Source organism: Silene latifolia, chromosome 5 (assembly GCF_048544455.1).
Source record: "Silene latifolia isolate original U9 population chromosome 5, ASM4854445v1, whole genome shotgun sequence".
Taxonomy (NCBI): domain Eukaryota; kingdom Viridiplantae; phylum Streptophyta; class Magnoliopsida; order Caryophyllales; family Caryophyllaceae; genus Silene; species Silene latifolia.
Window position 1 is genome coordinate 38,526,516 of NC_133530.1, and position 72,089 is coordinate 38,598,604.

General features: G+C 39.7%; 3 protein-coding genes and 1 long non-coding RNA gene across 5 annotated transcripts; 1 reads left to right on the plus strand and 3 right to left on the minus strand.

Moving 5' to 3' along the window:
• Window positions 1-32,398: 32,398 nt before the first annotated feature.
• Window positions 32,399-36,555, minus strand: LOC141655243 (uncharacterized). Its single transcript, XM_074462332.1, has 5 exons — window positions 33,471-36,555; window positions 33,222-33,383; window positions 32,821-33,135; window positions 32,586-32,738; window positions 32,399-32,497 (listed from the first exon to the last, which is right to left on the minus strand). Exons 1-5 carry the CDS (start codon window positions 33,546-33,548, stop codon window positions 32,399-32,401), a joined length of 807 nt encoding a protein of 268 aa, XP_074318433.1. The 5' UTR covers window positions 33,549-36,555.
• A 2,661-nt stretch (window positions 36,556-39,216) lies between these two features.
• Window positions 39,217-39,834, plus strand: LOC141655244 (uncharacterized). Its single transcript, XM_074462333.1, has 2 exons — window positions 39,217-39,457; window positions 39,668-39,834. The coding sequence occupies exons 1-2, from the start codon at window positions 39,217-39,219 to the stop codon at window positions 39,832-39,834; spliced, it is 408 nt and encodes a 135-aa protein (XP_074318434.1).
• Window positions 39,835-41,117: 1,283 nt separating this feature from the next.
• LOC141657289 (uncharacterized) lies at window positions 41,118-44,658 on the minus strand. Its single transcript, XR_012548704.1, has 2 exons — window positions 43,456-44,658; window positions 41,118-41,806 (listed from the first exon to the last, which is right to left on the minus strand). It is a non-coding gene; the product is annotated as an uncharacterized LOC141657289 (long non-coding RNA).
• A 2,589-nt stretch (window positions 44,659-47,247) lies between these two features.
• Window positions 47,248-55,159, minus strand: LOC141657290 (microtubule-associated protein 70-3-like). Of its 2 annotated transcripts, XR_012548705.1 has the most exons (12): window positions 54,761-55,159; window positions 52,351-52,436; window positions 51,272-51,337; window positions 50,987-51,157; window positions 50,439-50,609; window positions 50,202-50,357; window positions 49,726-49,872; window positions 49,417-49,488; window positions 48,543-49,106; window positions 48,146-48,336; window positions 47,948-48,037; window positions 47,248-47,706 (listed from the first exon to the last, which is right to left on the minus strand). XR_012548705.1 is itself a non-coding variant. In XM_074464467.1 (11 exons), exons 1-11 carry the CDS (start codon window positions 54,969-54,971, stop codon window positions 48,019-48,021), a joined length of 1,854 nt encoding a protein of 617 aa, XP_074320568.1. In that variant the 5' UTR covers window positions 54,972-55,142; the 3' UTR covers window positions 47,743-48,018. The 2 variants fall into 2 exon arrangements, 1 of the variants encoding a protein (XP_074320568.1); XM_074464467.1 differs by lacking the exon at window positions 47,248-47,706 and having other exon boundaries at window positions 47,743-48,037; window positions 54,761-55,142.
• Window positions 55,160-72,089: the final 16,930 nt, after the last annotated feature.

The following is a 72,089-nucleotide window of genomic DNA, read 5'->3' on the forward strand; positions in this document are numbered from 1 at the left end:
TACGCATTAACTATAAGTAAATAATTTCAAGATATTTCATATGGAGTAGTATTATATGTAATCGAAATAAAAAAGCCGAATACATGAAATTAAGAACGAAGAAGAATAAATGAAGTTGAAAAAAAAAAATTGTATATATACAATATAGTTAAAAGGCTACTTAAAACATTTAATTTTAATCCACATGTCGATTTTTTATTGGTAAATACTAATTCATCTATATTGATTACTTGATTATTTATTTATACAATATTATAAAAGTTTAGATTATGTATTAAAAAGTTACCTTTAAAACTGTCATATGCTTATAAGTACAAAAAAAATTAAAAAAAATATTAATTGCAAACACAAAAAATAAATTAATACAAACTCTTAATTTTCCTCTCATAAATTTGGTTATTAATCTACTTATTTAATTAACCTTTAATTTCTTTTATTTAATAGGATGGTTTTTTGGTTTTCTCTCACCATCATTATAATTTGTAGTTATCATAATTTTTTTTATCTCCCTTTTAATTCACAAAATCGTTCCTCTTCCCTCGAATAAATTGTTGAAATTAATCAATAATAATAACAAAAAGTTTCTTATATAACTATTATAACAATCCTAATTTTAATTTTTATTCAAAAAGTTGGTAGGTAAAGTATATATTAAATGAATTCTTTCGCTTTTTATCCTTATTATGTTTTAAATTTATTAATAGTAAGAATATTATTTAGTTATTGTTGTTGTGTTTGTATTGAAATTACAGGAATATGACATACTCAATTATCAATAACATTGCATGAAATCTATACTATCTAATTAAAAGGGTAGCTTAGAACATTCAATTTCATTTCACATGACATTTTCACACCCCATTAATTCTTATTCATTTTTGACATGCATGGAATAATAATTGAATTTATAAAACTATAATCTATAATTAAAAAGTAAGTCAAACTATCTTCCATTATCTGAATGTCATATTTTAAATTTCAAAAGATAATTTCAAAACCACTCTTATGCAAAGTGGATTTTGTAAAAAAAAAAAGAATAATAATAATAAAGCAAATCTTTTACATTCCATTTCTCCTTTGCTCCATATTTATGTCTATATTAAATTTCATAATAATGAAAAAAATCTATAACTCAATAATCTAGATATAAAATATATAAATCTAATTAAAAGGCAAGCAAAACTAACTATCATCATTTATATGTCATATTTTAATTACATAATAAGACAACATCTTAAATCAATCTCCTGTAAAGTGGATCTTGTAAAAAAATAAATTATAATAATAATAATAATCAAGCAAAACTTATACATTCCATTTCTCTTTATTCCTTATTAATGTTTATATTAAATTTCATAATAATGAAAAATGATGCTCAAAAGTCGTGAACCTTGATTCATATTTATACCTATATTAATGTTGATAATAATGAAAAAAGGATGCTCAAAAGTCATAAAACGCATCCTCAATTCTTTATATATTTTTTATGGAAGACAAAATTTATAAGCCAAAATTTTTCTTATCTCTATTGTCAGTAGAACTAAATGTATCACTAAACTTTCCTATCATTCTATTAACATCAAGCCAAGTGTATTAAGGTTTTAAAATTATTAACTAATTTATTTACTTTTTATGTAAGTTCCATTGGGTTATGAAATGTTCATCACATTTTCAGTTTCATCGTTTGTGTTTGTTTTGTTCTCATTTAGGGCTATCAAGATTTGTGGTGTTGAGATATTTAAAGGTACTATACTTACATTTCTACGACTTCATTCTCATTCCCTTTTTCTTTCACTATTTAAGACGAAACTTAAGTTAACAACGATAATATTGCATAAAACAAATTTCACTATTTTGTTGGTTAATTCAGACTAATTACTGAGTGTAGATACCTCATTTCTGCACCTCCCGCAAACCACCCGGTGATGATTGGACCGCATGTTTGGTATAAGGAACGATTTGTGATAGTTCGTAAGTTTATCGTCAAGTGATCGCTCAAACACTTGTGTCTACCTCTTAATTGTCATCTACGTGCCGATGCAGTCGTTTTGGCAGTAATTAGAGTACATTTGGAGTCCGGGTCAAAAACCGTCTTCATTTTCTAATAACAGTTTAAAATGCCGAGTCAGAATATTCTGGAATGTTCGGGATATTTCTATTCCATATTTTCCAATCTTTTGATCTTTGGTAAAATATCTCCCGTAATATTCACACAAAATATTAAGGAAACGAGATTAATCCACATTTCCATAATAGAAACGCGGAAATCTTTCTACCGCAGGAGAAAACCACTGAGGAAAGGACGCAGCAAGTGCTGCGCCTCTTCCAAGAGACGCAGCGTGCTGCCGCGCCTCTTCCTCGATCCTTTCTCGTATTTTCGTATTTTCCGAGATTCACTTCCAAAGTTTCTCCGAAAACCCTACTTCCTCCGTGTGATTAGTATAAATAGAGATCTTCGGTCTCACATATTTCTCACGCGAGTGTCCGCCCTTCTCTTCTCCCTTTGCGTTCTAAGACCACACTCTTGCTTTTTGGCGTCTACGTGCTTGAACTTTCGACCACGTAAGCTCGGATCTTTCGGAGTACCAGCCTCATTTTGCATAACCAACCAATTTGACCAACTCCACATCAATCAACTTAATCAATCTGTTTAATTTCTCCTAGAGGGCACTTTCGTCTACATTCGAGTCGAGCATCACTAAAACGTTAATTTAGTTCATCTCGTTTCGTCAAACATGTAAGTCTGAGGGTGTAAATCCTTCTTTTGTTTATTTTTCTTTATTATCATAATCATCATTGTAAAATTTATGTCGAAAGTATTCTTGAAACCGATTTGTAAAACATGGTTTTAAACCCTTTTTTACGGATTAGCAGAAGACAACCGTCGAGAAAGGACGCAACAACTGTTGCGCCTCTTCAAAGGGACGCAGTACCTGCTGCGCCTCTTCGTGAGGCTGCCACAGTTCCTGCTTCCTTTCTTCTTCCTTCGTCTTTTGATAATTCGATTGTTTTGTTCATATTTCCACCTGATAATTCTAGCATGATAATTTTAACCTGTAATTTATTAATAATTCTTAATAATTAATTCATCATTAAATCCCGACGTAAATCCCTTATAATTCATATTTGCAGGTTTTCTTCATTAAAATCAATTCGGGTTTTTAGAGATTCGATTTACTCATATCGAGTCTCTGGAATTCGTCTTTGACATATTTTCATTCGTTATTCATTCGTCATCATCATTAGTTCTCCATTGTTTAACCTAATTAATTTGATTAGTTTATTTAATTTGTGATTAATAATCTTATAAATCTTGTAATTAATTCGTCCTATTTAGTTTCATTCGTGTTTTATCGTTTTTAAGACCTCAATCACATGTAAATAATATGTTAATCACTTCCATCCGAGTCAATTATCCATTAATCAAGCATTAAATTTACCAATGAATATTAACGAGTTGCGGTTCCGGCTTCACAGCCAGAACTCAACCCAGAATGACGCAGCGATCGCCGCGCTTCTTCAAGGGACGCAATGTGTCTTCTGCTCCCGCTGATTTCTATCCCTGAACTCCCATTTCTGCTTTGACCCAGTTTATTAATTACGTGTTTAATTAACTATTACTCGTATTATCACCTAATTTCTGTCCGTTAATTCATTTATTCTTTCTTTTCTAAAATTATCTGTTTTAAATGTATTTTCGACATAAATCACTAAATCCAATGTAATTATTGTAATTTTCTTCATTGTATTTTTTATTGTATTTCCTTTATCGTATTGCTTGTATGCTTTCACATGCAATTAACCTAAATCCCTACTTTGAGATTAATTGTATGTTAAATTACGTGATAACCGACTTAGTTAATTCTCACATGCTAGGATTAAAACGTTGGATGTTGCATTGCATGCATATAATCGACAATATATCGAGTATAGACAATTTCCCTAATCATTAGTAGAGGCAGCTATCGAGGCGGGCGGGATTAGGCGTTCGATCAAAAGAGCTTCCTAATACGTACCCTCACCCCTTACTCCAAATCTCTGTGAACATCCGTGTTCATTGGCATCCACGAGAGTCATTCTAGACATAGAATGCTAAGGGTAACGAGTGCTTAGTGTTCATGTCACTACTTTGTGTCTTGACATGGCACGAGGTATTCGAACGGTTTTCGATTTTCCACAATAAATTGGTGGCGACTCCACAAATGCAAAACAAACCAAAAGAACGAAAAGCTTGCTTCGCTTTTTGCCCCCGTGGGCCCACGTCCACAATTTGGCGACTCCGCTGGGGATAATACACTTACGTGTAGCTAGAAGGGTGAAACTTAAACAAGGTTAGGGAATAGTTTGTACAAGACAATTGTCGATTTTCATAACTCGGTCTTCTTAGATAGTTTCAATCGGCCTTCCTAGGACCAACCCAACCCATTCGACCAATCGTCCCGTCTAAACGGTCCTAATTTTTATTTGGGCCTAAGGATAAATAGTGATTGACGTCATCCATACCATGGTACTTACTCTTGTTTGTATCAAGGACTTTCACTACTTGAGGAAATAGACTAGGTATCGGCCTTACTCTTGTTTGGTACGAGCCTCTCCACAGACCTCGGGTTTGAATGTTCGGTATGGCAACCCACTCTTTAAAGCCAAAACCCTTCTAAATGCACTCAGCATCCCGTTATAATGCTTGTATAATGTTTGTACCATATGTGATCACCATTTCTAAACAAAACCATGACGATTTTTGTAAAATCAAAATCCCTCTTAAAATGTAAAATTTTTCGAAACATAGGCCTAATATTAGCGCAAAATCAGTCAAAACTCTGTCCAATTGTCGAGTCAAAATTCGGGCCTCAAAACCCATTTCAAAACCTCACTTCGAGTTCACTCCTACAACTACACTAAAGTTGACTAGGACCAACATTTTCAAACTTTATCATTTCCTCAAAACTCACTTGACACAAGTGGCACAGTCCCACTTCACGAGTCAAAACATTTCCTTTTTTCGAGTAAGTGTGCTAGAATGGTCGATCGTGTTTTGATTCGTCGTAGATCTCTTATCCAGTTTCCAAGATGCCTCAAACAAGCGACGTGAATTTCAACCAACTCCAGAATGGTAATGATCAAATCCTAGCCGCACTAGCTCGTCTCCAAGTCACTCAAGACCAAGTGTATGATCGCCTTGACACAATCGAATGCCGAATATATGCCGTGGAAAAGAGGATCCTCCTCGAGAAAGTGAAGTGTCGATGAATTTGTGAATAACTTCGGGACAAAACCCTCCCATAGGTATGACTACAAATTTGAGAAACGACTCCAATACTTGGAGGAACAATTGATGTATCTCAAAGGGGATGACATTATAGGGAAAATAATCGCAAATATGAAGCCGTGAGTTCCAAGTTGCCAACCAACTTCAACATGACGGATATCCCTAAATTCAAGGGACATGAAAACCCTTTGAACCATATTCGTGCTTTCAAGGATTATATGTCTATCAAAGGCATTAAACCCGAGATTTTCTTAAGGATCTTTCCTTCATCTCTTGACACCATCCCAAAACAATGGTTCTATTCTCTATAGCACAAGAAAATTTCTACCTGGGACTATGCCTCAATTGAATTCGCCAAGCAATATGCGGATAATGCTGAAATCCAAGTCAACATGCGCACTTTAGAGGTTCTTACCCAAAATGACAAAGAAGGTTTCACCGACTTCCTAAGTGGGTGGAGGAAGACTAGTACTCAACTTGTTGAACGACCAGATGAAGCTACCCCCGTGGAGAAGTTCGTGGACAACCTCAAGCCCATCTATGCAAGTCATTTGAGGAACCAAAACATTAAGACCTTCAAGGACTTAACCGTACTAGGAACAAGGATCGAAAATGACATCCGTAAAGGGCTCTTGTCCAAAATGGTAGGTCGTGGATACCAAGGCTCAACAAGTCGTTCTTATGGCCCTGCTAGCAAAACTGATGAAGTTAACCTTCTCGAGCCATCTAAGAAGAGTACCCCACCAAGGAAATTCACAAATCTTTGGGACACATATTCCAATGCTCTAAAAACGTTGATGAAACTGGGTAAACTTCAACCCATAGGCCCTACACCCGAACCAGAAAAGAAATCCAAGTTCTGGGATGAGAATTTGTACTGCGAATACCATAGAGGCAAGGGACATGATACAGAAAAATGCTACAAATTGAAAAATGTACTTCAAGACATTATTGAAGACAGTCGCCTACCAATACCGCCTGGAGGTAAGCCTAACAACATTCATAATCCTCTTGGAGTTCTGATGATTACAGGTGATGAATCTACCTTAGATTGCTCACATCTTATCTCCCCAAAAGAAGAGGTGATCAATGGGATATGGACGGATAGCGAGGAAGATGTCTACCTCCAGGATCTTCCCTTAATCAAGAGCGCCAAAAGCATCATAGATGAGATCATTGCCACACTGGGCACAGAAACCAACACCAATCAGCAGAAAGGATGGAGAAAGTCGATCAAGTGGACAAACAATCAAGGAAGACTCTTCAAGCTCACCACCGGAGAAGGATAGATGTTCAAAGGAGAACCAGAAGATGATGAATTCGAGTCAGAGTCAGAGTCGGAGTCAGAGTCGGAGTCTAGAGAAGTTCCTAGACAGTCTCCTCTTGTCGTCATTCCTACTCCCCTTGTTTCTTCTAGCTTAGCATCAAGTAGTAACAGTAGTTCGGGAAATGTCCCAACGGCTGTCTCTTTACCGCCACTGACTACAGATCAGATGGCTTCTTTGTTTCAACTTTTCTCAAACTTTAATATGAATAAATCAGGTTCTGCTTACTCTTCGTGTTATCTTGAATGCAATTCTGTTTACGATGATAATGAGGATGACCCAAACCCAGACTCAATCAAAATACCTCCCTACATAGCCAAAGAAATACTACAAGAGGGGGAAGGGGGGCCTGTAATAGAAAACACTGAACCCATCAATGTAGGAACCGAACTAGAACCCCAAGAACTTAGGATATGGACGACCTTGAGCCCTACCGAAAGGGCCAGTTTCATAGACCTCCTGCATGAGTTCAAAGACGTTTTTGCTTGGTCCTACAAAGACCTGCCAGGGATCAACAGTGACATCGCAGAGCATAGAATCCTAATCAAACCAGGTTTCAAACCCATGAAACAGAAGCTTCGTCGAATGAGGACAGAATGGGCTCTCAAGATAAAAAAAAGAAGTCGATAAACAGTTCAAAGTCGGGTTCATCAAAGTTTCCGAGTACTCATACTGGGTAGCTAACATAGTACCCGTACCCAAAAAGGATGGGAGAATCCGTGTTTGTGTTGACTTTAGAGACTTAAACCAAGCAAGTCCTAAGGATGACTTTCCTCTGCCACATATCGATATATTGGTGGATAATACAGTAGATCACGCGTTACTATCCTTCATGGATGGATATGCAGGATATAACTAGATCAAGATGGCCATAGAAGATATGTATAAGACCGACTTCGTCACTCAATGGGGAACCTATTGCTACACGGTTATGCCGTTTGGGTTAATTAACGCCGGAGCTACATACCAACGCACCACAACTATGCTCTTACATGACATGATGCATAAGAAAGTTGAGGTATACGTAGATGACATGATTGTCAAGTCCAAGGATAGAGAGGGGCACATTGCGAACCTTCGCAAATTCTTCTCAAGGCTACGGAAGTACAACATGAGGCTCAATCCTCAGAAATGCGCATTCGGAGTAACATCTGGTAAACTCCTGGGATACGTTGTTAGCCAACGAGGAATAGAAATAGACCCTTCTAAGATCAAAGCTCTAATCGAAATGCCGCAACCTCAAACGGAGAAAGAAGTTAGAGAATTCCTAGGCAAGGTGCAATACATAAGTCGATTCATATCAAAACTCACCATGATTTGTGAACCTATCTTCAAAAAGCTAAAGAAAACAGATCACACCATGTGGGATGATGATTGTCAGAAGGCTTTCGACCGAATCAAGGAAATACTAGCCAAACCACCAGTGCTCATGCCACCTCAACGAGATCAACCTCTTGGTTTATATCTCACGGTAACCGAAACGGCCATGGGCGCCATGGTAGCTTAAACCGTAAGAAAAGAAGAAAGAGCTATCTACTACCTTAGTAAGAAGTTCTTGGATTACGAGTGCAAATACACACCACTCGATAAGAAGTTCTTGTGTGGGCAATGAAGAAGCTACGCCATTACATGCTTAGCTACTCCGTCAAAATATACTCCAAAATGGATCCTGTCAAATACCTCTTCGAGAAACCCGTTCTCAATGGACGCTTAGCAAGATGGACTTTTATGCTCTCAGAGTTCGATCTCAAGTATGTACCTCTGAAAGTTATAAAGGGGCGTGACGTTGCCGAATTCTTCGCAGAAAATCCCATTAATGATACACAAACGATAGACACCTGGTCATTTCCGGATGAGGATATACTCCAAACCGATGTAGACTCCTGGGACCTTTATTTTGATGGAGCATCAAACTTAAGAGGATTCGGAATAGGAGTGTTGCTCATTTCTCCTGAAGGCGAGCATACACCAATCTCTGTCAAACTCGACTTCGAGGTGACAAATAATGCTGCAAAATACGAGGCTTATCTCATTGGATTGCAAGCGGCAGTAGGTTTAGGCATCAAGAATCTTCGAGTGCATGGGGATTCATCTTAGATCATCAACCAAATTACGGGATCTTGGAAAATCCGAAGTGAAAGCTTAGCACCTTATCAAGCCAAAATAGACCAAGTAGCCCAATTCTTCGATCAAGTAACCTACCTACACCTACCTCGAGAGGAGAATCAATTTGCAGATGCTCTTGCAAAACTTGTATCTTTGATTAATATACCGGATAGCATGGTAGAAATGCCTTTATGCATCGAACAACGGTCAGAACCAGCTTATGTGCACCAAATCACCGATGAAGAGGAAATCACAGAGGAACCTTGGTTCCAAGCGATCCTAAACTTCAAACTCAACGGTACCTATCCATCGAACATGGACAAAAGGGGACAACGTGCTATACGCTTACTAGCTTCCCAATACGTTCTCATGCAAGGAGAGTTATACAAAAGAACACCTCTTGGTGTAATCCTACGCTGCCTTGATCATTCACAGGCACGAAAAGTGATGGAAGAAGTCCATGATGGAGAATGTGGCCCTCACATGAGTGGACCCATGATGGCAAAGAGAATCACACGTTCGGGGTATTATTGGACCACAATGGAATCTGATTGCATCAAATATGTAAGACATTGCCACAATTGCCAAATCTTCGGGAATGTGCAACATGTCCCTCCTTCATTGCTTTACACCATGACATCTCCCTGGCCATTTTCTGCTTGGGGAATTGACATCATCGGCAAGATCACTCCAGCCGTAACAGGAGGTCACTGTTTCATCCTAGTAGCAATCGATTACTTCACCAAGTGGGTAGAAGCGGCTTCCTACACCAGTCTTACAGCCAAGAACGTGGCAAAGTTCATACAAACCAACATCATCTGTCGATACGGTTGCCCACATGAGATCATCAGTGACAATGGATCACATTTCCAAGCTGAGACTGAGCAATAGCTAGCCAATTACAAAATCAAGCATCACCACTCCTCGCCATATAGACCACAAACTAATGGCGCGGTAGAGGCGGCAAACAAAAACATTGTCACAATTCTCAAGAAAATGATTGACAACTATCGAGATTGGCCAAGCAAGATACCCTTTGCTTTATGGGGGTACCGTACGTCTATTAGGACGTCTGATACCTGTCGAAGTAAGTATCAAAAATAATATTTATAAAACTAAACTACTACTAGCAAGTGGTAGTAAGGGTCGATCCGCAGGGAGGTAGGGAATTCTAATTGTTTTAATTTTAGTCTATGAATTTCTGGGGGCTTTGGATTAAAGTTTATCTAAGTCTAAAATGCAAAAATTAAATAGGCAAAGAATAAAATTTAGAGTAAGCAAATGATAAAAGAAGAGCTAAGACGGTCGGTTCACTATAGCTGCGATGGCACATAATCCTAGGTAACTTCAAAATACGGCCGCGAAGGATAGGGAAAACAAGTCCTCTCGGTCCATGTTAAAGGGTAGCTACCTCTCGGCTTATGCTACTAATCCCTAAGTCTCATTAATACTAACTCTCGTTCTTGATTAATGATTCATAATGCAAACTAAATCACGTTATCTCTCGATCTTAGCAATTTAGTCGTTCTAATTCGTTAATTATTGTCCATTCCTATCTCTCGATCTATGGGATGGTCAAGTTTGAGCATCTATCAAGTCTCCTCTCGGTCTCATTGAAAGATAAAGCACTTAACGAAACAAACAAAGCAAAACCAGACGCCAGAACGAACTCGATCGACCATGGGTACCGGTCGATCGACCATACCGTGAGTCGAAATCGCCTATAATTTATGCCATCTACGCTATAGCTCCCCTACATCTTAGCGGGATTGATTTAGCTACTCATAATAACGATAATAACTACAATAAAATTCGTAAAAGCTCTAAAGAAAGACATGATCGAATAATTATAACAATAATAACGCATAAACTAATCTAGGGTTCAAGGGATCTAAACTAGCAATTTCTAAACTAATAAAACAGTAAAGCAAACTGAAGTAAAGGAACAAGAATTACCGGAAATCAAAGGGGAATGAACAAATCCGCAATAAGAACTTTATTGATAAAGATTAATTGTGAATGAACCCTAAAGTAAAGTATTATGAAAAACTAGATGAAACTAAGCTTATTGAATGAATCCATACAAGGTAGGCAGGGGTTACGTTAAATAGGAATGTCACGTAACTCTTATTCTTAAAACCTAATTACATTGGGCTTCGGAATTCCAACTTTAATCTGCGCATCAAAGTCGTGGGGTGGTCGATCGACCACTGGGAACAGTCGATCGACCACAGGCGCTGTACAGGAATGCATTCTGACGAATTCTGCAGCGCCCACCGATCTTAAAACAGCTGCCATTTCTTCGTTACTTGGTCAAATAAGGCGTTCTACGCGGCGTTGGAAAGTTAAGAGGATAAGCTTTCACCTCCAATTGGAATCACTCGATTATCAGTTCTAGAACTCGAGATATTGCCATATGAAGCAGCCTGCAATGTCGAGAAGCATTCTGACAGTCTATAGACCATGTAGGTCCGTCTATAGACCACTGTAGCTGGTAATCCGCTTCTACAACTCTCGCAAATATGTCTTTCAGGCCTTGAAATGCGCACCAAGTTCGTTTCCCGAGTCACTACTCCATGTCAAATGCAATGCTAAGTACTTAGGGACGGATTCGGCTCGATTTCCTTTGGATTCTTCACATTTCTGCAATATTATACAAAAACACGAAAGTAGACGAAAATAGGGAAAATAGTAGCATAAACTACATAATTGAGCTCTGAAATGCGTGTAAAATAGGGTGTAAAATATCATATAAATGACACGCATCAAACTTCCCCAAACCAAACCCTTGCTTGTCCCCAAGCAAGAACTAGACTCGATCCTAGAACCTAGTGGAACGAGTTCAATCTCAGAGCGAAATGCAACAAGTAAAGCCTAAACCAATTTAATGCACAACTAACAATCAATTAGCATTGTGAATCATGCAAACGAGTTATGAAGTTGTCAAAAAACTGCTGAACCGTCAACTATAGAGACTTATCATCACGGACTCTCACGGGTCGCTCATATCACACATAAGCACAGGTGAATATATGTAAAAGATAGAAAGAATTCATTTTGTAGTGACACTCACCTAACTACAACCTATAAGAACATGCCTGCAATCTAATATGAAAATAATCTCTACAACCATACATATGCATTCCAACCAACAAATGACCATGACACATGCCGAGGTAAATATGGATATGTGAGGTAATGGGTAAGAAGAGGCAAAAATGAATTTGGATAAGAGGAGTTAAAGCCAAGCTAGTAACTACAAGTCCAAATTATAGCAACATCCAACTTCTTGCTCTAGATAAATCAATACAAAACGGTGCTAATGAGTAGCACTAATCTCACAATCTCCACAAAAAGTCAACTCCCCAAATGATAATAATGAAGCATGGGAGCAAAAATTGCCATTTGATAAAGACTTTGAATTATGCGATTTTGATTTTTTTCTTTTCTTTTCTTCCTTCTTTTCATTTTTTTCTTTTTCTTTTCATTTCAATTCTATTTTCTCTTCCTTTCTTTCCTCCTTTCAACATTCCACCAACCTTCTCATACAGAGCAATATAACCAAGATGCAATAAACACATTCCCACAACTACCAATACTAGCTCGGATAGGGTAGGCTAAATAATGGTATGTAGCTTATGGGATGAAAAGGCAAATTTGGCTATGTGAGGCTTATGGGTAAAATGAGAAAAGGGGACCTCTACCACATGTGTCAACAAACCACAACCGAATGCATATGGGTATTAAGCAGATTAAGTTCATATTTATGCATATTGATGTAACATGTCTTATAAGGAGTAACTACTCACATCCTAAATAAACTGGTCATAAATGTCACCAGTTATAACCTCTAAATCTCAGAATATAATGTAGTTTGCCAAAAATCTAAGTCAAGTCTCAAGTTCAGCAAGAAATGTAACGAAAACTCGTAGACTATGCAAATGATTCTACTAATAACATGTCAATTAGCAAGGCTTAGACATAAACAGCTGAAAATGCAATGTCATCATTGAAATACTACCGTTCCGACTCGACCTATATGCTAAAATAAACGTGCAATTTTTTGAATTTTTTCAAATTTCCCAATTTTTTTGAATTTTTCAATATAAATAGGAAATGAAATAAACAATGCAAACTGAAATAAACGTGAGACAGAAATGCATTAAAACATATGAATGCAACGCAAAATCCTTCCCCAAACCAAATCACACAATGTCCCCATTGTGCAAAATCATATAGTGAAATAAAAGGGAAATGGGAGTTGCGGAATTATAACTAAAATTGACATAGAAGAAGGACTCAGAAACTCATAAGACTTTAAGCGCAGCAAAAAGGAAACCTCCCCAAACCAGCGTGAGCTAGGAGGTTTCAGTAGCCAGCAGTGCTACCAACAAGTACCTGAAAAGACAAACAAAAGTGCCGCGCATAATTTCCGAGAAAGCAATTTATGAAACGCAAAATTATGTGCACAATAAGGAAATGGAAGATAACAGAAATAAATCGGAGAATAAAGTGGAGAAAAGACTCCCTCAACTCCGCAAATCGACCAAACGCAGCAGGGAATGATCGAAAACAGTGCAAAGAATGGACAACGGTCGATCGACCACCTTACCCAAATGATCGACCAACATGACGGAAACAAGCTCCTGAATCGTAGCACTCGGTCGATCGACTAAGATGGCGGTCGATCGACGAAATAGCCGCTATAACTTCCCGATTTCTTGAATTAGCTCAATAAATTGAGCTAACTAGGTCTATAAACCCGCAAATACACATAATAATGCGCCCAAAATTGCGCAAAACCCAAAGTAACAGTCTAAAGTTTATAAAAATCCTGAGCAAACCAAACTAAGTGAAGTTTCGCGCACACGAAAAACGATAAATAGTCTAAAAAGCAATAAATTGTCTTAAAAAGGTCTAAGAAATGAATCAACTAAATCATGGAAAAATCTCCGACCAAGGCTTCTGTCTACATGAAGTAGCTTCCGCAGTGCTCATCTCAGAAGCTTGACTCCACTCTACTCCGCCTGGAATACTCAACGGATCATCTCTACCATCTTCCGAAGCATGGTCATCATCTTCTAGCTCCTCACACTCAAGATCCGACTCAAATTTTGACTGCTCCTTCTTCTTGGGCTCCTCATCCGGCTCCTCGTCGCTTGCATAGCTCGACATCCCAAACCGCCTCTCGAACAATGGGCTCCTTCACACTGAGCGATCAACGGTTCTTTCTTCCCAAACCGGTTCCCGCAATGACCAAAATGTAAAGAATATTCCTCCAATTTGCTCCCAATATGGGGCGGAGGTGTCATAACAGGAGTAGGCACAAGTAATGAAGGAGGAGTGTCAGTAATTACAACATAAGACTTACGAGTAGAAATCGCATTACAAGTCACAGGACACATAACATCTTTCTTCCTATAAGTCTGGGCAAAACTAATGGACTGCTTCCCCACCTTAAAGGTCAGTGTCCCTGAGCCAACATCAATAACTACACTAGCAGTGTGTAAAAAGGGTCTACCCAAAATGATAGGGATATGGGCATCCTCGGGTATGTCTAACACAATAAAGTGAACTGGGAAGAATAATTTTCCTATTTGCACAGGAATATCCTCTAGACTCCTGTTGGGCCGGACCGCGAACGATCGACCATTTGCACTGTCATATTAGTGACCGCAAATCTAGTCAATCATAATCTCCTAGCAAGACTCAAAGGGATGACACTAATACTAGCCCCTAAATCACATAATGCCTTCTCAATTGAGAAGGTACCAATATTACAAGGGACTGAAAAGCTACCCGGGTCACTAACTTGTGGAGCAAAGTGAGTCAAATAAGAGCTAGATTCTTCAGTTAAATTAACAGACTCGACCCTATCAAGTTTCCGCTTCTTATTTAAAAGCTGCTTCATGAATTTCATATAAGCGGGAACTTGATTAACCAACTCAAGAAAAGGTACTTGCACATTGAGACTATGAATGAAATTTTTAAATTTTTCAAAATATACCTCATCCTTCGTTGATACCAAATTCTCTCGGATATGGGGTGTCGAAGTAAGCTTAGCCTCTCCTCTAGGTCTCTCATACCGGCATCGGTGGACTTAGGCTGAAAATCCACTACTTTATCCTTGTTATAGCTCGAACCTTCTTCAGTCTGTCTCAGGAATGAACCATTGATTGTCGTAGGGTCATACTTTGGAACCAGAACGGACCCATCAACATCCGGATCTTGCCTCGATAGTTTCGAGCCGTCGTACCAAACAAGAAGTCCCTCAAGTTGTCCGCATTGGAGGATGGAATGGTTCGTCATCACCGCTTCCTCGGTCGATCGACCATGTTGGTCGGTCCGATCGATCGGTTTCAACAGATACAGAAGCTATGTCATTTCGCGGACTGGTCGATCGATCGGGTGATGTGGTCGATCGACCGCGATTCTCGTTGACCGTCTTTTTCTCGCCCTTTTTTCTTCTTCCTTTTTTTTCAGCAGCTTTCTCGGGTCCATCGAGCGGACCCGCTCCTCAGCGTCATTGCATGTACGGTCTCAATACGCTGATTCAGAGAGTGGAATTGACTCAGAACTCACCGCATTCTTGTCTAATGTAGCAATTTGAGATTTCTACTCCATGATTGAGACCTCATTTGCCGCATTACTTTTCTCGTACCTCTACCATAAGCAAAATGACTAGACTTATCAACTCCGCAACTTCATTATTTGACTCTTGCTGTGACGGAGTGGATGGTGGTGGGGCTTCATAAGGAGGCACATATGGTTGATGCAGTGAAGTAGGATCGTAATTATACGAATTGTCGAGCTGAAGTTGATGAAAAGCAAACATCTTCTCCTTAGGGTTCCTGCATGCCTCAGATGTGTGTCCCGCTCCGCCGCATCTCCCACAAAATGGCACCTACTGCTCCTGAGAATGGAACATGGGTGCACCCTTTTGAAGTACTGTAGATAGGACCTGTAGGACCTAACAAAACAACACTAGAGGAAATGGTAAGAACTGCCTCAAGGTACTCAGTCTTCCCTTGAGGCGAAACACAGACTAAAATAAAAAACAACTAAAACTAGCGCTGCCTCCCCGGCAACGGCGCCAAAATTTGATACCTGTCGAAGTAAGTATCAAAAATAATATTTATAAAACCAAACTACTACTAGCAAGTGGTAGTAAGGGTCGATCCGCAGGGAGGAAGGGAATTTTAATTGTTTTAATTTTAGTCTATGAATTTCTGGGGGTTTTGGATTAAAGTTTATCTAAGTCTAAAATGCAAAAAATAAATAGGCAAAGAATAAAATTTATAGTAAGCAAATGATAAAAGAAGAGCTAAGACGGTCGGTTCACTATAGCTGCGATGACACATAATCCTAGGTAACTTCAAAATACGGCCGCGAAGGATAGGGAAAACAAGTCCTCTCTGTCCATGTTAAAGGGTAGCTACCTCTCGGCCTATGCTACTAATCCCTAAATCTCATTAATACTAACTCTCGTTCTTGATTAATGATTCCTAATGCAAACTAAATCACGTTATCTCTCGATCTTAGCAATTTAGTCGTTCTAATTCGTTAATTATTGTCCATCCCTATCTCTCGATCTATGGGATGGTCAAGTTTGAGCATCTATTAAGTCTCCTCTCGGTCTCATTGAAAGATAAAGCACTTAACGAAACAAACAAAACAAAACCAGACGCGTAACCAGTCGATCGACTATGGGTACCGGTCGATCGACCATACCGTGAGTCGAAATCGCCTATAATTTATGCCATCTACGCTATAGCTCCCCTACATCTTAGCGGGGTTGATTTAGCTACTCATAATAACGATAATAACTACAATAAAATTCGTAAAAGCTCTAAAGAAAGACATGATCGAATAATTATAACAATAATAACGCATAAACTAATCTAGGGTTCAAGGGATCTAAACTAGCAATTTCTAAACTAATAAAACAGTAATGCAAACTGAAGTAAAGGAACAAGAATTACCGGAAATCAAAGGGGAATGAACAAATCCCCGACAACGGCGCCAAAATTTGATACCGGAAATCAAAGGGGAATGAACAAATCTGTAATAAGAACTTTATTGATAAAGATTGATTGTGAATGAACCCTAAAGTAAAGTAGTATGAAAAACTAGATGAAACTAAGCTTATTGAATGAATCCATACAAGGTAGGCAGGGGTTACGTTAAATAGGAATGTCACGTAACTCTTATTCTTAAAACCTAATTACATTGGGCTTCGGAATTCCAACTTTAATCTGCGCATCAAAGTCGTGGGGTGGTCGATCGACCACTGAGAACAGTCGATCGACCACAGGCGCTGTACAGGAATGCATTCTGACGAATTCTGCAGCGCGCACCGATCTTAAAACAGCTGCCATTTCTTCGTTACTTGGTCAAATAAGGCGTTCTACGCGGCGTTGGAAAGCTAAGAGAATAAGCTTTCACTTCCAATTGAAATAACTCGATTATCAGCTCTAGAACTCGAGATATTGCCATCTGAAGCAGCCTGCAATGTCGAGAAGCATTCTGACAGTCTATAGACCATGTAGGTCAGTCTATAGACCACTGTAGCTGGTAATCCGCTTCTACAACTCTCGCAAATATGTCTTTCAGGCCTTGAAATGCGCACCAAGTTCGCTTCCCGAGTCACTACTCCATGTCAAATGCAATTCTAAGTACTTAGGGACGGATTCGGCTCGATTTCCGCTGGATTCTTCACATTTCTGCAATATTATTCAAAAACACGAAAGTAGACGAAAATAGGGAAAATAGTAGCATAAACTACATAATTGAGCTCTGAAATGCGTTTAAAATAGGGTGTAAAACATCATATAAATGACACGCATCAACGCCCACTAGGCCACCCCTTTCTATTTGACCTACGACATGGAAGCTGTACAACCAGTCGAGCTAGAAATACCATCCTTGCGTATTTTACTCGAAAGTCAAATCCCAGAAGCCGAGTGGAAGAAGGATAGATATGAAGAACTCATCCTCCTGGATGAACGGAGATTGCATGCATTACACAATGTGCAAACATACCAGGCACGTATCAAACGAGCCTTCAACAAAAAGGGTTAAGCCAAGGAACATCAAAGAAGGAGACTTGGTCCTCAAATCAATTAGAGCTCTTTTACCTGTCGAACCACGGGGAAAATTCAAACCCAATTTGGCCGGGCCATTTCTAGTCAAGTACATACTTCCAGGGGGTGCGGTTAGGATCACAGACTTAGATGGGAATGAATTTGCCAACCCGACAAACCTCGACCAACTGAAACGTTATTATGCCTAGAATAGGAGCAAAAACGTGCCACGCGTAACCTCACGTGTCGCTCTTGTGGCACGAAATAAACGGCCCTGGCCAAGCTGAATTAAGCTAATGTCATCTTGCTCTTGCATTTTGACAATTTGTCATCCTCATATCATCAAATAAACTGAAATGCATTTTAGGAGTAAGTAAAAGCTCATGCTTATTTTTTAAGTTTATTACAAGCTCTTGCTTAGAATAATTATTCTTTTATATTTACTTGAACTACACGCAAGGGTTTGATTTCATTTTTAAATGAATACGTAGGCAATCCTTCACAGGATACAACCCATTAATTATTTTAAATGTAAATAGAAGGACATTTGCAAATGCATTTGGAATTCGACAAGAATAATAATAGAGAATCGTAACGGTTTCATAACCAACCTCTTTTATTTCATTTCTTTTAATAATAATACGCTACATAATAAAAGATTTAAAAATAAAAATAGGCTAGGATTCTAAAAACTCCACCTTCTTATTACAATAATAATAATAAATAATAATAATAAAGACTTAGGCTATTCTTCCATTTTTCCTTTGCCTTTGTCAATTTTATCATATTTCTTGTCCTGACCTCGAGCCGGACGCACTTGCGCCACTTCCGACCTAATCACCAATGGTCTCTCTCGTGGTCTAGTTTTGCCATTCTTGTCAACCACAATCTCGACGGCAGGAGAAGTCTTCATTTTCTTCGAAGAATGAACAACTCGAAACCCGACCTCTTCCTCTCCCTCAGTCAGATGCTTCTTTTTCTCCTTTTCTACATCACGAACCTTGTAGTCAACAGGCTCGCGTTTCCTCAATCTCTCGCGCTCCTCCAGAGTAGTAGCCTTCCTCCACCGCAGATAGTAATCCGACACCCATAGAGCACTAGCAGAAAAGTTCAAGAACCATATATTCCTTTGAGCCCATTTGATGGCCCACTCTCTTCGGCTCTCAGTAGTAAGCGCCACGGCAGTCTGCGGGATAGTGTCAAGCTTCAGAATCATCTGCTTCAATCCAACCTGCCTCATCAACCTCTCCGGGAAGATGCATATCATAAACTCCAAGCCAGGAATGCGCACAAGACCGGGTAGAATCCAAGGATGATACTCCAGTGACAGATTTGAGATGCCACCATGGTACGATCCATCTAATCAAGGGACCATCATCACTCTTCAATTTGTTTTCCCAATAGTTGCAGACTCGAGTGAAGTCCACCATGTAGAGTCTGATCCTCATCGCAATTGAGCGAGCATGAAAAGTAGGAACATTAACTGGGGGCTCGATCAATCGAAGACGCTCCATAAGCCAGACCTACCAAAAGCAGGTATTAGAAAAAAAAAAAAAAAAAAAAAAAAAGAGAAAAAAAAAACGAAAAAAAAAGAAAAGAAAAAAGAGAAACGAAAATAAACAAAAAAAAAGAAGAAAGAAAAATTCTTTTACCTGCAAAATAATGGGACTTCCCAGATAAGGAAGGTCACGGTTGGCTTTCCTGTTATCTAACCCCAACAGGATCTCTCCTAAGCACAGGCAAGCTGGGCTCCTGCGCAGCTCCATTTGCTCAATCAAGCTCAAATAACGAGGATCACCTCTCAAATCCTCATCAACATGCCCTTGAAGGACATATACATGTAGTAGGCAAAACCCGAACGCCCTTCGCCTGGCAACATAAGAGATAGTGGGATTGGGCCTATTGATGAATCGATCAATGAAGTCCAACATTCGCACTCCCTTTGAGGTCACAAGACAGTCCACCTCAGCTCTTGTCAACCCAAGCAAATCCCTAAACTTGTTCTTATACCCTTGAGAAGTAGAGGGAATAGCAGGCAAATGTTCCGGGTCCCAACCACCAATCGCAGCAATTTCTTCGGGAAATGTGCAAATGTCGCCTCCGGGGAAGGCAAATACGTGATAATTCGGGTCCCAATAATCAAGACAAGCATCTAGGAACGGTTTGACCACCTTGATCAACTTCAAGCTCAAAAGTGATCCAAAGTTATAAGCACCCATGTCGTGTTTCTCTACATTAGAGAACTCATTTGTCCATTCCTTTAGACGAATTTCAAGAGTATTCATGATGTATGCTTATTTTGAGAGCGTTATGTAATAAGACGAAGGAAAGAGAGAAGAATTATGTGAATAAAACCTCCCTCGACGTCTCTATTTATACTAAAAGTTGTTTTCTAAAATCCGTCAGGACGGATGCACTAGGGAATAGGCACAGCACCTGCTGCGCCTCTTCAAAGGGACGCAGCTCCTGCTGCGCCTCTTCCTCAGCCTTCTTTCGGTATTTTTTCCGCGTTGGATCTTTCCTAATTCATCAAATAATAATTTCCTATTCATACGGGTTATTATTTTGGTAAATCCGTCAAATTGCCATGTTTTCGTGTTTCCTAATTCCTCGGACACGCATTTCGAGGCGATATCGACATTTTCGTCATCTTAAGCACGCTTATCCATTTATTTTTTTATTTTCTTTTGGGGAATCATTTCACCAATTTAATTTATTCATTTTAAAACTTATACATTTCCTTTTAATTTTCTTTTGAGGAATCATTTCACTCTTGTTCCACATTTCAAACTTATATGTTTCTATTTTTTCCTTTTTTTAGGGGGTAGCTCTCCCCAGCGTCTGGTCATTTCCGGCAAATTTTTTGCATTTTTGCATTTCCGAGTCGTTGTTTTGCGCTAACCTAGGCCATGTGTACAAATGTATGTTCTATGTGATTTCCGTGTAAATTTCGGAAGCATGACGACATAAAACCGTCATCTACCAAACCTGTTCAAAGCTAACCTGCAGCAAACAAAGCAACCCAGCAACAAAGACACTCAGGCCATCATATATACAACCAAAAGGGGATATGTACACCAAACTGGGTGATACGTGCATTTCATATAGTCCTTTTTGGCATTTTTATGCACGTATTTCTATGCTAATATCGAGCCTTTTACCGTCCGTTTAGCATGCATTTGGAGGAAGAGTGAATTTGGAGCGGGAATGTAGCTGTCTTGAGATGCGCAAAGAAGTAAGATATCTAGGCGAGCAAAGGAAGAACTTCAAATTACTAGTGCCTACTTTGAAGAGCCATATCTCGAGTTCTACAACTTATTTTCAGGTGATTCTAATAGGAGATGAAAGCTTGTCCTCTTAGCTTTCCAACACCACCAGAATCCTCCTGTTTGCCCAAGTAACAAAGAAATGGCAGCCGTTTGAAGTTCAGTGCGCGAAGCAGGAATTGTGCGCTGGAAAGTACTCGATCGAGTACAATTATGTTCGATCTACTCCTTTTTCTACTCGATCGAGTAGTTGCATTTTAGGGTTTACTCGATCGAGTATTTATTTCACTCGATCGAGTGGTTTGAGCTTAATTTTGGTCGATCGAGTGGTTTCTTATTGGGCTCGGGCTTTTTAGCTTTATTTTGTTTCTAGGTCAAATAAAATCGTCTTTCCTATAAATAGGAAGACAACAGTACACCTTAGACATCACTTTTACAATAATTTTTCCCTATTACTGTTACTTATTGCTTTCCTCTCTTTTCCGGATCCTTACTCTGTGATTTTCTCTTTCCCTTTTCTCTTATTTAATGTTCACTATTCTTCTTTCCTTTGTTTTTATTATTTTCTTAATCATGTTTGGCTAATTACCCTGCTAGGATTAGGGGATTCGATGAATGAATGTTAATTGCTAATTAGGTTTACAGATCGCCTACTGTGGTTATGTCTATGTTGTTAATCGCTACAATTAATTGTTTCTGTCTAATTGAGTCGACGCAATTAGTCATTTTATCGTAGTAAACCTTGACCTGGACCGGAAGGTTGGAAATAGTGAGACTCGTAGCGAACATTAGGGCACCGTAGTGAGGGCGGAAGCTAAGCTATTTGTGCTTTAGGGTGAATTGAGACCGGAAGGACATATTCGTTGCCCCTTAGACCGACACATCGACTAATCTGTGACCTTAACCGCAATTAATTGACGTTCATTGATGACCCGAAATCCTAGTCCTCTCTCTCTTCCTTGTTAATTTTTCTTATTCCCTTTTGTCTTGCTTAATCTTATTAGTTTAGTCAAAACAATTCAAACCCCCCATCCTGTGACCTTAGACAAACCGAATAGACAGGTAGATAGTGACCGTCTCCCTGTGGAGATCGATCCTACTTACTACTAGCTTCTGTTAGTGTAACTAGGGATTTTATTTTTGGTACCTGACGACGGTATCAAATTTTGGCGCCGTTGCCGGGGAGGCAACTACTTTATTTATTTGTTTAATTCTGTCTGTTTTTAGCCTCAAGGGATTTTTCCCTTGAGGTCGTTCTAATCTTTTGATTTAGTGCTGTTTTGATAGGCCCTACAGGTCCTACCTAGACAGTTCTAGGTAAAAGATCGTCAAAGGGAAGGCTTGAGTACCTTTGACCCGTCACCTATGTTCCATTATATGGCGCAGCAGGTGATTTACTGCGGGAGATGTGGTGTTGTTGGGCACAATGCAGCTGTTTGCCCAGCTAAGAACGACGAGGTCTACGCATTCAAGCAGCATAGACGAGCTAGTCAACCTCCTATAGTTGTGCCGCCACATCCACCCTATCAGCGAGGCTATCAAAAGCCTCCATTTATCTGGCCACCGCGACAAGAAGCTCCTCCTCCTGATAAGCGGAAAGAAGAGTTTGCCGAGTTGAAGTCTTTGGTGAAGGCACTTGCATTCAAAGTGCAAGAACATGATAAACGATTTTTTGCGCAAATTGATGAGCTCGAGTCCGACATAGCTCAGCTAGCTGCTGAGTTAGAAATAAGGCAACTAGAGGAAGTCTGCGTTACCTACGTAGAGAGCGGTTTTTCCCATGAAGAAACCGTGTTGCCTAATGCTGATGATGATTTTATGACTCGGACTACGAAGTTCTATCAGATAATGATGCCTTACACGAGGATTTTAGCACTGTACAACAAGAATCACTCGATCGAGTGACATATATTAGTCGATCGAGTGAAATACCTGAAGAATCATTCGATCGAACACTTTATTCTACTCGATCGAACTGCTGCTTAGAGGAACTACTCGATCGAGCTGTTTCATGCACTCGATCGAGTGAAAATCAAGAGGAGAGTCTTTGATCGAGTAACATTTCTACTCGATCGACTGATTTGGCCAGTGTGAGCAATAAAACGTCATGTGGGTTTGTTCTAGATCACGATTTTGCTGAGGATAATGGTTACGGTGAATCTCCCCATTTCAAGGCCGAGCTGGATGCGTTTGAGGCTGCGATTTATAGGACGGATTCCACAAAGAAGGGTGACGAGAAGGTAGTTGAGTCAGTGATTGCTCCTAGCACGGAAGAGGTAATATTTTCCTTTGTCAATGATTCCGACTGTGAGAGCAACCCACCTGAGGTAGTTAACGATAATTTTATTATTGTTTGTTTAAATAGTACATTGCCTCATTTGATTTATGCTTCGTATTTCAATACTATACCCCCTCCCAGTTGGTCATTTAATTTAACAGTTTTTCACCGTACTTGTCGTCAGAAATTTGTCAACCTGAATCGGCACCCTAGATTATTGATAATTGCTCCCGAGCTCCTTTATTTTGTTGACAAATTTAGGAGCTCTCATAGGAAATTTGTCAGACTTAAACGTTTATACATGTTATTTTCCTATGTTGCTATTATACTTTCGTGCTACTTATGCTCTTGTGTAGCAGATGCGCAGTTATATGATTTACTGTTAAGAGCTTTGAGTTGCTTTGATTCTGACTGATTGGAGCAGCTTTGAAGAAAAGAAGGTCGAGTTGGGACCTGTCTAAAGCTAGCGCTACCCGGGAGGCAACCCGAAGATTTTATTTTTAAATTGTTTTAAGAATATTTCATTTCTTTTCGGTTGTGTGTAATAATTGGTTTTCATACCATAGACTATTCAGCTAAGCTTGTTCTGTTAGTTTTGCGGGCTGTTTTTATTGCGTCTTTGCAGGAATTTATTACGAATGGCTCGATCGAGTACTTTTTGAAAGTACTCGATCGAACCCTTTTGCTGCCGAATCTACTCGATCGAACATTTATGCTACTCGATCGAGTACCTGCCAAGGAGAAACAACTCGATCGACCACTATTCTTCTTCGATCGAGCAGTTTAGTATGCCCAGCTCATTTGATCGAGTATCATTCTCTCTTGATCGAGTGTTTTTGACTTGGATTAGCTTCCTGTGACGATGCTCTGGGCTGTTTGCGACCTCCCACGTTGCTGGCTGGTTTGGGGAGGTCCCTTCTTCGCGTTATCTTGTGAGTTTTCTGCATCTCCACTCTCTCCCTTTAGTTTGCATTTCCTTCCTTATTTTGGGTACAATGAGGGCATTGTACGGTTTGGTTTAGGGAGGTTATGCATCCAGATCTGTGTCTGCATTTATGTTTTTATTGCATTTCTGTTATCACGTTTAATTTCTGTATGCACTGTTGTTTATTTTTATAAAATTCAAAAATCTCAAAAAAAATAGAAAAATTTCAAAAATTTCACGTCTACTTTTGCATATAGGTTGAGTCGGAACGGTTGATTTCAATGATGAAATTGCACTATAATTGTCCTTTTTACTTAAGCCTTGCATAAAACTTAATATCTTTAGCCTTGTCTTATTGCATATCTACGAGTTAATGTTAAACTTTAGCTGAACGAATAGACTTGACCTGAAAATTTTGGCAAGCTACTCCATAATTTCTAAGATTTAGAGCCTTATAAACGGGTGTCATTTATGACCAGTTTCATGTAGGATTGTGAGTAGTTACTCCTTGCATAGCATGTTCATCAATTTGCACGTATATGAAATTCAAATGCTTTTTGCCTGCATACATTCGGGTTAGTGGTTGGTGTCACATGCAGGGAGGTGCTTACAATTTCCTCTTCTTTCATTTTTACCTATTAAACTCCACATTAGCCAAATTTGCTTGTTGACCCTTAACTACATTCCAAATTTAGTCTGCCTTGTCAAGCTAGTTTAGTGTATGTTTTTGTGGTATATATTTTTTTGGCTTGTATCCACTGATTTGGAGTTGGTAATTTATGAAGAAAAAAAAGAAGGAAAAACGTGAAAAAGAAAAAGAGAAAAAAAAAAAGAAAAAGACGTGATGAAAGAAAACAAAAGATGAAAAGAAAAAAAAAAGTATTGTTGATGGTTTCGCTCTTATGCTTTATTTACATTTATTGAGTAGTATTTTTAGTTTGGTTTGGTGAGTTTTATGCCAAATGAAGGGCACTCATGCTTAATTCTATAATTGAGTGAGAATCGGATGTTGTTATATGGTTATGTTTAGGTACTAGCTTGGCCGCCTATACCTCCACATTCCCATAAATGTTTTGCCTTTTCTTACCCATTGCCTCACTTTACCATATTTTTGTAAGCCCTCGGCTGTGACGGGCCTTGTTTGGTTGGAATGTGTGTACGGTAGCTAGAATTGTCTATCATAATTGGTTGCATGCATGTTTATGTGGGTCGTAGTCTAGGTGAGCGACTATTTTTATTTCTCTCTTACATATATATGTTCACCCTTTGCTTCATGAGAGAAGAGTGACCCGTGAGAGTCCAATTTTAAAGGTCTTGCAAGGTCGACGGTTCAGCTTTATTATGAACATCCTATAACTCGTTTGCTTTTGACTGTTTTGCTCTAAGTGTTAGTTTGCTTGCATTAAATTGGTTTAAGTGGGCATTTGTAGCTAGCTCTGAGTTATCTTTTCCGTTCCATTAGTTTGTATTTAGTTTACTCGAGGACGAGTAAAGGTTTGGTTTGGGGGGATTTGATACGTGCATTTTATATAGTCCTTTTTGGCCTTTTTATTCACGTATTTCTATGCTATTATCGTAGTTTTATGCTACGAAATGCCCCGAATATGCTACTTTGGTTTGTTTTGTTCTATTTGCAGAAATGGACCAGAAAGTAATGAAATCGAGCCTTTTACCGCCCGTTTAGCATGCATTTTGAGGAAGAGTGAATTTGGAGCGGGAATGTAGCTGTCTTGAGATGCGCAAAGAAGTAAGATAGATAGGCGAGCAAAGGAAGAACTTCAAATTACTAGTGCCTACTTTGAAGAGCCATATCTCAAGTTCTACAACAGATTTTCAGGTGATTCCAATTGGAGATGAAATCTTGTCCTCTTAGCTTTACAACGCCACTGGAATCATCATGTTTGCCTAAGTAGCGAAGAAATTGCAGTCGTTTGAAGTTCATTGCGCGAAGCAGGAATTGTGCACTGGAAAGTACTCGATCGAGTACAATTATGTTCGATCGACTCCTTTTTCTACTCGATCGAGTAGTTTCATTTTAGGGTTTACTCGATCAAGTATTTATTTCGCTCGATCGAGTGGTTTGAGCTTAATTTTGCTCGATCGCGTGGTTTCAAACCACTCGATCGAGTGGTTTCTTGTTGGGCTCGGGCTTTTTAGCTTTATTTTATTTCTAGGTCAAATAAAATCGTCTTTCCTATAAATAGGAAGACGACAGTACACCTTAGACATCACTTTTACAATACTTTTTCCCTATTACTGTTACTTATTGCTTTCCTCTCTTTTCCGGATCCTTACTCTGTACTTTTCTCTTTCCCTTTTCTCTTATTTAATGTTCACTATTCTTCTTTCCTTTGTTTTTATTCTTTTCTTAATCATGTTTGGCTAATTACCCTGCTAGGATTAGGGGATTCGATGAATGAATGTTAATTGCTAATTAGGTTTACAGATCGTCTATTGTGGTTATGTCTATGTTGTTAATCACTACAATTAATTGTTTCTGCCTAATTGAGTCAACGCAATTAGTCATTTTATCGTAGTAAACCTTGACCTGGACCGGAGGGTTCGAAAGGGTGAGACTCGTAGCGAACATTAGGGCACCGTAGTGAGGGCGGAAGCTAAGCTATTTGTGCTTTAGGGCGAATTGAGACCAGAAGGAGATATTCGTTGCCCCTTAGACCGACACATCGACTAATCTGTGACCTTAACCGCAGTTAATTGACGTTCATTGATGACCCGAAATCCTAGTCCTCTCTCTCTTCCTTGTTAATTTTTCTTATTCCCTTTTCTCTTGCTTAATCTTATTAGTTTAGTCAAAATAATTCAAACCCACCATCCTGTGACCTTAGACAGACCGAATAGACAGGTAGATAGTGACCGTCTCCCTGTGGAGATCGACCCTACTTACTGCTAGCTTCTGTTAGTGTAACTAGGTATTTTATTTTTGGTACCTGACGACGGTATCAAATTTTGGCGCCGTTGCCGAGGAGGCAACTACTTTATTTATTTGTTTAATTCTGTCTGTTTTTAGCCTCAAGGGATTTTTCCCTTGAGGTCGTTCTAATCTTTTGATTTAGTGCTATTTTGATAGGCCCTACAGGTCCTACCTAGACAGTTCTAGGTAAAAGATTGTCAAAGGGAAGGCTTGAGTACCTTTGACCCGTCACCTATGTTCCATTATATGGCGCAGCAGGTAATTTACTGCGGGAGATGTGGTGCTGCTGGGCACAATGCAGCTGTTTGCCCAGCTAAGAACGACGAGGTCTACGCATTCAAGCAGCATAGACGAGCTAGTCAACCTCCTATAGTTGTGCCGCCACATCCACCCTATCAGCGAGGCTATCAAAAGCCTCTATTTATCTGGCCACCGCGACAAGAAGCTCCTCCTCCTGATAAGCGGAAAGAAGAGTTTGCCGAGTTAAAGTCTTTGGTGAAGGCACTTGCATTCAAAGTGCAAGAACATGATAGACGATTTTTTGCGCAAATTGATGAGCTCGAGTCCGACATAGCTCAGCTAGCTGCTGAGTTAGAAATAAGGCAACTAGAGGAAGTCTGCGTTACCTACGTAGAGAGCGGTTTTTCCCATGAAGAAACCGTGTTGCCTAATGCTGATGATGATTTTATGACTCGGATTACGAAGTTCTATCAGATAATGATGCCTTACACGAGGATTTTAGCACTATACAGCAAGAATCACTCGATCGAGTGACATATATTAGTCGATCGAGTGAAATACCTGAAGAATCGTTCGATCGAACACTTTATTCCACTCGATCGAACTGCTGCTTAGAAGAACTACTCGATCGAGCTGTTTCATGCACTCGATCGAGTGAAAATCAAGAGGAGAGTCTTCGATCGAGTAACATTTCTACTCGATCGACTGATTTGGCCAGTGTGAGCAATAAAACGTAATGTGGGTTTGTTCTAGATGACGATTTTGCTGAGGATAATGGTTACGGTGAATCTCCCCTTTTCAAGGCCGAGCTGGATGCGCTTGAGGCTGCGATTTACAGGACGGATTCCACAGAGGAGGGTGACGAGAAGGTAGTTGAGTCGGTGATTGCTCCTAGCACGGAAGAGGTAATATTTTCCTTTGTCAATGATTCCGACTGTGAGAGAAACCCACCTGAGGTAGGTAACGATAATTATATTATTGTTTGTTTAAACAGTACATTGCCTCATTTGATTTATTTTTCGTATTTCAATACTATACCCCCTCCCAGTTGGTCATTTAATTTAACAGTTTTTCACCGTACTTGTCGTCAGAAATTTGTCAACCTGAATCGGCACCCTAGATTATTGATAATTGCTCCCGAGCTCCTTTATTTTGTTGACAAATTTAGGAGCTCTCATAGGAAATTTGTCAGACTTAAACGTTTATACATGTTATTTTCCTATGTTGCTATTATACTTTGGTGCTACTTATGCTCTTGTATAACACATGCGCAGTTATATGATCTACTGTTAAGAGCTTTGAGTTGCTTTGATTCTGACTGACTGGAGCAGCTTTGAAGAAAAGAAGGTCGAGCTGGGACCTGTCTAAAGCTAGCGCTACCCGAGAAGCAACCCGGAGATTTTATTTTTAAATTGTTTTTCGAATATTTCATTTCTTTTCAGTTGTGTGTAATAATTGGTTTTCATACCATTGACTATTCGGCTAAGCTGGTTCTGTTAGTTTTGCGGGCTGTTTTTATTGCGTCTTTGCAGGAATTTATTAAGAATGGCTCGATCGAGTACTTTTTGGAAGTACTCGATTGAACCCTTTTGCCGCTGAATCTAGTCGATCGAGCATTTATGCTACTCGATCGAGTACCTGCCAAGGAGAAACAACTCGATCGACCACTATTCTTCTTCGATCGAGCAGTTTAGTATGCCCAGCTCATTCGATCGAGTATCATTCTCGCTTGATCGAGTGTTTTTGACTTGGATTAGCTTCCTGTGACGATGCTCTGGGCTGTTTGCAACCTCCCACGTTGCTGGCTGGTTTGGGGAGGTCCCTTCTTCGCGTTATCTTGTGAGTTTTCTGCATCTCCACTCTCTCCCTTTAGTTTGCATTTCCTTCCTTATTTTGGGTACAATGAGGGCATTGTACGGTTTGGTTTAGGAAGGTTATGAATCCATATCTGTGTCTGCATTTATGTTTTTATTGCATTTCTGTTATCACGTTTAATTTCTGTATGCACTGTTGTTTATTTTTAAAAAATTCAAAAATCTCAAAAAAAATAGAAAAATTTCAAAAATTTCACGTCTACTTTTGCATATAGGTTGAGTCAGAACGGTTGATTTCAATGATGAAATCGCACTATAATTGTCCTTTTTACTTAAGCCTTGCATAAAACTTAATATCTTTAGCCTTGTCTTATTGCATATCTACGAGTTAATGTTAAAATTTAGCAGAACGAATAAACTTAACCTCAAAATTTTGGCAAGCTACTCCATAATTTCTAAGATTTAGAGCCTTATAAACTGGTGTCATTTATGACCAGTTTCATGTAGGATTGTGAGTAGTTACTCCTTGCATAGCATGTTCATCAATTTGCACGTATATGAAATTCAAATGCTTTTTGCCTGCATACATTCGGGTTAGTGGTTGGTGTCACATGCAGGGAGGTGCTTACAATTTCCTCTTCTTTCATTTTTACCTATTAAACTCCACATTAGCCAAATTTGCTTGTTGACCCTTAACTACATTCCAAATTTAGTCTGCCTTGTCAAGCTAGTTTAGTGTATGTTTTTGTGGTATATATTTTTTTGGCTTGTATCCACTGATTTGGAGTTGGTAATTTATGAAGAAAAAAAAGAAGGAAAAACGTGAAAAAGAAAAAGAGAAAAAAAAAAAAAGAAGAAAAAGACGTGATGCAAGAAAACAAAAGATGAAAAGAAAAAAAAAGTACTTTTGATGGTTTCGCTCCTATGCTTTATTTACATTTATTGAGTAGTATTTTCAGTTTGGTTTGGTGAGTTTTATGCCAAATGAAGGGCACTCATGCTTAATTCTATAATTGAGTGAGAATCGGATGTTGTTATATGGTTCTGTTTAGGTACTAGCTTGGCCGCCTATACCTCCACATTCCCATAAATGTTTTGCCTTTTCTTACCCATTGCCTCACTTTACCATATTTTTGTAAGCCCTCGGCGGTGACGGACCTTGTTTGGTTGGAATGTGTGTACGGTAGCTAGAATTGTCTATCATATTGGTTGCATGCATGTTTATGTGGGTCGTAGTCTAGGTGAGCGGCTATTTTTCTTTCTCTCTTACATATATATGTTCACCCTTTGCTTCATGAGAGAAGAGTGACCCGTGAGAGTCCAATTTTAAAGGTCTTGCAAGGTCGACGGTTCAGCTTTATTATGAACATCCTATAACTCGTTTGCATTTGACTGTTTTGTTATAAGTGTTAGTTTGCTTGCATTAAATTGGTTTAAGTGGGCATTTGTAGCTAGCTCTGAGTTATCTTTTCCGTTCCATTATTTTGCATTTAGTTTACTCGAGGACGAGTAAAGGTTTGGTTTGGGGGGATTTGATACGTGCATTTTATATAGTTCTTTTTGGCCTTTTTATGCACATATTTCTATGCTATTATCGTAGTTTTATGCTACGAAATGCCCCGAATATGCTACTTTGGTTTGTTTTTTTTCTATTTGCAGAAATGGACCAGAAAGTAGTGAAATCGAGCCTTTTACCGTCCGTTTAGCATGCATTTTGAGGAAGAGTGAATTTGGAGCGGGAATGTAGCTGTCTTGAGATGCGCAAAGAAGTAAGATAGCTAGGCGAGCAAAGGAAGAACTTCAAATTACTAGTGCCTACTTTGAAGAGCCATATCTCAAGTTCTACAACCTACTTTCAGGTGATTCTAATTGGAGATGAAAGCTTGTCCTCTTAGCTTTCCAACGCCACTAGAATCGTCCTGTTTGCCCAAGTAGCGAAGAAATGGCAGCCGTTTGAAGTTCAGTGCGCGAAGCAGGAATTGTGCACTGGAAAGTACTCGATCGAGTACAATTATGTTCGATCAACTCCTTTTTCTACTCGATGGAGTAGTTGCATTTTAGGGTTTACTCGATCAAGTATTTATTTCACTCGATCGAATGGTTTGAGCTTAATTTTGCTCGATCCAGTGGTTTCAAACCACTCGATCCCACTCGATCGAGTGGTTTCTTATTGGGCTCGGGCTTTTTAGCTTTATTTTATTTATAGGTCAAATAAAATAGTCTTTCCTATAAATAGGAAGATGATAGTACACCTTAGACATCACTTTTACAATACTTTTTCCCTATTACTGTTACTTATTGCTTTCCTCTCTTTTCCGGATCCTTACTCTGTAATTTTCTCTTTCCCTTTTCTCTTATTTAATGTTCACTATTCTTCTTTCCTTTGTTTTTATTCTTTTCTTAATCATGTTTGGCTACCCTGCTAGGATTAGGGGATTCGATGAATGAATGTTAATTGCTAATTAGGTTTACAGATCGTCTATTGTGGTTATGTCTATGTTGTTAATCGCAACAATTAATTGTTTCTGTCTAATTGAGTCGACGCAATTAGTCATTTTATCGTAGTAAACCTTGACCTGGACCGGAAGGTTGGAAAGGGTGAGACCCGAAATCCTAGTCCTCTCTCTCTTCCTTGTTAATTTTTCTTATTCCGTTTTCTCTTGCTTAATCTTATTAGTTTAGTCAAAACAATTCAAACCCCCACCCTGTGACCTTAGACAGACCGAATAGACAGGTAGATAGTGGCTGCCTCCCTGTGGAGATCGACCCTACTTACTGCTAGCTTCTGTTAGTGTAACTAGGTATTTTATTTTTGGTACCTAACGACGGTATCACTGGGGGCTCGAGCCCCAAAACAAAGTCTGAATGTCTAAAATATGGGTCCTAAAAATGTACAAAATGTGCAAAATACAGCTGAAGACAAAAACAACAAAGCAAACTACTGTTGGTCGCCGTCTAGCTCGGCAACTCTTGCCTCGAGAGCAGCAACCTCGGCGTCGCGGACCTCGAGCTCCCTCAGCAGGCGAGTTGTCTCCTCCCGGGACTGGGCAAGCTCTCGCTCCAGCTCACGCTCCCTCTGCAAACAGCAAGAATTGGCTCATGTCAATCATTTCAAACATAAGGGAAGTTAGAAAATTCGAAAATGAAGTAAACGGAAGGTTCATACCGGACGTCCTCGGCCACCGGTAAGTGCCTCGACGGCAGTAGCCCACAGCCGGTTGGCTACTCTATATAAAGCCACGAACCGGGATGGGGCAACCTGCATTTCAAAAGAAGAGATTCTTAACAATTGGACAAACTCAAGCAAATGTGTTCTTACGCAAAATTATACAAGTTAGGAGACTCACCCACCGAATCAGATGCTGCCACTCATCCAAGCCAGCATCTCTCACCGCCGCATCAAAGTCACGCAGCTCGGAGACCGTCGTCATCCCCATCGCGTCAGTGTACTCAAGAGTCTCGGGGTACTCTGGGGGCTCGATGCCCGCTGCCTCGACCTCCTGCAAAGTCAAATGACTTCCGTTAACCGATGATCATTCATCGTATTCTCAAAATGATCAAGAGTAAGAGTAACACACTTACCACGACCGGCCAATACGCCAGCCTCCCATAGAGGAACGCCGAGTAGTCCTCACCAGGAAGAAAGAGGGCGTCACCACCAACGCCTGCCAGGTCAGCCTCCCTCTCAGCCCCAGAAGGCTCCCTGAACATCGTCCGAGGAGGATCGATGGGAACCGTCAAGACATCCCGAGAGCACTGACGAACCAAACGCTCGCCCAAGTACCACACATGACCCATCGACGTCCTAAGCAGCAACCGGCTCGAGCTCCTAGGTCGAAAGACCTCAGCCACAAAGGGAGGAGCGCCAGCGTAGTCCGCCCAAGGCCTGGGCACCCACTAAGAAAAGCAAACGAAGGGTCATTCTTATGATCAGTTCTAAAAAGTAAAGAAGAAAGACAAACAACGCAAGGTGAAGTACTCACGTCGTCCAACTGAAGAGCGTTCACCTCCCGTCGACAGACATCGTGGAAGGAACTCCGGCTCTTCGTACGGCACATCACCCAATCCCTCAAAACGGGATATGCCCTCTCCACCGGCTCCGTCCTCTTGGGCGTGAGGCCCGGAAAGTAGGAGTACACCCACGCCTGTAAAACAAGATAGTCAACAACGATCTTTCGTGGTTCGATAAGAAAAGGAAATGATCTTTCATGAAATAAGATGAAGGTTTATACCTCCAACAGCAGTCCAGGGCCAACAGCAGCAGAAGAAGTCCCGTTCTCCATCAACTCCGGATGAACCATGCCCCTCATAAAGCGAATGAGGACCGCAAAACCAGCAGTGACCCAGTCCCAATGGCCTAGGTCGCTCAGGTCAGAAAAAAAGGGAAGGATCTTCGTCGATAGCCTCTCTCCCTTGTCTCCGAGGTAGATCGAAGACAGGAACCACCAGAGCCACAAACGGACTCTCTACTCTGCAGTACTGGGAGGAGGAGCCGTCTCCCTCCCCTCGATCACCACCATCGCCGAGGTCTTCCCCGAAAAATAATCCCGGACGTAAGAAATAGGCACCAATCCAGGCACCGCAGCAGCCTTCGGCATCAAGTTCCAGCCGATCAATCTCCTAGCCTCAGCCGAGTCTACCCTCATGGCTGTCTTCGGCCACTCCACCACCTCGGTCCCACACGGCAAACCAGAAATCATGCCGTAATCCTCCAACGTGACCCCCACCTCACCAAAAGGCATGTAAAATGTGGAGGTCGTGTCCCAAAACCGGTCCAGGAAAGCTCTAACCAGGCTGAGGTTAGCCCGAAGCTTCCTCGTCGTGATCCCTACAAGCCTGCACCAAAGCACCGAACGCTCCCCGCTCGATGATGGCTCACTCCTCAGCCGACAGCCTCTCGTAGCACCGCATTGCCGTCGTATAGCCCGAGAACGATCTGATGTTCCCGGCCTCCTATTTGGATTCAAAACAAAAGCTATCTTTAGCTTGAATGAAGAAGAAAAGGAATAACAAGAAGGAATGAAAGAAGATGAATGAAGAGTGACGAATTCGATTTACCAAGCTCTTCACCGTCCTATAGGACAGGTGACCCTCTGCAGCCCAAAGTAGGTGCCTGCTGTTCCAAGTCTCCGCCCATGCAGGTGCTCCCCTCAGCTGGCGACCACCCCGTCCAACGTTGGCCCCATATCGGGGCCTCCTCCTCAAGGACCTCGTCCTCCGCAGCCGTCACCGCGGCGGTAAAAGCCTGCTCTAACGCCTCCTCAAGCGAACGAGAAGGGTCAATAGCAGTGTCCACGTCCATGGGAGCTCGCCCTGACGTAGAAGCCTCATCACCTGCAAAATTAAAGTGAATTTAGGCTGCGTCAAGTGACGACAAGCCTTAATTAAGGGATTTTCGAGTTTTCGGAGCTCCGAAATTGCTCTTTTCTCGCCATCTTTGGCAATTTTCCACAAACCCATCCGCTCATGTGGTAATTTGGGTCAAGTCAAGCCTAAGTTGAAGCCTAGTCATGGGTTCGAGTCGGAATTTCGACAGCATTTCGCTATAACGGCGATTATGCCCTAAAAAGTGTCCTGAAAAAGCCGTCACAAATCAAAATTCCGAGATGATAGGAAGTTTACCCATCATACAAGGATTCCAAATATCAAGTTTCGTTGCAAATAGGTAATCTAGGTCTATTTTCGAAGCGATTTACGGTTTAGCTGTGAGACCGTCTCAATTTCACTCAAATGCTCAAAACTCAACGAAAATTCGAAATAAATACATGGTTATGATCCTTATGCTACCAATTAGCCATTTACAAGGTCAATTTTGCAAGGCAAAATCATTTGGGGGAAAAGCCCCAAATTTTCGACATAATTAGGGTTGAAACCCTGATTTCGTCGGTCCAATTTGACCAATTATAGAAGATTAATGCAAGAATAATACACATACCTCGATTAGTCATGGCAAATGCGAGTTTTTGATCAAATTTTGACGAAAAATTGTTGGAATTTGAGGGAGTAATTAGAGAATTATGTTTCGAAATTATGAAACAAAACCCCTATTTCATCGGGTTTTTACTCAGGAAAGCCACGCTCGGGAAAAGAAGCAGCAGGTGATGCGCCTCTTCCAAGAGATGCAGCTCTTGCTGCGCCTCTTCCTCAGTTTCCCTCCATACGAATTTTCGAAGATTCGTTATGAGTTCGTTATTTTGTGGACCGATCTTTGGTGTGCCTCTTCCTTGATGTCATATCGCATATTTGGTCCGTTTGACATTTATTCTTCGCCCGGACCCGTGTTTCCAAGCTAGCTGCAAAATGTCGCCATATTTTTTACCAAGACCTTGCTTGTCACAACGAGCGAATATTCTCTGGCAGGTGTTTCGACACACCTCTATTATGTGCCCCCAGCGAGAGTACACGGACAGACGTTCCCTCTCGAGACATGGAGATCAGTTCCCGATTATGTTCCCCCAGCGAGAGTTTGCGGACAGGCAATCGTCCCTCTCGAGACATGGAGATCAACATCGACCCCAAGCTCTTTCGAAGTTTGTTTGAAACTGACCCAAGCAGATTTCTCCCAGTAGTTCCTGACTACGTCCTGCTGCCTCCTCCCAATATCGCGTTTTGTTTCCCCTGGAGTTTCAAGGAATTTCAGGTATGGTCTCTTCTTATGGCTGGCGAGCCTCCTTACATAGTCTAATGGACTTTAAATGACCCTCCCCGATAGTCGATAGACTCTAAAATGTTCCCGGCGACAGGTCCTTGGCTCAGACCCCTTGAGCCGCCTCGCGTCGCCATAGTCGTCAGGATGTAATCTTCGATTGACGTGATGGCTATACTTTGACTTTCGCCTTGTCCAAGCCTCAGTCAAAGAGGGGGCTCTGTAGATACCTCATTTCTGCACCTCCCGCAAACCAACCGGTGATGATTGGGCCGCATGTTTGGTATACGGAACGATTTGTGACAGTTCATAAGTTTATCGTAAAGTGATCGCTCAAACACTTGTGTCTACCTCTTAATTGTCATCTACGCGCCAATACGGTCGTTTTGGCAGTAATTAGGGTACATTTGGAGACCGGTTAAAAAATCGTCTTCATTTTCTAATAACCGAGTCGGAATGTTCTGGAATGTTCCGGATATTTCTATTCCATATTTTCCAATCTTTTGATCTTTGGTAAAATATCTCCCATAATATTCACACAAAATATTAAGGAAACGAGATTAATCCGCTATTCCATAATAGAAACGCGGAAATCTTTCTTCCGCATGAGGAAACCACTGAGGAAAGGACGCAGCAAGTGTTGCGCCTCTTCCAAGAGACGCAGTGCATGCTGCGCCTCTTCCTCAGTCCTTTTCTGCGTATTTTCCATATCTTTTCGAGATTCACTTCCAAAGTTTCTCCGACAACCCTACTTCCTTCGTGTGATTAGTATAAATAGGGACCTTCATTCCTCATATTTCTCACGCGAGTGTCCGCCCTTCTCTTCTCCCTTTACATTCTAGACCACGTTCTTACTTTTTGGCGTCTACGTGCTTGAACTTTCGACCACGTAAGCTCGGATCCTTCTGAGTACCAGCCTCGTTTTGCATGACCGACCAATTTAACCAACTCCACCATCAATCAACATTAATCAATCTTATTCCTTTTCCTCCTAGAGGGCACTTTCGTCTACATTCGAGTCGAGCATCACTAAACGTTAACTTAGTTCATCTCGTTTCGTCAAACATTCTAATTCTCACATGTTAGGATTAAAACGTTGGATGTTGCATTGCATGCATATAATCGACAATATATCGAGTATAGACAATTTCCCTAATCATTAGTAGAGGCCGCTATCGAGGCGAGCGGGATTAGGTGTTCGATCAAAATAGCTTCCTAATACGTACCCTCACCCCTTACTCCAAATCTCTGTGAACATCCGTGTTCATTGGCATCCACGAGAGTCATTCTAGACATAGAATACTAAGGGTAACGAGTTCTTGGTGTTCATGTCACTACTTTAAGTCTTGACATGGCATGAGGTATTCGAACGGTTTCCAATTTTCCACAATAAATTGGCGGCGACTCCACAAATGCAAACAAACCAAAAGAATGAAAAGCTTGTTTCGCTTTTTGCCCCCGTGGGCCCGCGTCCACAATGCCTTCTTTTCATTAGCTACATATTGCACTTAGGCTTAAACAAATATTTAGGATTGAGGGCCTCTCCACCCAACCTGAAAAGCATTCCTGAAATGCTCTACAATAAAATTGGGCACCTGCATGCCCGACCTAAAAACTAAACTGAGCTCAGTACATAGAAAACAAGTACAATGGTGGAATAGACCAGACTACTTGTCCAGATAAGCCCTCCTGACAGGCTGAGGGCCATAAGCCCTCCTGACTGGAAACCACCCTCCTCACAGAAAAAGCCCTCCTGACAGGCAACAGAGCCATCATTTCCCAAAAACGGAATGAGGGCCATAAGCCCTCCTGACAGGCATTATTCTAACAAAAAAACGTCAAATGAATTATTTACAGGTACAAATCAAGCCAGTCAAGGAAATCAAGGGAAAAAGATGATATACTTATACCAAAACAAAATGTTTACCCAGGGATACATCCCTCCTGGGGCAAGACAAAATAAACCTCCAAAATTAACTGTTTGTCCAGGGAACATCCTTCCCTGGATAGGCCAAAACCACACAAACTAAAACATCACAAAAAAAAAAAAAAAAAAAAATCAATCTGCCTTGGAAGCTGTAGCAGAACTAATTCCCTCATCAGCAGCCTCTTCTTCCTCTTCGTCCTCACCCCCTTCTTCTTCAGCATCACCACCTTTTTCCTTGGATAGTGGAGAGTCCACTTCCTCATCAGCATGTAGCTTGCAAAGCTCAGGATAAGTAGTGTTGAGATTAGCCAATTCCTGGTCAGGATTCCAAAAAGGCTTGACTTCAACAGGCTCCTTCATGGCATCCACTCGACCCCTGCCAAAGAAGTAAGTTGCAGCATACTTATACCGGCATGTACCGGATCCTCTCAATGACCAATTCTTCATTCACCTTCAATCGCTCCCGCATAGCCTCGCTTCTCAACCTTCAACTCTTCCCCGAACGGTATCAAACTTGGCCCGAAGAGCTTTCGGGGCATCCCGGCGATTTCAGCTAGAAGACTCTACCACCAACCGAGGCTTCCCCCTCATTATCCTCCTTTAACGAATGATTCTCGCTTTTGACACTTCCAATTCACCTTAAACTTTGCAAGATCTTTCTTCAAAATCAGCCTCCCAATCCGAGTATTTTTAGGTTGTGGGATGTAATCCAGGTTGACAGGCACCCTCAAAGATATCATTGACATTCTAGCAAAGAAAACATACCCATATAAGCCACAAAACAAAAACAAATAAACACACACAAACACCCATATAAAATTAGACAAAAAAATATACCTCTTGAAGCATGGTGATCAGGTTGGCGGCATAATCCCTGGTACGATACATAGCAGCCAAGGCACGAGCAGAAGAATCCTCTGCCTGATACTGGTAATAAGGATCGTCAACCATAAAAGCCTGGGCCTGGATTTGTTCCTTAGCAAATTGAACCTCATCCGACCGAGCCCTAACCCCCCTGACCTCATGAACCCCTCCTGATGATTCATCTACTCTTTTCCTCTTCTCAAGATGACCACCCTCATCCACAACCTTCTCAGGGGACACCAACTGGACTTCCTGCACAGGCTCCTGAATCTGTACAACACTATCACTCCCTGTGGCATCACTACTCTTAGACTTCTCCCCTGTAACTTGGGAAACCCCTGCCTTCACCAAGGACAAACCAAAACTAGCAATCCTAACAGAAGCCCTGGTGGCATCTACTATTGTGCTCTAATATAGACCTATTGCCTGCTGTAATATCATATACAAATGCCTTTCTAAACTTATATGCAGAATATTGGCAAGAGTGTTACCTGACTTAATTGCAACTAATCAAGGGGGATTCATTTAGGGTAGAAGTATAATGGAGAATATCTTGATTTGTCAAGATATAATTAGACTTTATGAAAGGAAAGCAGTATCCCCAAGGTGTCTATTCAAATTGGACCTACAAAAAGCTTATGACACAATAGAATGGGATTTATTGGAAAATCTATTTAAGGCAATGAAGTTCCATGTGCAATTCAGAGGCTGGATACATCAGTGTGTCTCCACTGCCTCATATTCTTTAAATATGAATGGTGACAGTTTTGGTTTTTTCAAAGGTCAAAGGAGGTTAAGACAGGGGGATCCTTTATCCCCTACCCCCCCCCCCCCTCCCCTGCTTTTCACTATATGCATGGATTACCTATCTAGACTTCTGAGATACACCACAATGGACACCAAATTCAAGTTTCATCCTCTTTGTAAGCCTCTAAGACTCGGTCATCTTATGTTTGCAGATGATTTACTAATGTTTTGCAAATGATATGTAGATTCCATTATGATCTTGCTCAGGACCTTTTCTACCTTCTTTAAGTCTTCTGGACTCAAAATAAGTAAGGGAAAATCCAATGCATATTTCAATGGAATTAAGGATACCCTAAAGAAGGAAATTCTTCAACTGTCTGGGAAGAAGGCAAACTACCATTTAGATATTTAGGTGTTCCTATTAAAACTATCAGGCTCAATAATTAAGATTGCAGGCCTTAATAGACAAACTCATATGAAAAATAAGATTAGGGGCTAAGAAGCTCTCATATGCAGAGAGGTTAGTGCTGAGCAGGGCTGTTCTTAAAACTTTTCATAATTATTGGGCCTCAATGTTCATTCTACCCAGTGGAGTCATCATGAGAATTGAAAGCATTTGCAGAAATTTCTTATGGGATGAGGGTAGACTATATGAGATCTCATTTTGTATCATGGGACAAGATCAGCAAACCTCTGAAGGAAGGGGGATTAGGTCTAAAAATTGTCCTGGTGGTCGGTCGCTTTCTTAGCTTAGATTTCGATTACTTGTCGTTAGGAGTACCTAGACCAAAACAATATTTATAATCTTCACAAACAACTCTACTATTAGCAAAGAGGCAAGTAAAGGTCGGATCCCAAGGGATGGGTATTGATGTAGGATTTTCGATTGCAAGTAGTGGTGTCTAAGGGTGTCACAATTTGGGTTGAGATAAGAAGATCACTAAACTAAATAACAATAAAAGTAAACAAGCAAGATGATTAAAAAGAGGTGTAAACAATTGATTAAAAGCACTAGGGTGTCATGGGTTCATAGGGGATTCATGGGAATTGATCATACAAACATATTCTCAAATTATAAGCAAGCAATTATTGTTGTGATAGGATCGAGTTGGTTTATATCTTACAATCCTAGGAAGGTTTGGGTCCCGGAGCCGAATCGATTAGATTGTACAACACCTACAAGTCGACTTAATCCTCCCTACTCAACTATATGCATGGTCTAATGAGACTCGAGTTGGTTTATGACTTACAAGTCTCATTGAAAAGGTAAGTGATGGGTAAAAAATGCAAGGATTCATAGGCTCGCATTTCATCAAACATAACATGTGCATAAGTTGAGATCACAACAAGCAAGCAAATAAATTATGTGAACATATTAGATTAAGCATAAATCATCCCCCATGTTGGTTTCCCCTAATTCCTCATTAACCCTAGTTAAGGAAACTACTCACTCATTATCAAGTTTAACATATTAACAAGGTTGTCAATCATATCAACAAAGCAAAATATGATGAATAAGTAAAGATGATTAACACTAATTAAAAAGGGATTAAGAGAATTATACCTAATGATGATTCCAAAATAATAAGCAAAGAATAATAGAAGTACTTGATGAATGATTGGAAGGTTGTCAATCCTCCAAATAAACCCAAATAATCTTCAATTACCCAAAATACAGGATGAACAATAGAGAAATTAAGGAAATGAGATTTGTATTAATACTTGATTAAAAGTTGATTACAAGATTAAAGAGAGATTAGAATAATATAAACTACACTAAATATTGATAAGAAGAACATGATAATCTAATTGGTATAATGGGGTATTTATAATGGGGATTAGGTTCACAAATTAGAGTTACTAAGGGCTTAAATGACGATTAAGTCCTTAAGAAAAGTTGAGGAAATGCTCCTCTCGAAGAAAGATAAGAGTCTCCTTTTTGCTAGTATTCCGAAAATATGCGCATCCCGAGTAGAACAAGAAGAAGTCGGGCTGCACTGGAGAACAATTCGAGCGTCCAAAAGGTCGGGACGAGCGGATTGTGCAGGCGGTGGACGAGCGTCTTGGTAGGTGGGACGCTCGGATTGTGGCTCTTGGACGAGCGGCCAGGCAGGTGGGACGCTCGGATTGTGGCTCTTGGACGAGCGTCCAGATGCTGGGACGAGCGGATTCCAGTCCAGTGAGCTTTTTCTTCTTTCCTTCTTTTCTTCTTCCAACAATCCTCCGGGATCTTGTCGGAGATGCAAGGATCTTCTTCATCATTTCCCATCTACTTCATTATTTACAAAGGCCTTCTAGTCTTGTCTTCACTTTGATGCTTGGTCATTAGATTCGATCAATTTAGCTCTATTTTGCCATGAAAATGCAAGGTATGCACTCCTCTCCTACCAAGGGAACAAAACCTCAAAGAATATGCAAAACAAAGGACTAAAGATAGTAAATGACCCAAATATGCACTAAAAAGCATAGGAACGAGGCTAGTTCGGGGACTAAATATGCTCAAATATTGATCACATCACCTGGACTGGAATAAGGCAGCAGTAGGCAAGCTAGTGTGGTGGGTGGCCTCCAAAACGACCACTTATGGGTCAGGTGGGTTAACTAAATCTACATAAAGCAAGCATACTGGCTAGAATATCAGCCTCAACTGATTCCAGCTGGTATTGGAGAAGAATATGCAAAGTCAGAGATGGGTTTATAGATAATTACAATCAACAACACTGGAAAACTCAGAAGGGACATGAATACAGCATATCAAAAGGGTACGAAAGTCTCGGATAAAAGGGGGAGATTGTTCATTGGCACAAATTTGTTTGGACCAAATGGACAATCCCCAAACATGCCTTCCTTTCATGGTTATATCATCACAAGAGCATGAATACAGCATATGGAGTATGCTATATTGCTATGATTTACGAGTGAGCTATTCTATGACACTATTATTTTATTAGCTTATATTTATTATTCATAACTACGCACTCCCTTCGTCTCAGTCAATCATTACACTTACTTTATTTCCCCTTCACAAAATAAAGCAAGTATAAGCTATTCACTGGGACATAGAAAATATCTTTTACGGAATACATTTGTATCAATTTCTCTTACTTCTATCATCTAATAGTTTAAATCGTCTAATTAATACTCCTTCATATGTTACTGGTTGGATTTTATTTTTTTAAATGTGAAAGCTCAACTCACAATCCAAACAATATACTTCCTACTCATGATTTGATTGATATTAGGCTAATGGTTTTTAAGGGATAACAATTAAAATTAAAAAAGACTAACCTCATATAATGCCGTATTAATATAACACGGCAAGTTTAAATTATTATGGTGGTCTCATGGATGCAAATGTCATAAAAACTAAAAAAAATGAGTTTGGAGTAGAGAAAGACACAGTACAATATGAAGGGCAGGATAGATAAAATTCTTACTTAGTTTACAATTGATAATTTATTTATTTATTTATTAATTAATCATTTGTTACATGTAAGTAGTTTACAAAATCTGGATCTAATAACAATGGACGATGATATGATTATGTTAAAATAACATTATATTGCAAAATTGGTAGAGTTTTAGTAAAAGTACATTGTATATCTCCTCTTATTAAAAAAGGGAAGAGCTATTATGAAATGGAGATTTATCTTTTATTTTTTAATAATAATTGTATATTGTATAACAGAAGGAGCTGGTTTACGAGGATTTGGAGACTAGTCTGTTTTATGAGAAATTGGAGAATTTTAGTGTTGTAAACTATAATTGTTAAAATATACGTGATTGGTTATCTCATATTCTATTTCCATATATTAGCAGATTGTATTATATTTTTTTTTAAGGGTTATTTCATGGGAATAATCCAACTTATGCCTCTCCTTCTCATATTAATCCAACCTATGTTTTAACCCATATTAATCTGACCTATACGCTCATTCTTCACACAATACACCAGAATAACCGACTACTTTATTTGTTTCATCACACACTTTAACCAAAAAAAAGAAATTAAAAACAATAATAACCTTTTTACCTCCTTCCCTTTATCCTCATCACCAAATATCAATAACCTGAGCCTCACCTCACCGGTTCAATGCACTGAACTGCACCACCAACGAATAACCATACCCCTTCTCTAAAGTCCCATCCCGTTACACACCGCTTGCAATCGCTAAATCTCCAAACCCCAGATTAATATTTACCCCCACAAAATCTAGGGTTCTACAAAATCTGTCAACACAACGTTCAAAACAGATTCATTCGTTATCTCAAGAGTCAAGCCTTTCAGCCTCCAAAACTTGACACACACAGACAACAAACCTATTAGATACGGAGTAGTTTTACTTTGTATATCTTCAATTGTTTATTGCAATCCTAGATTACATATGGGTTGTTTATCCATATTCTACTTGTGGCATGTCATTGGACTTCAGGGACAAGTTTGGTTGCACAGGTCTTCATTGGGCTGCATACTATGGAAGGTGTACTCTTTGTGAATTGTGAGTATCAATGTATCATGATACATTGTTCTTCTGCAAATGTTTTGTCATTCTTGATAAACTCGTGCATTTTCGTTGCATTCTTCGAGTGTTATCATTGAGAGCTTGCTGATTTGTTTATCTCTGGGTACCAGCTCTTTCTCCATTGTCTATCTAATTGTTGGAGAATTAATGGAGAATGATAAATGAAGACGGAAAAAGAAATCCCAGAAGAAGAAGATCCAGGAAGAAAAGGATAAGAAGATCAATGGTTTTGAAATAAAATTAGGAGGAGAATGGTGTTTGGTTGTCAGACCAACCAATTGCTATTTATTATTGTTGGTCTGAAGATGCGTATGCCTGTAATTAGGTTATTTAATTAGAATTTTTCTAGATTTTGATAAAATTTGGGTTTTGTTTTTAATTTGGGGAAAACTATTAATTTAGGAAGATGAAGATTGACAAACAATGGAGAATAAAAAAAAACACAAAGTCACCTGTTGGGAAACTTGTGATATCAGGTAAATTATGAGATCGGTTTAGTAGAAGTTAAATGATGTCAAAGTTCAGATTATTCTCAGTTAAACATTAGGTTGGATTAATATGAGAAGAGGGGCCTTAGTTTGGATTATTCCCATGAAATAACCATTTTTTTAATTTGTTTTCATTATATACATAATTTAGTTTTTTTTATTGTTATTTGATTAGCTAGGCTGTTTTAGGAGGAATTGTTGAAAAGCAATACTCGAATTTCAATATGAAACGTTCTAACAAGACATACCATGATTAATCTTATATACCAGGGGAAGAAAAAAGTTACGAAAGTTGAGACGAGGTTTGTTCATCCTCAAACAGAAAGCGAGGATCAATTTACGGCGTATCCAACCAAGTACTTAAATAGATTAAACTTGTAACGTCTCCCACACCATGAACTGAGACTAAAGATAGGGATTCCAGTTATGTTGCTCAGAAACATAAACCCGCCCAAGGGATTGTGTAATGGCACACGTCTCATTGTGACGCACCTAGGCAAGTTTATAATTGAAGCTAAGATAATAACGGAGTCAAAGGCAGTATGTAGTCACCCACTCTTTCATCTAATTGTTTTCAATTCCAATACACAATTTATAGTACGTAGAAACTAACACTATGTAAGAAAATTGGATTGCATTTATATTTTAATTTAAATCCCAATTTTAATGCTACATACCCGATCAACTCACAAGCGTATACCAAAAATAAACAACATGATGCAAGAAAGGTAAGAGTAAATTATCAATAATTCCTTTTTAAATTCACTTTTTAAATCTTACTCCCATTTAAAAGAAACTATTGCAACATGTCGTTCACTTTGGCATGTCATATGCATGTAAGTGTTGGACAATGCTCCTTTATCTTAGTAAAATTAATATAAAAAATTACAAGTATAATGAATTGTTGCAGGTGATTTAAAATCATATCAATTTCAAAAGTCACTATTATGATATTACCCTGCAAATGTCGTCAGAGCTTGAACACTAGTTGTATATAGGAATTAGAATTCTATGACTTGCGAATTAATACAGGAATTCAACTCCTACATGAACCAAACGAGCACCAAGTTATTTCAGATCACATGAAATTAGGACAATCTCACGTTTGGAAAGCTCTAGTTGTATGACTTGTATCTGTCTAGGTTAAGTCGAATATATTCGCATATCAGTCAGCTTGCTCATATTGGAACAATTTTATCCAAATTATTTTGTCGAAGATCAATTTCTCTTCGCGCCTTCGTGAATGCATCAAGAAATTAATTGCATTATTCATAGATGGAAAAATGAGATCGCATCACCATATTACCCAGTGGTATCACCCTATCGGCTATCACATCCAAAATGTAAAGACTATTAATATGATAAACCTTACCTAAAGCATTGAGAGGATAGTACAAAGAGTTAATACCACCTGACCGATATTGTAAGAATGTAAAGGGGGGCTGATTTATATCGACGACGTTTTTCAAAAAAAGACGATAATTGCCTTTCCACTCATCCAACACTTTCTCTCTCTAAAAAATTTCCTCTCAAATTCAACTAAAAATCAACTAAATTAAAAAAAAAAAAAAAAAAAAAAAACCAACAACAACAATTAACAACATGACGGATCCCGAATCACCGGTACTTAAACAACTTAATCGCTTCATTATTTGGTTAATTTTTATTTTTTTGCGCACCGTTAAATCTGTTCGATAATTGATTTACGTCACGTATTAACTTAGTAATAGCAAACATTGCTATTTTTCTCTGCAGAATCAAATTTGTCCCCGAAGGTTGAACCATGGACCAAAGTTGAAATCGGCGTTGACGTCACCCATGGTCCAAACGTTGGAAATCAACGTTCACCATGGTCCAAACAATGAAAATCCACGTTCACCATGGACCAAACGTTGGAATCTCACGTTTGGCCATGGAGTTTTTTTTTTTTTTTTAAAAAAAAAATCTCCATGGCCAAACGTGGGATTTCAACGTTTGGACCATGGCCAAACGACCAAATCCAACGTTTGTCCTGGGCAAACGGCCAAAACCATCGTTCCTCCATGGCCAAACGTCCAAAATTCACGTTTCACCATGGATGAAACAACCAATTTCCACGTTTCATCCATGGTGTCCCCTTCCCCATTTTTTTCGACTCAAATTCGACACCAACAACAACATTATTCGACATATAATATGATAAAAAAAAATAAGGATGTTGATTTTCGCAGTACACTTTTTTACTATTATACCCCTGTTATTTTTCTTTCTCGTTTCCCTCTCTCCTCTTAATTCCCATCACCTCCAATTTCCTCAACTTACGAATGTCGTAAATCGTTGTAACCACAGCAATATTCCACCACCTTCAATCACCGCTCTCTGTCACCACCATAGAAACCACCCTATACCCCAATCATCAACCATCACCGCCTTACACCATCGTCCTAAAAGACAATTTTGTGCGTTGGTGTACGGAGGCAGGCGCCAAGCCGAGTTGGTTGTCCGGCGGAAAAAGGGAGTAAAAGTACGATGCCGGTACGTCAGAGGGCGAGTATATCCGGCCGCCAGCGGAGGGTGAGAGGGTTCGATTAGGAATTCTGTTATGCGCAATTGGGAGGGGAAGGTTGGTACGACGATGGGTGGTGTGGCTTCAGGCTGCTAGTACCCAATGTTGGGGCCTAAGGGTGGGGTGTGCGGTGGTGGATGGTGGTTGGTCTTGGTGGTGGGGGTAGATGCGTAGTACTGTATTAATCTATTGTGTGGGTTGTGTTGTTTTTTTTTTGGATGTGGTACAATAGGAGTATTGATGGAAAATAGTAAGTAAAATGTACTAAATTGAGTAAAATTCGTAGTGTGAAAATAAACTACGAAAGATAATTGACTTCATCATAGAGAAACTCAAATATAGTCACCATCATGGTGGTAGATAGTACGTACATTAAATTACACTCCTACTTGGAATATTCACTTCTCTTTTCACCGCACCCTTCTGAAAAATACAGGGTTGGAAAAGATCAGCAGATGAAATCCAATATTCTGCCCGGTCCTTGAAAGTCTCGGAATTCAGAGGATATCGGGCGTGGTAGCCTATGTTACACCAACACTTTACTTTGGCTGCATGTCGAGAGGACACTATGCTGATATGACAACACACTTTGACAAAGCTTCATTTACCCCAAAAAACAAAGCTTCTTTCACAAGATAGGTCCAACACTCGAACTCGCCCAAGTCTGGCACTTGCAGTCAGCTCTAAATAGAGGTGCATTCTGACTGGCTTTGGCAGTCTTTCATACCCTGATGGCCCAAAAAACCGCAACTTGCACGTGAATGGACACCAAGTTTCAACAAAACACTAATTTCTCATAAATTCACAAACCATGCTACTGAAATAATATACAATGACCTCTGGAACAATAAACTAAACTAGTCAGAGCTTTACAAAAAGAATGGCGATACTAACAAAGCCTAGAGGAAGAAACAAAAGTCAGGAAATGTAAAGACAAGGACGAGATTCGAGATGAGAGGCAAAACATACTAAGCCTATCATTGTGGAATTTTAAGGACTTAAAGCCTTTCTGTGCAAGCATTTCACTGCAGGGATCATCCCTACAAATTTCGTATGTTCCTGAATAGAAATGAAAACATTATGAACCAAATTAATTTAGCAAAAGACAGATGGGGAAAATATGACATCAAAAATAACCAGCAAAATTTATATGCATGAAAATGGTACCTTGCAGAATGCAGCTGAGAACCATTAACGGCACCTCTACCAACAATGCTCATTCTGCGAGCACGCTGATCACTCTCCTTGTTGCTGCGCATGGCCGCAACTTCTTTTTCCATTGCCGCTACTTCTCTTCTCATTCTCTTGGCTTCAACCTCCATTGCCTTGTTTAGGGTATCTACCTTCTTCGACAGCATCTGAGAAATTCCAAGAAACACACGTTGGTATTGCTCAAACGACTTTTTTTTGCTATAATTTGGGAGTAGGGGTGGACACTTAAACGACTATTCTTTGGTATCGGATTATGGCGTAAAGCAAAATGACTCACTAGACTCGTCTTTCTATTGAGCAATAGATGTTTTTTATGTGCACTTGGGGTAACCCATTAGGAGCAGTTTCTAACCTCAATAGCATCATCCTTATCCTTGAGGCTCTGATCTTTCTCATGGCAAGCTTTCCTCAAAATTACGACTTCCTTTTGTATCATATCATACAATGCCCCAGATACAGTATCATCACTATCTGTGTTGGTCTTTTTAACTGAATTATTATTCTCAACTTCTCTTTGGAGGCAGTTATGATCCTTGTCAATGCCATTAGACATCACATTGGTGCTTTTCCCTGCTGTTAAACAGGGTATGTCTCCCTCTTCAGCCTTGCTACCACCGTCAAACGAATGAGATGAGACCTTGGCATGCTTAAGTATTACTGATGCACTATTTAATCTCCCGGCCCCACATGGTGAACTTGTGGTTCTCTTAGATGATAAGTACCCATTAGAAGCCAACCTAGAGAAATTCTCGGCTCCTCCCAAAGATTGACGCCGAGCTCGACCGTTGCTTGTGCTTCTCATCTGAGAACGGCCATTGCTCATACTTCTTCCTTCTGAGGAACCATGAGAAGTGTTAGCACTTGGGGCTCCTCTTAGCTTTTCTTCTAACACCTTGAATCTTAGTTGGTATTTCTCCTACAGAAAAGTAATTAAAACATCAGACACGAGTGACACAAAGAAGAAATACTACCTCCATTCTAGCCATATAGTCCCAATTGTAAGCTCGTGTCAACATAGAGTCATAGACCATTAGTTTTTCCAAATTTTAAATATACAATGTAAAGTTATAGACATTCATTCAACAAAAATAATATTTTTATATAATCATTTTTTATATATAGCTATAGACTAGTATATCATGAGAGAAAAGTCAACATCCGCTGATCACTGAATTCAAACTGACAATTATAAATGGGATGGTGAAACCAAAAAGAAGAAACCCTACTTTTAATTGTGCTTCTGCCTTCGCTGTGCGTTCTGCTACGGCAAGCTTATCACGAAGTTGCTGCATTTCCCCCTACAACAAATGAAACAAAGATTAGACAACTAAATGGTGACTTGGTGAGCTTAGCAGCTCAATGCTTCACAGAAAAAAAAAAAAATTATTAGGTTGGTAACTTGGTATTAATAATGCTGATCCTCTATATAATAGATCCAAGATTCAAGGATCATTAGAATTACAAAGAGATTTTCTTTTCAAATGAGTATAGAAGCTTCAAAATATAGAAGGAAATAGTGAAACAAAAAGTCTTGCCTGATAATATTTCCGTTCTTCCAGCCATTGCTTTACAGGCATTACTTTGTCGTTGCCATCTTTCCATTCATTAGCGACCACAGTGGCTACCCTATTTGCATTGACTTTTGCGCGAGCTAGTTCCCGATCTAGAATTTTCTTTTCCTCCTATACAAATAATATAGAATGAACATCAACGGAACCAAACACAGGGACTGACGATTGCTTGGCTAGTGAAAGCACATACTCACTCCCATTGTTCCTATTCGACTATGGTGGTCAAACATTGTTGCCTTTAACTGATATTATCAGATAACGCACATTACTTTTAAAACTTGAAAATTAATTGTTTTGATGAATAGAAAACGCGCGTAACAAATTTAATAGTATCACATATATTCGATTCGTTTGGTTAAAGTTGATATTAGTTGATTGTCAAAGTGAAATGGGTAAATAAATTTAGGAGGAGGGGTAGTATTTCCAGTATTAGGAATTACATTCATCTCCTGCATTTTACGCTGATAATCACGAACGGCATTTGCAGCAGCACCACCAGCCAAAACAGCTTCCTCAAGTTCCCTAACAGTTTGAGTTAGCTTTTCAACCTCGGCAACCTTCTGACGATGCATCTTGTCCAGAATTTTGTTCTCTTCCTGATCGACTCCAAAAATCTCAGTGTTTGATTATACACGGACTCAAGCCAATAAATTTGCAATCGTGCTAGGAATGCAAACCTGGCAAATCTCAATTTGCTTCATCAATTCCTGATTCTTGTTCTGCAGATCATCGACCAACGAGGCCTTTGCCATAGCAATCTGAACAGTTTTCTCCGCCTCCAGTAATGCGGCCTCCTTGGACTTTGTGAGACGATCCAGGGCTCTGTTGTCATCCTGCAATTTTGCAATCTGAAAAAAGATACCGCAATACACCGGTCAATCATTAATTTGGAAAGAAAAAAAAATCATCCCTTGAAGAAAAATAAAAAGACCGTGTTCTCCTTTCATTTCATAATGTTATTATTGATTTAACTTTTTGAGTTCATTATGTTAAGAGAAATAAAAAATATATTTATGATACATTCACATATTTTCATTAGTCATCAAAACATTTTTCAAAAAATGCCTTTTAAAAAAGGTAATAATACCAAAAAAAATTACGGTCGAAAATGTCATATATGAAAACGTGTAGTGCCAAATAGGAACAAAGGAAAATAAGCCACTTGGTAAAGCATGTCCAGCACCTGAACATTTGAGATGTGACCAATGGAACATAAATGACATACCTCCTGTCTGGCCAGCTTTAGCTCTGCTTCCAAGGGAGCAATAATAGCCTCAATAGGAGGCATATCGTCATCCTTCTGGGCAGCATGCACACGTCTAAGCGTAGCTTCAGCAGCAAATTGAGCTGCGAGAGCAGATTTTTTCTCTTCATTGATTTTTCTAATTTCGAGATTCTGCAGAATTCAAATCATTCCATTGAATAATACGCTAATGTCTACTTCAATGTTCCATTGAAATTTTTACATGCACAAAACTCAAAACACAAACACAACATTCTCGCACGATACCTTGCTATCAAGAGCAGCTTCAGTGGCTTTAAGCTTCCCGTCAACTTTGTGGAGCTCTTCATTAAGCTGAAATCCAGAACACAGTAACTTTGCATCAACAGCCTGTAAACTTGTTCCATTTTCTATTCCTACTACATAAATATACACTAGGTACCAGACTACCAGCTACGTGCAGAGTACAAAGTTGTCTAACAAGATGAACAAATTTTCTTCGTCGCATATACTAGCACATATGCGGATATGCCACCTTGATGGATAATTGTATGGAGCACAGGCACAGCCAAGCGAATTGTGGAACATTGGAAATTCCAGAAGAGGCATTGGGGACTGGGGTAGTATTGTGGTTATTGTTATTGTTGTAACAGATGTTCCCCAAGTTGTTTTTAGGTGGTTGCCCTACGCCACTCTGTCTATTTATTCACATCATAAACAAAGAAAAACAGTAAGAGCATTCCAAGGTTTCCTCTCAGAAAGGGGAACGTTACCTAATTCACTTGAAGAGCAGGGGAAGATTTAAGAATGGGTGAGAAGATGCTTTGCTCCTACTTGATAAATTTTGTTTGCGCCTTAATATATATTATAAACTCATAGTTAGGGGTTCGGGAGTTGGGTTTCCTGATTTTAGAGTTTATCAAGAGTTCAAGACTTGGCCACCCTGATTTTAGAGGATGGCCCTTCGCATATTCGAGTAATAAAGATTGTTCTGGCTCTTACAGCCAAACTTCTTAAAAACCATATTATTACATTATACATGACTGAAGATTACCTAACTGAGTAACTGTAACTGACATAATCTCAAACAAGTTACCAGATTCGTCATATGACCAATTCAAATTTGGAATACGAATATGCAATTCACTCAAATTAAAGAATATATCAGTCAAATTATAACCAAACACCATAATTCATTGTAATTAGGATTCGTAATTTGTGCCAATCGATTTGCAATTCAACAGGTCTAAGCATATCCGGAAACCCAGATCTCAGATTACTGACAAAGCTTTGTACCCACCCCAAACCCAATCTAGACAAAATTCAAAAGATAGGCAACAGAAAGAAGATCTAATTTTAAGAAATACCTCTTCAACTGCCTTTTCTTTTAGGCGATCGGACTGTCTTAATGCCTTTATTTCAGTATGAGCTTCTCCCAACTCCCTATCCTTTTCTGCATGCACATTAAAGACTACATGAGCTTTTCTGCATAGAGGAAAATGTCACATACATAACAATACATCTTTCCCTGAATACATCTGTCTATGCTCATATTAAACCTCAATTCCTAAAGAAAAAGGTTACAAATCACAACCGAACTAAGTTTAGCACCATGATCATTTAAAATGAATTGCTAAATTCGATTACTAGCCAAATGGAAAACATAATTTTCTCCATGATACCTGTCTATGCCAAATCTTAAATCAGGCATTAATCAGAACTGCTAATAAAGGTTCAGAATTTTGGTTATTCACAGTGAGTACATAAATATTCAAATATTATTTCAACTTCAATCAAACGAGGAGTCGACGTGCAGAGAACTGCACAATGCAATTTGGAATCCTATGGCATTGGCTGCCTAGTTGGCATAAGCCGGTTTTTAAACTGACAAAGTTTGGTGCTCCTCCTCCCCCTTCCCTGCGAGGCTTTGTCAACATAAAATACTTCTCCAGCTCATACACACGCTGATCACTACCAGGAATTCCCTTTGTCTATATCCTTCCAAACTGTTCTTCATTACCCTTTAAATACAATGTCTAAGAGATAAGAAGGAAAAGTATCATAGTATCTTTGAGCATGTTTAAAGAGAACTCATGGACGGAATAGGTCATCCTATATGACATTGTAATATACTGCTAAGGTCAACAAATGATGTCAGAATGATGTCAGAATGATATCATATCTCGGCCACGATATATAATCCCGACTGAGCTACCAAAGTTTTGAAGGTGACAGTCCGTATTGTGAGGTGGTATTAGCCTCATTTATGAGGATCGTGGCGCAAGAATTGATGTTCTACCGATTCTATATCAAGTTTCAACCCGAGACCCACTAATTATACCATGGATGTGACTTGTGAGTATGTCCTCAATGAAGATATGTGAATCTTAAATAATAATAATAATAAAATCCGCACAATTTTTTTTATTGTGTAATTGAATCAAACCCGAACCGCCCACACAATTTTTTTACAGTGTTCAATTGAGCGATGAGAAGATGAGAACTACTTCAAAATACTTGAGTCATACTAGAAAATAGGCAGGCATATTAATAGGCATAACACATTTTAAGCTGTGTCAACTTGGAAGTTCACTTCCACAAGTTGGCTAAAAAAGTACAACCACAACTAACAACTGCAATAATTTAAGACAAAAATCACTTTCTATAAAAAAGACAAGGATTTCCTCTATGAATATAGACAAGATTTTCATTTTCTAGCTAACAATGGAAATCATACACAACATGTCTGTAATCAATTACACAAAAATACTAATGGCAATAGTCGTAATCCGTAAACTTGTAATATGAAATGCCCCTTAAATATTCTTGAGAAATTCAGTTAGAGCTCAAAGTTGCCCAATTAAGTATTAACAATTTGTAAAAAAATAATCTTAACTTCTAGAGTACTCATACAAAATTCTCCTTTTTCATACATATGATTCACTTCTACGATTCTACCTAACAAATGCAACCCCCTCAAATTCTTAATGTTCTTCCCATTTTTCAAAAATCCGCTCAAATATTTTGGAAAGTGCAGACAATGACAATGAAATTATGCCATTGAGGTTAATAGGACTGATAAAGCTTCTGTTCAATAGATCCCCAACTTCCCATGATTTAAAACATCTATAAATACTCATCCATATCCTTTAAGAATAATTCTTGTATAAAACCATTTTACACAATACCTATAAAAACAAGTGATACTTTACCTAAATAACCCCACTAAAATAAATCAAAAGTTCGCTATTATTATTAAAGAAAATCAAAACTTTTCACAAAATATTCAAAATTAGCAAAGAAATTACTCCCATCAAGTTAATCAACCAAATAGTTCATATATCAACATAATTTCCTCCAGAATCAACCTAATTCATTTTAAATAATACAGTTAAAAATATTACATTTACAACCCGGGGATGCCGGTTGTCGCCCCTAAACTACGAAAATATGAATATGTTAGTTAAAATTTTAAATCTTTTTTTCCTAAGTTACTCCATTCCATAACTAACTCATCCCCTAAAATTTTCCATCTAAGTTAATTCATTCCATACGTTTCATTTCCCTACGTTTGTTCAAAATATTCGAATGTAAGAAACTTTCTAAGCAATCAATCACACGCATGAATAAGAAATTAAATACTCATTACGTCCTAATCATTTGTTTACCTTTGATTAAAATACCGCTCACAAGTATACAAAAAAATAAACAAATGAATGAGACGGAGGGAGTACTATGAACCTAAACTTCACTGAATAAAAAGGAAAAGACAAGAACCTCGGAGTTCATTTTCAAGACGGGTGAGCTCGACACGAACAGGATCCGAGCCGTGTAAAACATGCATAAAATCATCGATTTCGGAATTTTTCCTAGAATGTCCATTAACGCTGTTCTTCCTCCTACTACTACTACCCTTAAACGACGCCGACGACGTTAATCTCGTCGGCGCCGGAGTAATTTCGCCGTTAGAGTAGTTATTACTCAACATTGCTCCGAATTTCTCCGGCGATATCTAAATTGGGGGAATTTTGGTGTTTAATTTTGAAAAATTGGGGGAAATTAAACCCTAATTGAAAAAGCGAACAGAGGTGAGAGAGAGAATGTTTGTGTGTAAGGAGAGAGGAAGAATATGAAATTTGATTATTTGAAATTAGTACAGGGGTGAAGTGGTGCCGCTTTTTGCCTTTTTGATTTTGGCTGCCATTAAACGGTCGGATCTTTATATTTACTCCAACTTTTGAAAATGACGGACGGGTTTACGACTTTACATATAACGGTTCTACTCTCCCGTCACGGTTATTTGTTTATTTTTTTTTTTTTTTAGTAAAAGATCAATTTCATTAATTAATAATAATACTGTCATACAAGAATTGTAACAAAAATTAAAATTAACTAAATACAAATTTGTAAAACACGAGCAAAGCAAACTCTTCTTAAAACCAAAATCGTTATTAGATAAAAGCGCTTCTGCACACCACCCTCTAAAATACAGTTGTTTTTTCATATAGCCAACTGCGAAGAGATCCTGAAGAGTTTAAGATTTCAAGTACCTAAGAAGGGAGGGGGTGAATTATGTACTATTTTAAAAATTACAACTTAATCTTTATTGCTTTAAAGTAAGTTGATTAACAATATGAGAAACAACGGATACATCAAATAAATAGAGTAATTAGAAGTGTATCACATTATTAAAGAAAGTTGCCGAAATCTAGAAACAACTGTTGTTCTGACTGTTACTTATTTGTCTTAGCAAATGAAATAAAGGCTACAGACCGAAAGTAACAGTATTCAGGACTGTTGTTAAAGGAAACCACAAATGAAGAACAAGTAAACTAATTGCAGCGGAATTAAAAGTAACGAGAGATCAATACAATGATTTTTGAATTGGTTCGGTCAACGCTCTAAGGGCCTACGTCCAATCTTCTTTTATTGATTAGTTAAGTGATCTACTCCGACTACTTAAAACCCTTACAATAAAAAAGACCAACAACCTACTCCGGTTGCGGCAAAAGTTCAAAGACTACTCCGTCTAAGAACTCGACACTCTAACTTAGAATGGTTATAAGATCAACTTTCCTCAAACTGATTCTTAAAGAGAATTGAGAAGGACAACTTATTGATCAGCGATTCTAGGTAAGAGAACACAATACTTAAAGCAACAGTAGTGAAGACTGTAACACTTGAAGACTTAGAAGATTTTTGCAAATGAAAGAAATGCTTTGAGTTCTTAAAAACAGTTTTGCAAAAATACTTTGAAATTCTCAGAAAAAGTCTTCAGGAAATGAAGAGGAGGAGTGCTCGTTTTATAGAGAGGCAAACTAGGGTTTTGAAGGTCAAACATTTTGATAGAAAACAAATGTTTTTGACCTTTCCAAGTTTACACATAAAGGAGCATTCTTAGAAGGTGAAAGAAGAAAAAGAGGCTTTGTAGTCATCCAAAAAGTCTTTGTAAATCGATTCTAAAAGCAAAGTTGACAATCAAATGAAGACACTTTAGAAAATCAATTTTGGAAACAAACAAGTTTTACTTTCCGAAAACCATGTTAGAATGTTTTGCAAATTTGAGTAAGGCATTTTCAAAGATGTCATTGGGATATTCTTTTCTTCATAAAAAACCTTTCATTATTTTCAAAATATCAGAAATGTAAATTTCTCAAATAGAGGTCAGTATTTGAAAGCTTTAGTGTTTTGAAAGCTAAGACTTTTATTTCTTCAAGTGACACGAACTTGAGCAACAGTCTTGCTTACTGTTGCACAAATAAACATACCGCTGTTTATGACCATTGACCGTTGCTTAGAACCATTTTCCCTTACCCTTACATTAGTGACACTATTACAACACAAGTCTTGGGTAGCTTTCATCAACACTTCTTGACCTTGAACATTGATTAATTCTTGATTAAGGAGGTGGCCTTAATCCTGCAATAGGACACTTGGAAACACAATTAATGATACCGTCGTTTAATACCAAAAATAAATACCTAAGTACTACTAACAAAAGTCAGCGGTAAGTAGGGTCGATCTCCACAGGGAGGCGGTCACTATCTACTTATCAACTCGGTCTGTCTACGGTCACAGTTGGGGGTTTTTAATTGTTTGAACTAAACTAAGGGAGATTAAAATGAGAAAAAGGAATAAGAGGGATTAACGATTGGGGAAAGAGAACTAAGATTGTCGGGTCATCAATGAATATCGGTTAATTGCAGCTAAGGTCACATATCGGTCGCGTGTATCAGTCTAAGGGACAGTGAATATCTCCTTCCGGTCTCAATTCACCCTAAAACACTATTAGCTTAGCTTCCGCCCTCACTAAAGCATCCTAATGTTCACTGCGGGTCTCACCCCTTCCAACCTTCCGGTCTAGGTTAAGGCTTACCAAGATTAATTAAGCTAAATGCATCGATTCAAGTAGCTAGTTACAGTTAATTGCAGTGATTAACAACATAAACATGATAACAACGAAAGATCTGTAAACCTAATTAGCAACTAACAACAGTTTATCGAATCCCCTAAATCCTAGCAATTAAATTAGCTAGACATAATAGTGATAGAACAAGAGCGAAAGAATAGAGGAATAATAAACATCACAAATTAAGGAGAGAGTAAAAGAAAGAGAAAGAGTAAAAGGAAGAATTACAGATTAAGAGATCCGGGAAAAAGAGCAGAACAAAGTAGCAGCCATTGAGAGAGGAAAAACAGTGTTTTAGAGTGTACGAGATGTAAAAAGGAGTGTTTATGACCTAATCCCGACTTCCTTTATATAGGGAAGCGAGATTTTACAAACATAAACCTAATCACGGACTAACTAACCCGTGTATTAAAGCAAACTACTCGATCGAGCAACTTTATATCACTCGATCGAACAAATCCAAACTAAAACCTCTCGATCGAGGACTTTAGGTACTCGATCGAACACTGTAAAAAAAAAACCATTCGATCGAGTATAAAAAGGACTCGATCGATCAATATAGTACTCGATCGAGTACTTTCCAGCGCACAATTCCTGCTTCGCGCACTGAACTTCAAGTGGCCGCCATTTCTTCGTTACTTAGGCAAAAAGAGCGTTTCTGGTGGCATTGGAAAGCGAAGAGGACAAGCGCTCATATCCAATTGGAATCACTTGAAAATAAGTTGTAGAACTCGAGATATGGCTCTTCAAAATAGGTACTAGTAATTTAAAGTTCTTCCTTTGCTCGCCTAGCTATCTTACTTCTTTGCGCATCTTAAAATAGTAGTCTTAAGGCTCCGACTCAACTCATCTCCTAAATGCATGCATAGGGACATGTATTAAGCTTGATTTAGCTTCTCTTTGATTCGTTCCTGCAAATAAGACAAGAGAAACCGAAGTAGACAATTCGGGGGACATTTGTAGCTAAACACAACACAAAATGCATAGAAATGTGTGCAAATGAAGTACAAAATGTCTATATAAAATGCACGCATCAATTAAAATGGGCATGTCATCATTAATAATTAGGTCCTAACAAATTCCCCCTTTGATGATGACAAGCCCCATAAAATGAATGTTCCCATTGAGATCCCCCTTAATTGATCAGCCCAAGAAAAATCATGAAGGTAAAAATAAAAGCAATTTAAACTTATAAGTCTAGCAAATCCTAGAGCACAACTACTAGCATACTTAGGCCACTACAAAGCCAGAATTAATCAAGAGTATGTAAAAGGAACATGAATTTTCCCTTTTCCCCCTCTTGACATCATCAAACAGATAAGAGGCTATTCTCGGACACGGAGTAAGCATGCATGTTACGTGTAACACCCCCGTACACTAAGGTGCCTTACCAATGACCACACCAGTGTATGAAGGTGTTACCATCTCGGTTGCCCGAGGTAGTAGATCAAATAAACAATGAAAGAACATTTATTAAAATAGTTTTAAGTCTTTACAACACAAACAGCGTAGTGTAGATACCTCATTTCTGCACCTCCCGCAAACCACCCGGTGATGATTGGGCCGCATGTTTGGTACACGGAACGATTTGTGACAGTTTGTAAGTTTATCGTCAAGTGATTGCTCAAATACTGATGTCTACCTCTTAATTTTCATCTACGCGCCGACACGGTCGTTTTGACAGTAATTAGAGTACATTTGGAGTCCGGGCCTAAAACCGTCTTCATTTTCTGATAACCGCTAAAATCCTGAGTCAGAATGTTCTGGAATGTTCCGGATATTTCTATTCTATATTTCACAATCTTTTAATCTTTGGTAAAGGATTTCCCGTAATATTCACACAAAATATTAAGGAAAATAAGATTATTCCGTTATTCCATAAACTAAACACGGAAATCTTTCTTCCGCAGGAGGATACCACCTGGGAACAGACGCAGCAGGTGCTGCACCTCTTCCAAGAGACGCGGTGCATGATGCACCTCTTCCCAGGTCCTTTTCTGCGTATTTTTTCGTATCTTTTCATATCTTTTCGAGATTCACTTCCAAAGTTTCTCCGAAAATCCTAATTCCTCCACGTGATTAGTATAAATAGGAGCCTTCGCTCCTCATATTTCTCACGCGAGTGTCCGCCCTTCTCTTCTCCCTTTGCATTCTAGACAACGTTCTTACTTTTTGGCGTCTACGTGCTTGAACATTCGACCACGTAAGCTCGGATCTTTTTGAGTACCAGCCTCGTTTGCATGACCGACCAATTTGACCAACTCCACAATCAATCAACTTAATTAATCTTAATCGTTTTCCTCTTTCGAGGGCACTTTCGTTACATTCGAGTCGAACATCACTAAAACGTTAACTTAGTTCATCTCGTTAAGTCAAACATGTAAGTCTGAAGGTGTAAATCCCTATTTTATTATTGTTATTTACTTTTTGTATCATTAATGTAAGATTTATGTCGAAAGTACTTCTTAAACCGATTTATAAAACCCTTTGTTTAAATCCCTTTTTACGGATTATCAGAGAACAACCGTCGAGAAAGGACGCGACACTCTGCGCCCTCTTCGTGGTGCCGCCGATTCTGTTTCCTTTCTTCTTCCTTCGTCCTCTATCAATTTGTTGTTTTTGTTTGTTTTCGTTCGTTCTTCAATTTCTTGACATAATAGCGTAATAATTTCACATGTACATTGTCCATCATCATTAATACATATAATTCATCATTAATTCCCGACTTAAATCCCTTATAACCAATATTTGCGGGTTTTCGTCATTAAAATCAATCCGGGTTGTAGAGATTCGATTCTTTCATATTGAGTTTCTGGAAATCGATCTTTGGTATATTTCCATCTGTCTATTGTCGTATCCGTCATTAATTCGTCATATTCACCCTAATTAGTTCACCGATGTCACTAATCAATCTTTCATTCATGTAATTAATTAATTCACATTCGTTTCATCCATGTGTTATCGTTTTTATGACCCATTCGTATGTAATTAACCTATTAATCACTTTCATCTGAGTCGAACATCATAATCAACCATTAAAATCACCCAAGAATGTTAACGATTTGCAGTTCCGGCTTCACAGCCAGAACTCACCCTTGGAACAGACGCAGCAACTGTTGCGCCTCTTCCAGAGGGCGCGGCTCTGCTGCGCCTGTTCCAGGTTGACTTCTGTCTCTGAACTTCCGTTCTGCTTTGACTTAGTTTACGTATTTAAATGACTATTAATCTTATTATCGCCTAATTCCTGTTCGTTAATTCCTTTGTTCTTTTCTTTCTCAAATTATCCGTTTTGAAAGTATTTTCGACATAAATCATTGAATCCGATGTAATTATTGTAATTTTCATTATTGTATTTATTTTATTTCTTTTATTGTACCATTTGTAAGCCTTCACATGTAATTGAATCTAAATACCTACTTCGACCTAATTGTTTGCTAATTAATTGTTCACCGACTTAGTTAATTCTCACATGCTAGGATCAATTCATTGGATGTTGCATTGCATGCATATAACCTTCAACATATCGAGTATAGACAATTTCCCTAATCATTAGTAGAGGCCGCTATCGAGGCGGGCGGGATTAGGTGTTCGATCAAAAGAGCTTCCTAATACGTACCCTCACCCCTTACTCCAGATCTTTGTGAACATCCGTGTTCATTGGCATCCACGAGAGTCATTCTAGACATAGAATGCTAAGGGTAACGAGTTCTTGGTGTTCATGTCACTACTTTGTGTCTTGACATGGCACGAGGTATTCGAACGGTTTCCAATTTTCCACAATAAATTGGTGACGACTCCACAAATGCAAACGCTTGTTCTCCTCCCAAGCGCCCCCGTGGGCCCGCGTCCACACGTAGCAAGATACAACGTGATAACTATGATAACTACTAGGCATATTGGGCAAGGACATCTACTCCGGTAGCGTGGTGACTCGATTCCCTTCCAAGCCCGCAAGCAACTAGACCAACTGTACTTGCTAAACCAACTGCTCATCATCCCCGAATGGATCACCACAGTTTTGAAAACATAACACGGGTCAGTTTACTGTAAAACAAAATAAGACAAATACAACAAGGTAAACTGCTGATCATCATCCACCTCCAACTCCCGATCTCACACAGTAACTGACTACACACCAAGGTGTGTAGCGCTGCCAGATTACCCATCGCAACAGATAATCCACACCACCAGTGGAGGACCGCAGTCAATTCCCACCAAATCCACGCTCATCAACGAGCGATAACCCTGTTCATTAATGTGCACATCCCCTCCTGTGGCGGGTTCCATAGAGGGCGAAACTAGGGCGTGAAGCCACTCCCGCAAGTGACTCCACTCAGCCGAGGACGCGCCTCGCGAACATCATCAAGAACTATCACATCACCAACATCAACTCCAACACACTAACAACAATCAGCAGATAAACAATCGTACAACAATACAAACATATACTTATAATGATTAAATAGTAAACCGAGTAGGGAAACCCTACCTTATCGCTAATCCATAAAAATGCATCCAACAACTAGCCAAGCAAGACTCCGAGACGAACCCTACAAACAGTAACCACGTCCTATTACAAACCTACCCCAAAGAGCTACTGAAAGACAACAACGAACGGCGACTTACCTTGAGACACGGACCGAAGTCGACAACGATGACATCCTTACTCGCACATTCCGCATATAAACCAATCTCCATCCTTGGTTAGTGTCTAGGCTAGGTGAGAGTGTAAGGAGAAGTGGATGATAGATGAGAGAGAGATATATATTAGGGTTAGAGAGAAAGGGAACCGTTAAAAATGAAATTAGACTTACGAACTTGCGTTTTATAATAACGCGTCAACAGCGGCTGTACTCGGTCGAGTACTCTCATACTTGGCCGAGTAAGCCCTACTCGGTCGAGTGTTAACACCACTCGGCCAAGTAGCCCCAACTAGGTCGAGCAACCAATCACACAGCTCCCTTAACCTCTCGCCCATCCCCTCCCATAACCTTCTGGGGTCAAACGGTCCTTAAACAGGGCGGGTATTACAGTCTTCCCCCTTAAAAGAAACTTTGTCCCCGAAGTTCGTCTCACACCTCCCAACGCTGCGGTAACACCTAAGGCCAAACCTAACACTTCACTACGACGAATACCACCCCCAAAGTTTAAGACACATTAGGTTTAAGACACACAAGACGACACATAAGACATTCTAGGAAAGACTTCAACGACCATAAGCATCACTAACTGTTATTGTGTACAACTACCCAGAGAATTACGTAACCGCAAGTTTGTAAGTTTGTGGCAACCCATAACTCGGAAGTTAAATAAAGATGGGACATAGAAGAAAAGGTAAAGCGTAGCGAAACTTTGTCAAATCCTTCGAACTTTTATCTTTCTTTTATCTTTTGTCGCGGTGTTATCTACTCCTAAAAAGGAACTTCGTCCCCGAAGTTCAGTCTACCATCCACCCAAGTCAACGAAAGACAAGATGACAACAATAATTACGTAACATATACTCTACTACAAGACAAGGACGACACATCCACACATATGTAAACAATCACCTTATATATGCAAATCAGGAGGCAAGACACACTACATACTAGAGAAATGTGAGAGGTATGAAAACGCCACTGCCGCTGATCAACTCTGCCTACCGCTAATGCCCATAACCCCATCATATATAACTATTATCGGCGCACCTCAAATTCAAACATACATCGCAATCATATACGGAAGACGCATCCTATAAAGTCCGAATATATTACCAAGGTATTGAAAGATACACGTATCAAAAGAGTTATCCATTTAGGTTTATAACAAATTCAATTAACGAAGAGTGCATTTTCCGGGTACTCGGCCGAGTATATAGGGATACTCGGTCGAGTAAGAGTTACTCGGCCGAGTATGCCATTTTACTCGGTCGAGTTTTCAAGGTCAGGAAGCCATTTTGACACCAACCACTAATTCATCAAGGACCATACCTGCAATCATCATTATACTCCATCAGCAACTAATAGTTTAGGTCTCAAGATCACAAACATAGTACTTGCAAGCAAGTAGCGGCCTTATGGCCAGTTACAACCATCATAAATAAAAGAGTATGATAAAGAACGATAAGTATCCAACAACAAACCGAAAACAAATCCAAAAGTAGAACTAAAATCACATATATGGACCCTCCTTTATCTCCTCACCACCACCTGTGCCGGATGTACCTGCTCCTGATGTATCTGCTCCCTGAAAGGCTCCAGCTGAATAGCCTCCAACGCCGAGCTAACTGCCGTAGTTGGCTCCCCACGGTCCCGCGAGGCAGCCAAACTCTGTCTCCTCTGGTGGTCTCCAAAAGCCAGGGTCCACGTTGTAACTATAGAAGACTCTCGTATCCACCTTGTGTAACACTCCCATACTCCAAGAGCCTTACTAGGACCACTTAAAGCATGATAATGCTACCATCTCGGTTATCCGAGGCAATGTATATCAAATAGACCATAAAAGAACGTACTTTAATAAATAACTTTAAGTGATTACATAACAAAACCAACTGTAAAGTAAAATATAACTCTTCTCAAAACTGTAAGCCAACTAGAAGGAACTGCCTCATCAGACACAGCGGAAGACTAAAGACTCTGATATGTGATGACTCCATCCCCAGCTAGATCCCGCGTGTATCCAAGATATACCTGCTAAACAACTGCTCACCACCCCCGAATGGATCACCACAGTTTTTAAAACATTTAAACGGGGTCAGTACTGATTACATAAAAACAAATGCCACAATGAAATAATATCACAAACAGCTCAAATAGCTCAAACCAATCTCCAGTCACCATCTCCAATCTCCACACAACTGACTACACACTAAAGTGTGTAGCCCTGCCAGAGTACCCATTGCAACAAGTACTCCTCGCCGCCAGTGGGGGACCGTAGCCGTTCCCATCTAAGCCTCGCTCATCTCCATCGAGCGATAAACCCAAGTTCATTAATGTGCATATCCCTTCTGTGGCGGGTTCCACAGAAGGTGAATCAAGGGCGTGAAGTCACTCCCGCAAGTGACTTCACTCAGCCAGGGAGGCACCCCGAAGATCACAGACAGTTATACAATAATCACAGTAACTTTACCAACAACCACCATATCAGAAACCAATCCAATAATTATTCAATACCAACAACATCAAACCAATCAAGCCATGTAATTAATATCGAGTAGGGAAACCCTACCTGGAAAGCAAACACCACAGACGGTCTTAGCAGCTAATCAGAATCTTTCCTCAACGAATCCTCCTCCTATAACATGCATACATACAATTACTACCACAATCATACAAATCACCCAAAACCCCCAACAATACCCAATTAGGGTTTTAAAGAAACTCAACGAAACCCAACATAAATTATACAAGGAACTTACTCTCGACACGACGATCGCAACGATGTAAAGAACAAGACAATTCGACGATCCTAGCCCTTGGGATTTGCTAACAACGCAAAGAAGGAGAACAACGTAACTTTTTTTCTCTCTTGAAAGGTTTTAGAAAAGTGAAAACTGATTAAGAAAGGTGACGGAATCCTTTTATACTAATCATGCGTTATTAAAAAAAACCCGGCTAAAATAACCCGTGAGACTCACTTACTCAATCGAGTAAGTAACTTACTCGATCGAGTGCCCCTTACTCGATCGAGTGCCACACATACTTGATAGAGTACCCATAGACATAGAAAACCGTAGTATTACACCTCGGATCCCCTCCACCAAACGGGTTGTGCCAGCTGTGTCCCTATGCTCTGGTTGAGGGCCATTTCGTGCATGTTCTGGGGCACCAAGGTAGTGGAGATCCACTCAGTCAAGTCACTAAACTGCATCCTGGGGTCATGGACGGTGGGGTAGGGCGAGTACTGTGGTGGGTAAAAGCTAGGTGTAGAAAAAGAGGACTCGGTCTCAACCCCAGTCTCCCTCGGCACTCTCCCTCTACGGCGCTTACGGGGCGGAGGAGCAACCGGTTGCTTCTCCGTCATTGTGACAGGCTCAGGTAGGTCTAAGAGAATGGTGGAGTCAATTAGGTAGGACGGAGGGTCAGGTCTAACACCACCACTCCCCGGGTAATACTCAGCCAAATGGTCAATCACAGGTAAGCGCTCGGGATCAAGAAGCACCATCCACCTGGATCCTCTCACTCTCCACGCATACGACCCATCATCTAACTTCCTAAGCCACCTAATATTACACCAATACTTCTCATCCATCGTAGGAACGGCCTCAAACAACTCGTTACCCGTCGGAAGTGGAGCCTCAAAGTCAGTTAGCCTCTGGGCCAAGCGGGTAACAACGGCCCACACGAGATATGACGGTTCGGAGACTGCGCCATATGGTCCAAACTAGAGCATACTACCCCCGGAGCACTATAGTAGAAAGGCTTACCCCGACGAATGTTAAGGTAAGACATCAACAACATGACCTGATGAGAACTCAGCTTACTCACATCATCCCTTGCAAACAAAAGGCAAGTCATCATCCTAAGAAATATTCGGAGGGACACATGTTGAACGTCATTGATCAACATAGCACTAGCACTAGGAACAGGTCGGCCAGTCAGGTAAGGTAGGTAGTGGGGTGCCCCACTGTTCTTTGCCACATCACTAATATATCCCTCCTACTCCGCCTCTAGGCCCAGGTGGCCGGCAAACTCATCAATGGTCAACTCATGATCCTCGTTCATAAGATGGAAAGAAACGGTCTTCCCTTTCACATTGTACACAAAGGAGCTCAAGAATTTCAAGGTCAGATAAGGGTAGGATTTCTTACGTAGATGATAAAGGCCCTCCATCCCCAAAATCTCAAAGATGTGCACGATATCCCCCTTAACTCCCAAGGTCTCCAAAATGTCGGGGTTCACACACCGGGTTGGTCTCATGCTCCGACTCATCAAAGCTACAAAAACATTACGCTGCTTAAAGTCAGAAAAGATTACCAATGGATATTCTTCCACCGGAGGGACAACGGGTTCTTGGCAAGATTGAACCGTTTCCAAATGGACATTGGCATGAGTCCGCTTCTTAGCTGGGGCTCTTGTTTTCGGCATGCTGCAAAAGATGAATTTTAGCAAGGGTATTTTCAAAATTTTGCCATAGTACGGACTGTTTTTTACATTATACACCTTTTTAGACGAATTTTTCTCACAAAATACAAATCATGCTAGTAAAAAAAGAGTGTCTTCACTACCAATTTACTCTTCAAGAACATCCTAAGGCAATCTAAGGGACCAAAAATCAAATTTGGAGCAAACCCTAGAAAGCTTTGTAACACAAGATAGGCGTTTTGGGGAAAACATAGGCATTGTTTAAAAGTGATTAGGATCCAAATATCACAATAGAAACATCAAACTCGGATTACAAGGGTTAGGGATTCGAAATTTTGAGCAATTACTACCATAAATTGATAATAAATTGAAGAAATAGATTGAACACTTTACCTTTATTGAGGTTTTTGAACAAGCAAGAATGAAATCCACAAGCAATTACCACAAAGAATCACCCAAATGTTTTGAGAGAGAAAGAGTTTTGAAGATTTATGAGGAAAAGAGAGAGTAATGAGGCGGAAATTAGAGAATAAGAGAAGTTATAGGGTTTTTAAATTAAACCGAGCTGAATCGCGATAAATGGATACTCGGTCGAGTATCGGGTTTACTTGGCCGAGTATGGACTACTCGCTCGAGTATTTGGTCTGCTCGGTCGAGTATCCAGAGATCAGTCGCACGTTTAATCCGTCATTCTGGGTACTCAATCGAGTGCCTCCTTACTTGGCCGAGTGTGGCCTACTCGGTCGAGTGTACACTCTACTCGCCGAGTCCAACAGAACAGGAACGAAGTTTCAAATTATCAAATCTGCAAAACAAATAACGACGTTCGGAGTTCCACATAATCGAGCTCATCACCGTTAGACCCTAATTCTATCACAATAAGACACATCATGAATCATAAACATTATTAAGTTATTTACGATTAATTCCTGTTTGTTGCACAACACCGTAGAAAATAATCCAAGTCATCACGAATACATACTACTAATCTTGACTACACAATAGATATGTTTAAGCTATGAACTTACGTTGACACATTTTATTATGCAATTCTACACAAATTCGGTACTTCATTACTCCTAGGGAGGCCACCTACAAACACATTTCAGACACAAGGTCTATTATAGCACCTACGAAGTTTCCTGGTCACATATTACCTTGCTCAATTCATGTCATCCTTTTATCATCCATCCGGCAACTCACAAACTTAACCATTCACAAGTACTACACCCATAATACTAAGCACACATCATCGCACAAGCTGATGCTAACATGTACCCAAGACACACACTCTTAATATCGAATAGTCCTATCATCTACCCTTCCACGGTGACTGGATTAAGCATGATTGGGGCCGGTATTTTGAGATGAGGACGCCTTCTCACCCAAAACCGACATAAGGGGCTCCCAACACACATATACCAGGTTCATTTTAATTTGACACCCTATGTTCATTTGGTTCATTGGTTCAGGTTCCAAAATCGTCGCTCTGATACCACTTTGTAACACCCCCGTACACCAAGGTGTCTTACCAAGGACCAGCCCAGTGTATGAACGACCATCTCGGTTGCCCGAGGTAGTAGATCAAATAAACAATGAAAGAACATTTATTAAAATAGTTTTAAGTCTTTACAACACAAACAGCGTAGCAAGATACAATGTGATAACTATGATAACTATTAGGCATATGTGGCAAGGACATCTACTCCGGTAGCGCGGTGACTCAATTCCCTTCCAAGCCCGCAAGCAACTAGACCAACTGTACCTGCTAAACCAACTGCTCACCATCCCCGAATGGATCACCACAGTTTTAAAAACATAACACGAAGTCAGTTTACTGTAAATCAAAATAAGACAAATACAACAAGGTAAACTGTTGATCATCATCCACCTCTAACTCCCGATCTCACACAGTAACTGACTACACACCAAGGTGTATAGCCCTGCCAGATTACCCATCGCAACAGGTAATCCACACCGCCAATGAGGGACCATAGCCAATCCCCACCAAATCTCCGCTCATCAACGAGCAATAACCCTGTTCATTAATGTGCACATCCCTTCCTGTGGCGGGTTCCACGGAGGGCAAAACTAGGGCGTGAAGCCGCTCCCGCAAGTGACTCCACTCAGCCGAGGACGCGCCTCACGAACATCATCAGCAACCATCACATCACCAACATCAACTCCAACACACCAACCACGATCAATAGATAAACAATCGTACAACAATACAAACATATACTTATAATGATTAAATAGTAAACCGAGTAGGGAAACCCTACCTTATAGCTAATCCATGAAAATGCATCCAACAACTAGCCAAGCAAGACTCCGTGACGAACGCTACAAACAGTAACCACATCCTATTACAAAACTACCCCAAAGACCTACTGAAAGACAACAACGAACGACGACTTACCTTGAGACACAGACCAAAGTCGACAACAATGACATCCTTACTCGCATATTCCACATATAAACCAATCCCCATCCTTGTTTAGTGTCTAGGCTAGGTGAGAGTGTAAGGAGAAGTGGATGATAGATGAGAGAGAGATATATTAGGGTTAGAGAGAAAGGGAACCATCGAAAATAAAATTAGACTTACGAACTTGCGTTTTATAATAACGCGTCAACAGCGGCTGTACTCGGTCGAGTACTCTCATACTCGTCCAAGTAAGCCCTACTCGGTCGAGTTTTAACACCGCTCGGCCGAGTAGCCCCGGCTAGATCGAGCAACCAATCACACATCTCCCTTAACCTCTCGCTTATCCCCTCCCATGGCCTTCTGGGGTCAAACGGTCGGTCAAAGGGTCCTTAAACAGGGCGGGTATTACATTACGTCACGTAAAAGACAACTAAATTTGTAACAAAATGACAAAGTCAACATTAACAAGGTCTAAATAAATGTTCAGACAGCATGTTCATCACGGCTAACCAAAGTTTGATTAGTACACCATCAAATTAAATATGAGTGAGGGACAACGGGTGTGAAGCAAAAGATAGACAAATTTTAAAGGGAAAGGACAACTCTAGTGAGTCGCGTCTTGGATGTCATTCAAGTCATCGTCATCATTATCATCATCCGAGGCATCAACATCCTCCTTATTATCATTATCAGGTTTCGCTTGAAGCAAAGTGGACACAATGTCCACTTCTCCTTTGAGGAGATCAAGGGTAGTCTTTACAGACGCCAAATCAACCTTTAAATATTTTAGACAAGCCACGTTATCCGTAAGACTAGCCAAAGCACCTCAGAATTATCCAGAACCCTAGTCACAGCCCCTCCCTTGCTCGAGGACCCTCTTTCAGCATCCTTACCTGTTTTGGTTTTGATAGTCCACAATAGACCCTTATGAGTTCTCAGCAAATTCTTACCCAAATTTCCAATGGACATAGTATCAAACATCCCTTAAGATTCCACGCTCTTCACTAGCATCCCTTTGGATCGAAGAATCACATAAATCCACATCCCATATGGTAGACGAATTGGTGTGGTATAGTTGGGGTCTTGGGTTTTTTTTATTCAATCATAGCGAAGCATTTAAACACGAGTTTAGGTAGATTGATTTTGCGATGAGTCATTAAGTGGTAAATCAGGTAATGTTGAGCAACCGACAATTTTGCACGACCGTTTGAAAGATAAATCGTGCGGCATAGTAGGTTGAAGAGCAATTTAGGTAAGGCTGGGAGTTCATTTGGGTGAACGGGTTGGCATTTGGGGGTTCGAATGAGTGGCAGTTTTGGCAATTACAGAAGGGGAGGCGTACTCAAGAACGGGTCAGGTCTTGTAGAAGGGGTAAGATCATACCCCTGATGGCGGCGGTTTAGAATTTTGGCCAATTGAACTTGAGAAAGGGAGAGTGACTTATCATTGATCTTAACATTTAGAGATTTCAGGCTAGGAAAGACATGGACGGTAGCAAAGAATTGAATCACCTCACTCGCAAAAATGGGTTCCTCCATTTGAACAAGGCCCTCCTATCTCTGAACCACAATGGCTTCTTCAAAAGCAGGAAAGGCGTTGTCAGAGGTAAGCCATTAAGACGGATAAACCCGTGAGGTATGAATGGCCTCCTTGAAGATCAATTCTTCACAAGTTTTCTTAATTTGTGGAGTGAGCATGCTGTTGTCCTCAATCTGCTTCTTGACAAGGATGGGATCCCACTTACCGGACAAGGTAACAGTATGTTTAGGAGATAGGTACCCTCCATTCTCAACAACCGATTTCCCCTAAGCCTTTTTCTTGGGGGGGGGGGGTTCCTTCTCAGTTGATTCTACTACTTTTTCGACGGATTCTACCCCCTTCTCAACGAATTCAATATCCTTTTCAACAGATTTAGTCGCCTTTTCAAGAAGACGTTCTCCGGAGAGAGTATTCTCAGATTCATGTGAAGGATTTTCTCCTTCTTCTTCAGGATTCTCAATGTCGTCCCTTTCTTACTTATTTTCATCGAATTCTTCTTCTTTTTCTTCTTCTACAATATCCGACAACTGTGATGGGGCTTTTCTCTTCTTCAAAGTCAATTTTTGAACAACCCTAGATCCACTCGTATCTTGGGTTACCTCATCATCCGAGTAGAGTAGGTGGTCCAACGAATCTTTCTCACCAACATTATTGTCATATATGAGGATAGGCTCTGATGAAGTACTTGAGGCAGAGTTGGTCTTCTTCAACCTAGATCTAGTTCTTTTTCCACCCAAGAAAGGAGTTGGAGTCTTGCAAGGAATAATTGGTGGTGGTATTGGTTCAGTTGGGGTGGAAGTTTCTGGAGATGGAGTAATGGGGAAGGCATGGGATCCTTTCAGTTTTTCAGAAACTCCAACAGTGGGTTTAGATATAGGTTTGGATGTGGTATCAAGAGAGGACGAGTGTTGAGACATGTCGGTTGATTTTGAAGGTAGTTTGGTATTGAGGGAAGTTTTAACCATGGAAAATTGAGAGCTTGAGTTTTATATGTTGATGGAAGGGGGAGATGATGGGTTTAAGTGAAAAACGACGGGTTTAGGATAGTTTTAGGGTTTTATTGGAAGTGTAGGTGAGGTCATTTAATAAGGTGGGTGACCATTAAATGTAAGGTTAGACATGTGGTTGAGTGATCATAAAGCACAAAGACAGTTTATCGATTACGGACATAACATGGAATGAATAAACCAGAATAAAAGATAGCAAATTCGTTTTAGCCAATCATATGAGGAATTAGTTAAATTCACATATGTAGATACCCATATCTGTCGATATCGGAATTTATAGAGAACCCGCCAGGCACCCGATGACAATAGGACACATGTATTCTCAAAATGACGTGCTCGTGATATGGGTACGTCACATGGATTTAAGAAAGGTTACGACGACGGGTTTCTGTTAATTTAAATTGGCATTTTGTTTTGTTTTGAAATAAATGGTTATTTGTATATTTACATTTGTGCTTTGAAAATTTATGAAAAAAAAGTTTTTATTTCATTTATTTAAGATTTGATTATTTATGGAAGAAATGTAATTTATTTCATTCGATTTGAATGTAATTCGAGTCAGGAGTTTTTATTTACGATTTATCGTTATAAATTATTTTTTAAAAGCTTTTAATTGATTTTGGTTTAAAAATCAAGTTTGCTTATTTTGATTTTCTGGTTTAAA

Bases quoted from the DNA above. Each gene is read 5' to 3' on its own strand.
- LOC141655243 (XM_074462332.1), bottom strand. From the start codon at position 33,548: ATGAGGGGCATGGTTCATCCGGAGTTGATGGAGAACGGGACTTCTTCT. The intron at 33,136-33,221 runs GTGAGTACTTCA...TGCTTTTCTTAG, and splicing joins ACGCTCTTCAGTTGGACGAC to TGGGTGCCCAGGCCTTGGGC. The intron at 32,498-32,585 runs GTGAGTCTCCTA...TTTGAAATGCAG, and splicing joins GGCAGCATCTGATTCGGTGG to GTTGCCCCATCCCGGTTCGT.
- LOC141655244 (XM_074462333.1), top strand. From the start codon at position 39,217: ATGGAGAATATCTTGATTTGTCAAGATATAATTAGACTTTATGAAAGG. The intron at 39,458-39,667 runs GTCAAAGGAGGT...AATGATATGTAG, and splicing joins CAGTTTTGGTTTTTTCAAAG to ATTCCATTATGATCTTGCTC.
- LOC141657290 (XM_074464467.1), bottom strand. From the start codon at position 54,971: ATGTTGAGTAATAACTACTCTAACGGCGAAATTACTCCGGCGCCGACG. The intron at 49,873-50,201 runs GTAATTCCTAAT...TTATTTGTATAG, and splicing joins GTAAAATGCAGGAGATGAAT to GAGGAAAAGAAAATTCTAGA. The intron at 48,337-48,542 runs GTTAGAAACTGC...GGAATTTCTCAG, and splicing joins ATAAGGATGATGCTATTGAG to ATGCTGTCGAAGAAGGTAGA.